The sequence below is a fragment of the Equus asinus genome, chromosome 15 (genome assembly GCF_041296235.1).
Source record: "Equus asinus isolate D_3611 breed Donkey chromosome 15, EquAss-T2T_v2, whole genome shotgun sequence".
Classification (NCBI taxonomy): Eukaryota; Metazoa; Chordata; class Mammalia; order Perissodactyla; family Equidae; genus Equus; species Equus asinus.
The window spans coordinates 6,845,531-6,903,271 of NC_091804.1; the positions used below are offsets into that span (position 1 = coordinate 6,845,531).

At 42.1% G+C, this 57,741-nt stretch overlaps 1 protein-coding gene across 8 annotated transcripts; it reads right to left on the reverse strand.

Moving 5' to 3' along the window:
* Positions 1-26,527: 26,527 nt before the first annotated feature.
* ZNF133 (zinc finger protein 133) lies at positions 26,528-52,752 on the reverse strand. 8 transcript variants are annotated; one of them, XM_014856013.3, is made up of 5 exons: positions 51,477-51,910; positions 33,718-33,764; positions 33,059-33,185; positions 32,482-32,577; positions 26,528-28,448 (listed from the first exon to the last, which is right to left on the reverse strand). In XM_014856013.3, the coding sequence occupies exons 3-5, from the start codon at positions 33,177-33,179 to the stop codon at positions 26,701-26,703; spliced, it is 1,965 nt and encodes a 654-aa protein (XP_014711499.3). In that variant the 5' UTR covers positions 33,180-33,185; positions 33,718-33,764; positions 51,477-51,910; the 3' UTR covers positions 26,528-26,700. The 8 variants fall into 8 exon arrangements, with proteins under 8 accessions (XP_014711499.3, XP_070341623.1, XP_014711484.3 ...); XM_070485522.1 differs by having other exon boundaries at positions 26,528-28,445; positions 51,477-51,593; XM_014855998.3 differs by lacking the exon at positions 33,718-33,764 and adding an exon at positions 39,494-39,571 and having other exon boundaries at positions 26,528-28,445; positions 51,477-51,593.
* Positions 52,753-57,741: the final 4,989 nt, after the last annotated feature.

Genomic DNA, 57,741 nt, shown 5'->3' on the forward strand with positions numbered 1-57,741 from the left:
CTGTGGTCAGGGCGCAAGGTGCCAGGTGCTACAACCTGGGCCCCAGGGAGGTGACAATCAGCTGGCCAGTGGTTGGTGGCTTAGGCCACTGTGTCCTCCCTGGATCTGGACCCACTACCATTTCCTCCTGGGGGCCCGCTGCTCCTCCTGAAGGGGCTGTGCTCGCTTCATGCCTTCATCCCTTGTCCCCACAGGCTCCAGTGGCCTGGTGTTTGCCATTCCCTTCTTACTACGGAGGTGAGTGAGTGCCCACGTGTTTATTGGCCAGTTGAGTTCTTTATATTTTTCTTATTCATTTGGAGAAGTTCTTTACATCCTCCGGAAGTAGAGTATCTTCTAGAGTCTAGAGCAGCGCTGTCTTATAGAAATATAGCGTGATCCACATATAGAATTGTAAATTTTCTAATAGCCGAACTTGGTTTCCACTTATTCCTAACTTACTATCAGGAATCAAGACTGTATGTTAATAATTTTTCAGCATCCATGAAAATAAATTTATTTTTTCCAATTAGTGAATTACATTGATATTATATGTTTTTGAATCAAGTCTCCACTGCTTAGATAAATTCAACATATTCTTACTGAATTCTACTCCTAGATTTCATTTGCTAACAATCTGTTTAGAGTTATTATGTCTGTTAAATAAATGAAATTGCCCTATATTTATGTTTTTGTTATTTGTTTAGGAGCTAGGGTAACGCTGAACTCACAATGTTATAACTTTCTATTTTTTCCAATATTCTAAAGTGGTTTATGAGACACGGAAGTTAAATATTTTGTGCAGGCTTGGTGGAAAGCTTTCAGTCTAACTCAGGGCCTTGAGATTTTTAGGCATAAACCTTTGGCCTCCATATCAGTCAGGGCTCAACCAGAGAAACAGAACTAGTAGGAGACATATGTCAAGAGATTATTGAGGAGATTGGCATATGCGACTGTGGGGGTTGGCTGGGCAAGTCCAAAATCCTCAGGGCGGGTGACAGGAAGGCAGTCCGGCACTTCTCAGGCACAGGCTGGAGCGGCTGCCCAGTGGCGGAATTCCGTCTGCAGGGGAGTCTCGGTTCTGCATGAAGGCCCTTCAGCTGGTTGAATCAGGCCGACCCGGACCTGCGAGGATAATCTCCCTTAGTCAGCTGATTAACAATTTTAATCACACCTACAAACCACCTTCCCAGCAACAGCTGGCTTAGGGTTTGACTGAATAACTAGGGACTGGAGCCTAGACGGCTGACATGCGTAAAAGACCATCACAGCCTCCATTACAGTGTCATTAGTAATTTATTCTTTTTTCTACCCTCACTTGAATGAAATTGGTAATACACCCCCGTACATACTTTTTCCTTATTTGTATAAGGCTATGAAATTTTTTGTGTGTGTAACTTTTGCCTGTTGCATGAGTTTTTGGTTTCTAAGATTCTTGTGATCTTCCTTTTTCTTGTTTATGTTCAGATTTGGTTGTTAATCTCACACAATTCTTCTGGTACGTTTGAAAGTGCAGCTGGCCTGTGGTGAACAAGGGCCTCCCCGCCTGCACGCGCCACAGTGACGAGGGTGGAAGAGCTCTTCACTGTTCTCTCAGGCAAGGCTGAAAGTCCTTCTCCCCGATCCGCCCCGCTGCCCCAACACGGCCTCCGAGGGGCGCCAGAGCGACCTAAAATTCATGTCTGCATCACGATCAGACCACCAACCCCTCACTAGGACCCCTCCCAGGGGAGGAAGTTCCTTTAAATGAGGTGGATTGGAAGTGAGGAGGGGTTAGTTGATTCATTCATTACGTTGATTTTTAAAAAACATTTAGCAGATATGAATTCGGTACTTATTATTTACCATAATTTCTATTTGAATGTCAGTTCTCACCCCCGTAATCTGGGGTCCCCACTTTTCCAGTTTGATGGTGACAAATGGCCCAGTTTTTAGATCGATTCCTTCCAATGCAGCGAGAGCCCCACAAATTTTACTTTTGTCGCAAACACTCAACACCAGACATTTTATTCATTTCTACCCAACCCCCTGCCCTGTTTTATCCTGCATCTCCTCGGCAGAGACTTCCTTTCCCCCATCAAATGGAGAAGAGACAATCCTGGGGAGTATTTCCCAAACCCGTGTGCTGTGGCCGCAGAGCGACCACATTCTCCAATACGTCTTTCTGCAAAATGTCTGCTACCGGGCTCCACCCACGCGCTCACCTGCAGGTATTGTGGGTTCTTTTCCTATTTCTTTTTTTCTCATTCCATCTTCAAATCCCCTTTCCTACTTTCTCCAAGCATAAAGAGGAAACTGATGAAATCTGGTTGATTATTCTTCTCTCTTCCCAATAAGTAGTTGTTAGGGAGGGACCACCATTAGAGGGACATTTGTGTCTTTTCCTTTGGCAAGTATATCCTGTTCCTCAGTTGTTTTCCCTTCAGATTTGGGGGTACTGGGGACGTGCAGAGTTTGACCGTACACATCCTTCCCCGAGGCAGCTTTGATGAGGGAGGGCTTAGCCTCACGGAGCGTGAGACACATAACTCCTAGAAACTTCCATCTCTGAACACCCTCTGCTCTAAAGTTTGGATAGTGTGGGTATTTTGTGTGTTTTTACTTATTTCTTCATAATTTTATTGGGTTTAGTGGAGGGGACTTGCTCTCAGCTAGTGTAATACGACCATCTTAGCCCAGCAGCCCTGTTCATTCCGGAATCCTAGACTGCGCTCCCTGCTCTGCGACGTTTCCATGGCAGCGCCGCAGCTCCCCACAGGCCCTCCACTTCAGAGACTCTAGCCTGCGGGAAAACTGCCGTCTCTGGTATTTCTCTGTCTTGACCCAGGGCCTGGCAAAGCATAGATGCAGTAAATACTTACGTAGATTAGGCATTTGTTGCTGCATAACAAATTACTCCAAAACTTAGTTGCTTAAAACAATAAAACATTATTATCTTAGAGTTTCTGTGGGTTAAGGATTCAGAAGCAGCTGAGCTGGGTTGTTCTGGTTTGGGGTCTTTAGTGAAGTTGCAGTAAAGATATTGGTCAGGGCTCAGTCATCTGAAAGCTGGCTGGGGCCAGAGGATATGCTTGCGAGACGGTGCGCTCAGTGGTGCTGGTTTTTGTCGGGGGTTCCATTCCTCCCAATGTGGGCCTCTCTGTGGGCTGCTTGAGTGGCTGCACAGCACGGCAGCCCGCTTCCCCTCGAGTGAGCAATGGTGGAAGGCATCCGTCTTTTGTCGCCTTGCCCCGGGATCACACACCATCATTTCCACTGCCTCCTATCAGGATCTGCTCCGTTCAGCGTGAGTGGCAACTCCACGAGGCCCTGACTCCCAGAACATAAGGGTCAGGAGGGGCCGTTTTGGAGGCTGACTACTTGAGTGAGCAGAGGAATAGAATGAATAATGAGTCAATGAGTAGATTGTCTAGAGAATAAAGCTTTGCGCTCCATGGCAGCTGTCAAAAAGCTTCAGAACACACCTTCCTTCCTTTTTTATGGTCGGCCACCCAAAGCAGAAGGTTATTATGTAGATAAACATAAAAATATAAAAAGCACACATCCATAAAGTATTAAGAGTTAGATATGGACACTTATGAGATATTTTTAAGTGAGCAATTATACAACGAATAGATGTGGATGTGGCTCCTCACATTAGGAAAATGCAACTCGATTTCCCTGTGCCCCCTTCTCCTCTTTCCATCTTTCCATGATCAGTGTTATCTTTACATGGTAATCAGAAAACAATCATGATGTCACTGAGCTCGCAGGCCCAAGCCAGATAGAGGGCGCCTCAGACCGGGCACCCGCTTTCCTTCCTCACGCATGTGGGCGAGGTGGAAGCCAGATAAAATCTGAGAATATTGGCCAGACTCTGTCAGTATGCACAGAGAATGCAGCTCACACATGATTTCCTCATCTCAGCTCTCCCTGCACCCACCCCCAGCCACCATGCCCTTCTTTGGAGAAGCTGTGTTACCGAACCAGATTCGTTTTTGCCCGCCACCCGGAAAGCCAAACACCTAAATGACAAGATTGAAGCAGAGAAAGGGGGGTTATTCACAAGGCAGCCACGTGAGGAAGCGAGAGCATGAGCCTCAAATTCGCTTCTGAAAATAGGGACTCGGATATTTACGGGATGGGGGCAAGGTAGTCTGAAACGTGGAGAGAGGTGATTGGAGGTGAGGAGAGGTGAGGTGATTGATGATCCACGCAAGCGTAGTCAGACTCCATGCCTCTTCATAGGACCCATGCTCACAAAATGGCAGCGTTAGCATGATCTGAGGGTGGAGTTTTTAGCCTCTTGACGTCAAAAGGTCGCCTATTGGACATCCGTGCGGGCCCAGTTGATGGGTTGGTGGTCTCCATTGGCCTGAAGAGGACAAGGAGTTCTAATTCCTGAAAAACAGCTCACACACCCATCACCATGGAGACCCAGGCTCCAGGGGGATGTGATCTATAGGAGCCTAGTGGGAGTCAGACAGCATATTGCCTAAGCAGCACAGGTAACAATGGGGGGGGGGGGGGAGCGGACAACTAAAAGCTATAATCAGTAATTACAAAAAGGAAAAAAAACCCTAGTACCTAGATACTTAATCATCAATGGCTGTTTGCTGGTTTCAGCTGCTTGTGATGGTTAATTTTATGTGTCAACTTGACTGGGTTATGGAGTGCCCAGATATTTGGTTAAATATTATTTCTAGGTGTGTCTGTGAGGACGTTTCTGGATGAAATTAGTATTTGAATTGGTAGACTGAGTAACGCAGATGCCCTTCCTAAGGGGGGCGGGCCTCATCCAAACTGTTGGTGGCCCAAATAGAGCGAAAAGGAGGAGGAAGGGAGACTTTACGCTCCCCACCTGCCTGCTGGGCTGGAACATCAGTCTTCCCTTGCTCTTCAACTGGGACTTACACCCTCAGGGCTCCCGGTTCTCAGGCCTTTAGTCTCAAACTGGAAATACTTCACCAGCTTTCCTGGGTCTCCAGCTTGCAGGCAGCAGATGGTGAAAATTCTCAGCCTTCATAATAGCACAAACCAATTCCTATAATAAAGCTCTCTCTTTACATATATACAGACATATATATCTCCATATGGATATATACATATATATCTCTCCTATTGGTTCTATTTCTCTGGAGAACCCTGACTAATAAACTGCTTTAGTTTATTGTTTTTTTCTTTGCTATTACAGCACTATAGCCACTCTTCTTTTCCTTCAAATTGGGGGTATAAAGTGCTGGGGAGCAGATCTTGTAGGTAGAATTCTAAGATGATTCCCAGCAAGTCACTCTCTGGAATAGTTCCCTTCAAGGAGAAGCCTGTGAATATTATGAGATGTCATTCCTCTAATTACGTTATGTTATGTTGCAAGAATGGAGGGATTTGGTGATGTAATTAAAGTCCATGATCAACTGACTTTAAGTTAATCAAAAGGAAGATTATCCTAGGTGGGCCTGACCTAATCAGGGGAGTACTTTAAAAGAGCATGTAGAGGTCAGAGACTTGAAACAGCAAAGTTTCTCTTCTGTCGGTGTTGAAGAAGCAAAGGGCGACGCTGTGGGAGGGCCACGGTGTGGGGACTGGCATGCAGACTCTAGAAGTTGAAGGCCTCAGTTCTACGACTGCCAGGAGCTAAATTCTGCCAATAACCAGCGAGCTTGGAAAAGAATCCCAAGCCTCAGATGAGATTACAGCCCCAGGTGACATGGTGACCGGAGCCTGGCGAGACCCTCGGCAGAGGTCTCGGCTAAGCTAAGTCAGACTCCTGACCCCCAGAAATGGCAAGAATAATAAACGCGGGTTGTTACAAGCCACCAACTTTGTAATAAAACGTTACGCTGCGCCACGCTCTTCAAAAGGAGGTCTGTGCAATGTTTTCTGTAAACAAACTATTAATTCCAGCTCAAAAAGATAAGGATCTTGGTTTGGAAAGTGGAAGCCCTGAGTCATAAGCTCACGCTTTCACCGCGTTGACCGCCGCAAAGCTCCCCCGGTGCAGGGAGCGGCCTTTCTCAGGACCCGGAGCCCGCGGGGAGCGGGCGGGGCTCCTTGCCGCCCTCGCGCTGGCCGGTGAGGGGACCCCCCGCCCCCGCCGCGCCCCGCCCCGCCCCGGCCTGACGGGTCTGGACTCCTGCTTCCCACCAGGGACGAAATGCCTGCGGCAAACGCCCCCGACAGTCCCACCGTCACCCCCGCCCCCGCCCCCGCGCATCCCTCCGGCGTCCGGCTTGGCTTCGGGCCCGACAACAAACTCTGCCGGTTTCCAACCTGGCGAGCAGCCGCCTCCGCTGCTCGAGTTTTCAGGCCGCAGGGCCCGTCACCCTCAGGGGGGCGTGTGACAGTCGTGTCCCTAAGTCACTCCTCTCCCCGCGGACCAACACTGCGCAGTCTGTCTCCTCTTGGACCAGCGCGTGGATAAATCAGTGAATTGTCTTCTTTTCGTTCCAGCGCCGTCTCCTTCCACGTGACGGGTTTTCAGGTCGCGGCCGCTCCGCCCTCCCTCGGGAGCCTCCAGCGGCACCTGTGGCCGGGATGGCCGGCTCCGCATTCCCGCCGCCGTCTCCCTACCTCCTGACCCTGCGCTTGCTCAGACCCCCTCTCCGGGTCCCCAGCAGCCTCCTTCCTCATGTCCTGCCTGTGCCCTGCCCTTCTCCGGGTGGCCCACAGCTGTTCTCATGAGAAATCCCTGTGCCCTTCCCGAGCTGGCCCGGCACTCCTGAATGAGCAGCCCTGGCCATCACTCCGGCCTCCGCCCTTGCTGCTCCTCGCCGAGACTGTACCCGGGCCGGAGGAAGTCACCTGGGCCTGCTCTCAGCTCTGGGCCCCTGCCCGGGTGGCTGCCCCTCCCGTTCGGCCGCCCCCGCCCCAACCGCCGCTGCCTCTCCCTGCGGCAGAAGGACCAGCGCCTCCTGCACCTGCCCGGTCACCTGCGCGGCTTCCGGGAGACTGAAGAGATGCCGACACTGAGTCTTGCATCTAATTCCAGCTTCTGGCACATGGTAGGTTCTTTAAAAAAGTTCAGAAAACACACTGTGGCTTTTTGGTCTGGGTGAAAGATCTTCTAGCCGAACGCAAGGCTTCCCAGCACGGCTGTCTTGGCTGTGCAGTTTAAAAACACATTTCTTATTCTTTTAGCTGATACTTCTGATATACAGTTGGAGATAAAAATTAAAGTGTATCTGTCAGTAGACTAGAAAATATTTGGGTATCAAGTCTTTTATAACCTAAAATTGTCAAAATAAATATTTTAAACTTCAAATGATACCCTGGTTCTGTGGGTCTGTGTGTTGTAAGATGGGTAATGTTGCCTCTTAGACACATTTATTGTCAAGGTAGATATTTAGGCTTCATCAAATTTTCACAGACCAAATGATTTACTATGGAAATAATTTATTGTTCTTGTAAAACAATACCTCTTTATTGTAAGAAATTAAAACAACGCAAAAAATTCAAATAAAGAAGGAGAAATTGCTGAAATACCACCATCCAGAGATGGTCAGTTTTCCAGAGGCCCTCTGTGCATAGACTATTCTCCATCAATAGTTTGTTCAGTAATATATTGAAAGCTATTTTCTTGTAAAAAAGTAATGCTGATTTTACTCCTTATACCAAGAAATGTGTTACCTGTTGTGAAAGAAGGAATCTTATTTCACTTGCTTCTCCTACTCTCTTCTTTCCTTGAATTCCTCAAAATCAGGATCAGCTTTTACAAGGAAATAGAAATGATTCAACAAGAAGGCATTTAGTGAGCATTTAGTGTGTGCCTGCCCTTTGGGGACAGGAAGAGTGAAATAAAGTGTGACCAGGGTTTGCCATGACCTGTGGAGGGAGAGAGAATGCAGCACACCGAGAATTTAACGCACGCTGTATCAGTCTGAATTCGTCCCCTGCCCCGTGGATTGTGAGGCACCCCTAGGAGAAGGATGCCCCCAGTAAATCACAGTCAGCTTCAGGCACCTTGTACTTTCAGCCTTCTGGTATGTGTGTGGCTTTGACCATCTCTCCTTTTATTCAAATCCTGACAATGTCTTCTCTCTCTTTTTTTTTTTTTTTTTGAGGAAGACTGGCCCTGAGCTAACATCCATGCCCATCTTCCTCTTGTTTATATGTAGGACGCCTGCCACAGCATGGCTTGACAAGGGGTGCATAGGTCCACACCTGGGATCCAACCGGCGAACCCGGGCCGCCAAAGTGGAACGTGCGAACTTATAACCGAGACACCACCGGCCGGCCCCAATGTCTTCTGTTTTTAATAAGACCTGGTCAAGGGCGCACCCAAACACAAGACGACTTGCAGGATGGAAAGCTTCTCTCTGAGGCCTAACAAAAGCTGAAAATTCTACTCAGGCTGCTTCCCCTCTTCCTTACTTGTCACATTTCAAGGTTCTGAAATAAGAATGCACGATGACTTCACATTGAATTGAAGTGGGCAGCATGCCCAGTGATTTTCACGTTTATGCCATTTTGATGTCCTGGTTAGATGGCAGCACCTCTGACCGCACGTTCCCACGTTTCTCCATTCTCTAGGGAGCAAAGGCAAATAGCACCAAGGAATTTTATTGTTTTGTTGTTTTTTTGTTTTGTTTCATTTTATCCCCCCCAAATCACAGCAGAATTGCACAAGCCAGTGTGTGACTTTTCCAGCCAGGGACGTTGCTTAGAGGCGCTGGCACAGTGGGGCTGCAGGGTAAGCACAGCTCCTGACTTGTTGCCTCATTTCACCCCGTTGGGTCTAAGTGAGTGGGATGCATTTGATATCGACCCTTTGATATCATTTGATATCAGCTTCCCCACATTAAACCCAGCACATATGGGGTTAAAACCAAAATACTCATTCCCTGCTTACTCTCTGGCTTCCTGGCTCCAGAATCTACTGTCCTCCATGGAGACAGACACTGCCAAGGACAAGCACCTGGATTATCTCCTCCCCACAAAGAGATACAGGCTGGTGGGGAAGCTGCTGATCAGCAAGGCCATATGCTCCCCTCCCCTACCTAAAACCCCCAATAAAAACCCTTCCTTTTAGCTTTTTGGGGAGTTTGGGATTTCAGTGTTAGCTGCCCTCTCTCCTTGCTCAGCGCTGTGCAAAAATAAAATTCCTACTTTCTTCCACCACACCCAGTGTCAGAGATTGGCTTGCTGCGCAATGGGTGAGTGAACTCACTTCAGGTTCGGTATCACATTTATTAGGGGGAAAACAGCTACATTTTCAGTTTTTTTGCAGTTAAAAAAGTTAAACCAAACCATGCAGAGCCGTTGGCACGTTTTGGAGAGAGAAATCACCTGCGATGAGGCTCACTCTGCTGTGTCGTGTCCCTGGGCTGAGCTCTGGTCCTACGGCCTTGCCCTGTTACTTATTCTCTGTCTCAGCTGCTAGCAAACAAGGTGCCCGAGAATCCGCCTTGACGCTGCCTCAGCTCTCTCCTCTCTCTCCCACTCCCACCCAGTCTCCAAGCCCTGCACACTGCGTCAATTCCTAAATTGTTCCCGGCTCCTTTTCCTCCTCTTTCTTCCTGCAACCACTGGCTTAGCCAAGGTGATCTCTTGAGGGTTTGATAAATTGCCATCCTCTAGAGCTCCCCACCCCTGACGCTGATGACTCTCAATGCCATCCTTTCAGAGCTGCCAGAATGGTGCACACAAAGGTGACTATGACAGTGACAGCTTAGACTGTCTCAGTGGTTTCCCTCCCCTTGTCAGGAAGGACAAGCTCCTTACGAGGGCCTCACCCACTTCACCCTCAGTTGCCTCATCTTCCCTCTCCTCAGGATCTGTCACCAGCGACTCGTGCTCAGGCAAAACTCAAGACTGGTAGCCCCCTGTAAACAGCAAGCAGAACCTGAAGGCGAGTGTGCACGATGTGGGTTTACCCAGCTCTGATCAAACAGAGCTGGTCATGAGCTGGCAAGAGGAGGAAAAGCAAGCAGATATCCAAGAAATTAAAGCCGTCGCTCCTCACCTCTCTTAGAACTCAGACTGATCCCCTTGTTTCCAGAAGTTGAGGAGTCCCCACGTCAGTGGAGCATTTTACTTACTTGTCCAGGCCCTGGAGAAGAAGTCTGAGACTGGGCAAGCTGACGGCAGTGTGGCTGCAGCATAACAGACATGCACCGTGTCACTTACATGGAGTTGAGGTGGCCTTTATGTGTCAGATTTACTAGAAATGTAAAAGGGACAACTCTAATATAAAGTATTAAATTATTAGATGTTCCAAAAATATTTATGCTAAGCATCAGATTTTCTTGGTGTGTGAAATGTGTGGAATGACTATCACAATTCCAGGTTTTTATACTGGTTGGCACAATTTTAATTCTGGGAAGACGGATGTTCTGCACTTCTGTGTTTCTCCTTAGGAATTATTCATTCACACATTGAATCACTTTTCAAAATGATAAGCTTTTATAGAGCACACATCAAATGCAAGGTGCCATAATAACTTTTTTCAAATAGTTTTCTTGAGGATTTAGGGGTATTATATGATAAATAATAAATGGAGAAAAGAAATGTTGACATTATGCTACAATGACAGGAAAAAGCTGCCTGGGTCAAGTTAGACTGTCACTCTGATAAGCTTTTTCTCTGAAAACTGTTGGACTGAGATGTTAAAAATGACATAAGGATATTGGGTAGAACATCATTTAAGGACCTCCACAAACTGAGATCCTTTAAGCCATCTGTAACTTAGAATATTTTCACTTAAAATGGTGTTTGCTGTGGTTGGTTTCCAGGTGACCCATAAGTCACCTGTGCTCACAGTGTTCCAGAACCTCCTGTCTCACGTAACAACATACCTAGAGGTCACGGCATTCTGAGTTCTACGCAACTAGGGCCCTAGGCACACAACCACTCCAGTCTGAAACTGGCTTCTGAGGAGGGTGGGGCTCTCGGGCTTGATCCAGTGATGGGGACATCACTAACTGGTGGCCAGAGCCCCAGCTTCAGGTGTCCTGGGCCATGAAGGTAAATCTCTCTCTTGCTGGAGTGTCTCCAAAACATGATTTTTCATTTTTCTTCAGTTTACTTCTCTGAGTTGTCCCAAGAACTCAGCCCCGTTGCTTTTCTCTCCTGTTGACTTTAAATGTCTCAGACCCAGATTTCCGCCTGTCCTGGGCCACCTACAAAATTGAAGAGAGTCTCTTGTTTCTCCCAACATTCCAGTCCCTCAGATATGTTCATAACTTTAGATGGCTTCCTTTACATAAAAGACACAGGTGAAAACGTCCTTCCTCTGCTCGCCCGCCTCCTCTGCTTGATCCTGAAGTGAGAGAGAAAAGGGCATACGTATTTTCAGGCTTTAATTGCACAAAGAACTGGGCAGACTCCTGCCTTTCCAGGGAAGAATGAGACTCCGCAAACTGCTTGTTGTTTGGTCCCAGGGCAGGAGGTGGGGGCTTAAGAAGGGCAGAGCTGGGGCCAGGGGAGCAGCGTTGGAGGAGAGAAAGGAGGGACTGTGGGCTCCAACACCACCCCCAACACACACGCACACCCCTTCCTCTTGCTTATTCCCTTCCGCTGCAGAGGACCCATTCCTGGGTGAACTGGAGCTGGGAATTGGCACGTGGTGGGAATCCATAGTTTGGGGTGGCACAGCACTGGTTCCTCAGTTGGGCAGACGGGTGTGTTTCTGCAAGGAAAGCTCTTAAATACATCGATCATCTAATGTCAATGAGAGCCTAAAATTGTATACATTTCTTAAAAATACATATTTTTTTGGTCAAGCTTTTATTAGTATGCAAACCCAGTCTCTCTAACATGTTTCAGATAAGGCCTAATAAATGTCTGCATGGAATTTGCGCAGTATTTCAGAGTCTGCTTCATTTTCTCTCTCCCTAAATTCCCCGTCCCTATCGCTTGCCCAGCCCCCGTTTCCCGCTCATCTTCATGTCCCCTGGTCATCCTCTTCTGCACCCCTCCTTCCTCTCCTCTATTTCTAACGGTGACCTCTCCTCACCCTCTTTTCCCCTCCCTCTTTCTTTTTAGAGGCAGTATTTGGTATTTACCTTAATAAATAGACTAATTGCCTTAATATGTCCATTTGTCTTTCTCAGTGAAGACTCATATTAATGTGTCATGGAGAGATCCCTTATTTATTTAGGGAATATGAATTTGAACTGGCCCACTCACCTCATGTGGATATAAACTCACTAGTTTTAACAGAAAATATATGTAAATTACACTGTTTGTTATTTCAGTTTCAATTTTCACACAGTATAGGAACCCAGTTACTGAAAAATGTAAATGTGTCTTGTGTATGGAAGTTTCACTCCTGGAGCTCTCACTAAACCCCCATCCTCTCCCCAGGGGAACAGCTGGAAAGGTTTTATTCTCTTAAACCACATGGACATAATCAAATATATGTATACCTGGCTGCCAGATGTGATGTGCTTACTTATATGTCTATTGTATACAATAGGGTTGATTTTCTTCAGTGGCTGGTGGGCCTTTCTGAGTGGTCAGTCCTAATAAATGGATGACTAGCAGGATGGTAAGCACAGGCACTCCCTCCTGTTCACAGTGACGCTGGGCCTGTGTAAGGGGCTTGGTGGTCATTTCCCTGGCTTTGCTCTAAGGAGCATGGGTATGGAGCAGGAAGGTAGGCTCCTTCCAGACTATTGAGTGGGTGAAACAATTTAATTTACTTCCTCCAGGACAAAGCTGACATTCTTATTATTATCCTGTCCACGTGCTTTGAGGTAGCCCAGAGTGCTCTGTTGTTCATCTCTGAGATCCTCACCTCCATACTAGACTTCTTTATAATTAATTCTATCTCTTTACTTGTTACAGGTCTGTTCAGATTTTCTATTTCTTCCTGAGTCAATTTCTGTAGGTTGTCTTTTTCTAGGAATTTGTCCATTTCATCTAGGTTATCTAATTAGTTGAACAGCATACAGTTGCTCATACCATTTCCTTACATTCCTTTTTATGTCTGTAAGGTTAGTAATAATGTCCTCACTTCCATTTCTGATATTAGTTATTTGCATCTTCTCCCTTTTTTTTCTCGGTTTCACTAGAAGTTTGTCAATATTGTTGATCTTTTCAAAGAACCAACTTTCAGGTTCATTGATTCTTTCTATTGTTTTCTATTCTCGATTTCATTTTTCTCCACTCTAATCCTTATTATCTCCTTCCTTCTACTAGCTTTGGGTTTAGTTTGATTTTCTTTTTCTAGTTTCTTAAAGTGGAAGTTCATGTTATTGATGAGACCTTTTTAAATTTAGGCATTTTATAGCTATTAATTTCTCTCTAAGCACTGGTTTCACTGCTCCCATACATTTTGGTATGTTGTGTTGTCATTTTCAATCATCTCAAAGTACTTTCTGATTTCCTTTGTGATTTCTTCTTTGATCCATTAGTTATATAGAAGAATGCTGTTTAATTTTCACAGATTTGTGAATTTTCCAGTTTTCCTTCTGTTAGTGATTTCCAGTTTCATTTCACTCTGGTTGGAGAACATTCTTTGTATAATTTCAATCCTTTTAACTTAACTGAGACTTGTTATGGCCTAATATATGGTCTGTCTGGAGAATGTTCCATGTGCACTTGAGAAGAATGTGGCTTCTGCTGTGCTGTGTGGCGTACTCTATGGAGCTGTACAGTCTGTCAGGTCTAGTTGGATTATATAGCAATCAGTTTCCTGTTTTCTTGCTGATCTGCTAATTGTTTTATCCATTATTGAAAGTGAAGTATTGAGGTCTCCAGTAATTATTGTTGAATTGTTTATTTTTCCCTTCAAGCCTATCAGCTTTACTTTACATGTATTTTGAGGCTCTGTTTTTGTTTTTTTTGCTGATGAAGCTTTGCTCTGAGCTAACATCTGTTGCCAATCTTCCTCTTTTTGCTTGAGGAAGGTTCACCCTGAGTCATCTGTGCCAACCTTCCTCTACTTTGTATGTGGGTCACCACCAGAGCACGGCTGCCAACGAGTGGTGCAGGTCCACGCCTGGGAACCAGACCCAGGCCACTGAAGTGGAGAGTGCTGAACTTAACCACTAGGCCACAGGGCTGGCCCCTTGAGGCTCTGTTTTTAGGTGTGTATATATGTTTATAATCATAATATCTTCCTGAAGAATTGGCTCTTTTATCATTATAAAATGTCCTTCTTTGTCCCTAGTAACATTTCTGGACTTAAAGTCTATTTTGTCTGATATTAGTGTAGCCACTCTAGCTTTCTTTTGGGTGCTGTTTGCCTGGTATATCTTTTTTCATCTCTTTACTTTCAACCTATTTGTGTTTTGAATCTAAAGTGTTGACAGCACATAGTTATTTTTTAATCCCTTCTCCCAATCTCTGCCTTTTATTTGGAAAGTAACCTATTTGCATTAATGTAATTATGGTTAAGGTAGGATTTATGTCTGGCACTTTTACAATTTGTTTTCTATATGTCTCATGTCCCTCTATTTCTCCATTCCTGCTTTCTTTTGTGTTATATTTTTTCTAATGTACCATTTTAATTACCTCATCAATTCTTGTAGAGCAGGTCTATTAGAAATAAATTGTTTTTGTTTATCTGGGGATATCTTAATTTCTCCTTCATTTTTGAAGGATAATTTTGCTGGACATGCAATTCTTGGTTGACAAGCATTTTCCCTTCAGCATTTTGAATATGTCATCCCATTGCCTTCTGGCTTTCATGGTTTCTGATGAGAAATCTACTGTTAGCCTTATTGAAGATCCCTTATAAATGATAAGTGGTTTCTCTCACTGATTTCAAGATTCTCTCTTAGTCTTTGTCTTTTGACAGTTTGATTATGATGTGTCTAGGTGTGGATCTCTCTGAATTTATCCTCTTTGGAGATTTTTTGAGATTCTTGGATTTGAAAATTGATGTCTTTCATCAAATTTGGGAAAATTTTGGCCATTTGTTCAAATGTTCTTTCTGCCCTTTTCACTCATCTCCTTCTGGGCCTCCCATTATGCATGTATTGGTGTATTTGATAGTGTCCCACAGGTCTCTGGGGTTCTATTCACTTGTCTTCATTCTTTTTAGTTTTTGTTCCTCATACTGGATAATCTCAACTGATTTATATTCAAGTCCACTGATTCCTTCTTCTACCTACTCAAATCTGCTGTTGAACATCTCTAGTGAATTTTTCATTTCAGTTATTGTAATTATTAACTGCAGAATTTCTTTGTAGTTCCTCTTAATTTCTATCACTTTATTAATATTTTCTATTTGGTGAGACATCATTCCCATGCTTTCTTTTAGCTCTTTGAACACACTAAAAATAGCTTATTTAAAGTCTTTGTTTAGTAAGTCCAACATCTGGCCTACCTCAAAGATAGTTTGTATTGATTCCTTCCCTCACCCCCCATGTATGGTAATACTTTCTTATTTATTTGTATGTTTCATAACTTTTTGTTGAAAACTGGACGTTTAAAATAATGTAATGTGGGAATTCTGGAAATCAGATTCTCCTCCTCCCTAGGGTTTGCGGTTATTACTTCTTGTCATAGTTTGTTTAGCAACTTTTCTGAATTAATTCTGTAAGGTCTTTGTTGCATACAGCTACTGAATACTCAGTTAGCTGAGTCATCAGCTACTAATTGGACAGAGATTTCCTTAAACACCTGAAAACAATAAATCATCCAGTCTTTGCTTGAAGGGCTCTGTGTGAATGTTGGAGCACGCCTTCAACAAGACTCTGCCAGGCAGATTACAACTCTCCCTCAGCCTTCACTTCCTGCTGCACAGAACATCAAAGTCAGTCAGAGGTGAGAGCTCAGGGCTTTCTCAGGTCTTTCCTGAGAATGTACGTGGCCTTCTAGATTCCAAAGAATATTTCAGAGCTTTTAAAAGCCCAGATGGATATATCACTCCCCATTTTTTCTTTTAAACTTTCTGGTTAGTCTATTTATTGCTTGCCCCAATTCTTATCCATTGCCTCAGGCAGCCACAAAGTTAAAAGAATCGCATATAATTGTTTTCAGCAAACACTTCCTCAGACCCTGGGAAGAAGTCTTTTTAGCACTGGGTGAACTTAAGTCAACCTCGTAAGTGGGGTCTTCCAAGGAACCACCACATAAATTGAATATGATAATTCTTTAGAAATGAGGTTTTGGAAGAGTTATCGTGTCATTCTGTTCCCTCTGGTGGCTTACAAGCTGACCTGGGAATGTGGATTGCTATTTTTCAAGGCTACCTCTGAGCTGGAGAATGGGGATGTGAGTAAGGCAAATTAAATGCCACAAAGCTTATTGTCTTTACTGAGACTCAGCTGTTTTTCTTGAATAAGCACTAGTAGGTGTCTTTGGTTCATTTCCAGAGTTCTATAAAAGTTGACTCTGACCATTTTTTCTGGTTTACTTCTTGGTTCTTGACTTGCACACATACTTCATAGATTTTAGTCCTTCTTGTTTCCATTTAAGGCTAAGAATTATTTTTTGAAGAACACTTTGGCTAACATTATGGATTTTCAATTTATAGTCTTAGCAATATCTTCAATTTTAACATATAAGTTCAGATGTGATTTATTATTAACCCAATAGATCATGAGAAATTTCCATTACATTTATGTTTGGATAGCTTTTTGTTTGGTTGGGTTTTTTTGCTGATATCGATTTGCAATTTATTGCAGTTTTCTCAATGAATATTTACTGAAACAGGTTATGTTTTAGAGAATTTGAAGCAGAAATGTAAATTTACAAATTCTTTTCTCGGTGATAGAAGAGGAAGGCAGAGGAGCCCTAGTATTTATGTTGGCTCAAATGCACAGCTTCACTACATATTGTTATAATATCTAGACTCAAATCATAAAGAATAAAAGAACATGTCATCACTCAGGACCTCAGACTCTTTGAGTCCCAGTCAACAAATTTCTCCCTTCAAGTAAGGAATACAGTATAAAAAGTGTTTGGGATTGTATCTATTTAATATAAATCAAGAAAATAGCCTCTTTATACTCCACTAGACAACACAAAAATTTTGTAAATTAGCACTTAATCATTCCTTGGTTCCCAGGCCACATCCTCCTATCAAAGCTCAAAGCAATGGGGCAGCACAGCACATTTTTCAGGATGGAAAACATCATCATTTACTCAGCAGTCTGAGCCCTAGTGGGCTCAGTTTAGACTTACGAAGGAAAGTGGAGATGTGCTTCCAAAAAAAAGCTACAGATGCCATAGGAAGCACAGGGTGTCCTTTCAGGTTGAGATAAATAAAAACAGCAAGAGTAGGAAGGTATACTAGCATTAAAAGATAGTTAATATTTGACCTGGAAAAGGCCAAGCATCTTACAATTTTCTTTTCTATCATCTATATCCAAACTTTTGAGTACTACTATCAGTCTGATTTTCCTTGCCTCTTTCACCAAATTACTCCAATGGTTAAAATGCCTCAGTGTTTTATTACTTTTTTAAATTTTGTCTCCCTCCTCCTTCATAATTCCAACTCTAGACTCCTTGAGCTGGATTTTCAAGCCCTCTATAATTTCACCTGATTGTTATTAAAAATTTATTAATCTTATTAACCTAATACATTTCATAAAATCCAGGCAAAAAGTCTTATCTATGGCTGACATTTGCATACCAGAAAATTCTACTTCCAGTTTTTCCTGAATTTTCTCTTCTTTGAATTTCCAGGTCCTTTTCATCATTCCTTGATTTCTACCTAACATTACACCCCTCTAAATGAAAACTTTCTTGACTACACTTCTTCTCTGTGAAGTCATCCCCTTTGTTTTACCAGTAGCACTGAGAGATTAGGTCACAAAAATAAGCCCTTAGCTCTGGACTGTCTCAGTGTTCCACAGGAGTTGCACTGTTCTTCTTTATAACATTGTATGTAGTTTGAGAACAGTGACTAGAACACAACATTTTGCTTCTTCCAAGAAAGCCTCCCCCAAAATTTATATTACAAAACCAAGCAGTCATTCTGGCTGGCCAGTAGGACACCAACACCTGCTCCTGAGATGGATTCTTCCACACTGTATAGATTAAGAAATAGACACTTAGAAGACTTACCAATCCCAAACAATCAGCTGTGAGCCATAAATAAAGCAAAGGCTCTGACTTTTCAGAATGATTTCTCTCACTCATTTCAATTGTTTCCAAGTAAGACACAGAATTTCTTTTGGAAAATTTAAGAAAACAATTAAAATGCTGTCGCTGCCAGTTTAGGATGTGTAAGCTTTATTTTAAAGATTTTATTTTTTTTATTTTGTATTTTTCCTTCTTCTCCCCAAAGGCTCCCAGTACATAGTTGTATATTTTAGTTGTGGGTCCTTCTAGTTGTGGTATGTGGGACGTTGTTTCAGCATGGCCTAACAAGCAGTGCCATGTCCGTGCCTGGGATCTGAACCGGTGAAACCCTGGCCCGCCGAGGCGGAGCATGTGAACTTAACCACTCGGCCACAGGGCCAGCCCCTAAGCTTTATTTTATATTGGTGATTTTAGTTCCCAAATATTTTAGTCTTCAAACACCAAAGCAGTAAATACATGGCCCTAGATTTTTGTTGTTGTTATTCTATTCTTCCACCAATTACAGGATTTGGGTGCCTAAGATTTTTATTTTTAATTGAGATAAGATTCACGTAATATACAATTTACCATTTTAACCATTTTTGAAGTATACAATTCAATGGCTTTTAGCATTCACAATGTTCTGCAACAATCACCACTATCTAGTTCTAGAACATCTTTATCACCCCAAAAGACCACCCTGTATCATTATTGGGGAGCAGTCACTCCCCATCTCGACCTCCTCTTAGCCCCTGGCAACCACTAATTTGCTTTCTGTCTCTATAGATTTGCCTGTTCTGGATATTTAATCTAAGGGGAAGGTGAGGTTTTTCTCCCTTCATTATATGAATGTGGTATGTTACAGTGATTGATTTCCACATGCTAAAGCATGAGCCCACTCAATCATGGTGCAAAATCCTTTTAATATATTGCTGGATTCTGCTGCTAGTATTTTGGGAGGAGTTTCCCATCTATATCCATAAGGGAGATTAGTCTGTAGTTTTCTTTTCTTCTGGTGTCTTTGTCAGGCTTTGCTGTCAGGGTAATACTGGCCTCACAGAATGAGTTAGGAAGTGTTCCCTCTTCCACTTTTTGGAAGTGTTTGAAAAGGATTAGTATTAATTCTTTAAATGTTTGCTAGAATTCACCACTGAAGCCATATGGTTTGGGAATTTTCTTTGTTAGAAGGTTTTTGATTACTGATTCAACCTCCTTACTTGTTATTGGTCTGTTCAGATTTTCTATTTATTCATGATTAAGTTTTTGTAATATGTGTTTCTAGCAATTTGTCCATTTCATCTAGGTTAACTAACTTGTTGATGTACTCATAAGATGTATTCATAGTATGCTCTTAGAATCCTCTTTATGTAAAGTCATTAGTAATGGCCCTACTTTAATTTCTGATTTTAATCATTTGGGTTTCCTCTCTTTTTGTCTTGGACAGTCTAGCTAAGTTTGTCAGTTCTGTTGATCTGTTCAAAGAACCAACTTTTGAGTTCACTGACTTTCTTTATAATTTCTATGGTGTGCTTTAATTTCCACTCTAGTCTTTATTATTTCTTTTCTCTTTTCTTTAGGTTGAGTTTGCTCTTTTTCTAGTTTCTTAAGGTCAAACGTTAAGTTATTGATTTGAGATCTTTCTTCTTTTTTTAATGTAGACATTTATAGCTATAAATTTCCTTCTGAGCATTACTTTTGCTGCATCCTATACGTTTCAGTATGTTGTGTTTTCATTTCACTCATCTCAAAACAATTATTTTTTAATCAAAGAATCATTGGTTTGCTTTTAATCCAAATTAGTTTTGATCTTTAAACTTTTCAAATGGAATAAACCAGAAGGCAAGGGTGTAAAGGAAATAATTTTCCAGCACTTCTAACGTAAATTCAATTTTTAGATTTCTTATAATTTTTTTTTGGAGTAAAATAGGCTATGCTGTTTACAAAATTATTTCTGAATTGAAAAACTATCTGCCTCCCCCCAAGTTTTATAATTCCTTTAGTCCCCCATTCAATCGTAGTTGTTATAATCAGACAGAAAACACAAGAGAATTTTTTTCACATCTGTGGTGGAAACTTTAGTAGTAGACATTAACTGCTCCAGTCAAAACAATTTCTAATTTCTCTTATGATCTCTTCTTTTACTCATGGGTTGTTTATGAGTGTGTTCTTTAGCTTCCAAATATTTGTGAAAATTCAGTTTTCCTTCTGTTATTGGTTTCTAATTTTATTTCTTTGTGGCCAGAGAATATACTTCATATGATTTCAATCCTTTTATATTTATTGAGAATTGTTCTATAGTCCAACATATTTTGAAGGATGTGCACTTGACAAGCATGTGCATTCTGCTGTCACTGGGTGGCGTGTTCTAGAAATGTCTGTTAAGTCTAGTTGGTTTAGAGTGATGCTCAAATTCTTTACTTCCTTATTGACCTTCTATCTAGTTTCTCTACCCATTGTTGAAGGTAAGTCATTGAAGTCTTCAACTGCTATTGTAGAAATCTTTCTCCCTTCAATTCTGTTCATTTTTTGCTTCATATATCATGCGGTTCTATTGTTAGCTGTGCATATGTTTATAATTGTTATATCTTCTAGATGGATTGACCCTTTTATCACCATATAATATCATTGTCTCTTGAAAACTTTTTGACTTAGAGACTATTTTGTCTGATATTAATATAGCCACTTTAGTTCTGTTTTGGTTACTATTTGCATGGAGTATCTTTTTTCCACACATTCTTTCAATCTATTTGTGTCTTTGGCTCTAAAGTGTGTCTCTTAGAGCTAGCCTATAGTTGGATTATAGGTTTTAAAAAAATCCATTCTGCCAGTCTCTCCCTTTTAATTGGAGAGTTTAATCCATTTAATATTTAAACACTTACTGATAAGAAAGGACACACTTCTGCAATTCTGGCATTTATTTTCTATAAGCTTATATATTTTCTGTCCCCAAATTCCTCCATCACTGCCTTCTTTTGTGTTTAGTTGATTTTTTCAAGTGTATATTTGATTCCTTCTCAAAACGCGTATTCTGTATATTTCCAATTATACACATTCATATCAGTACAGAATCTATTTCTGTATATTTTCTAATTATTTTCTTCAATAGTCACTCTGGGGATTACAATTATCATCTTAAATTAATAACCTAGTTTGAATTAATACTAACAGTTTCAATGGAATACAAAAAGTCTGCTTCCATATAATTCATCCCCCCTTATGTTGTTATTGTCACAAATTGCACCTTTATACATTGTGTGCTCATTAACTTAGGTTTTGAATTATTGCTTATGCATTTGTCTTTTAAATTACATAGGAAAAAAGGAGGAGTTACAAGCCAAAAATACAATAATACTGACTTTATACTTAACAATGCAGCTACCCTTACTGGGATTACTTATTTATTTGTATGACTTCAAGTTACCGTCTAGTGTCCTTTCATTTCAGTCTTTAGCATTTCTTGTAGGACACGTTTATTAGCGATGGACTCCTTCAGTTTATTTATCTGAGAATGTCTTAATTTCTCCTTTAGTTTTGCCAGATATAGAATTCTTGGCAAATATACCATTCTACTGTCTTCTGGCACCCATAGTGTCTAATGAAAAACTAGCTGTTAATCTTACTGAGGATCTCTTGTATGTGACAAGTCTTTTTTCTCTTGTTCTTTCAAGATTTTGTGTTTTTCTTTGGATAATTTGACTATAATGTGTCATGGTGTGGATGTCTTTGAATTTATCCTACTTTAACTTTATTGAGCTTGTTGGATGTGTAAATTCATGTCTTTCATCAAATTTCAGAGGCTTTGCATCATTGTTTCTTCTAATATTTTTTCTGCCTCTCTCACTCTTATCATTCTGGGACTCCCATTATGTGTACATTGTTAGGCTTGATGGTGTCCCATAGTTCTCTGAGATTCTGTTCATTTTCTCTCACTCTTCTTCCTTTCTGCTTCTCATACTGGATAATTTCAATTGACCTATGTTCAAGTTTGTTGGTCCTTTCTTCTGCTGTTGAATCTCTCTAGTTAATTTTTTATTTCAGTTATTGTATTTTTCAGCTCTGTAATTTCTATTAGATTCCTTCTTATAATTTCTATATCTTTATTGATACTCTCTATTTGGTGACATATCATTCTCCTGGTTTCCTTGAGTTCTTTGTTTAGGTTTCCTTTAGCTCTTTGAACATTTTTAAAGACGACTGATTTAAATTCTTGGTCTAGTAAGTCCAAAGTCTAGGATTCCTCAGGGACAGTTATAAATTTCTCATTTCCCTGTGAATGGCTCATAACTTCTTGTTTCTTTGCATGTTTCATAATTTTTTGTTGAAAACTGGAAATTTTGGATAATGTAATGTGGCAACTCTAGAAATCAGATTTTGCCCCCACCCCAAGGCTTGTTGTTGCTGCTTCTTTTGGGTTGTTTGTTTAGTGACTTTTCTAATCCATTTTGGTAAAGACTGTATTCTTTGTCATGTGTAGCCATTGAAGTCTCTCTTCTGTTAGCTTAGTGAACAGCTAGTCATTTGACAGAGATTTCCTTAAATACCTGGAGCCAAAAATACAAACTACTCTCCCAGTCTTTGCACGTTGGCTCTGTGTAAGACCCTCCTTCAGTGCTTTAGCCAGGTTGCTTAAAATTCTGCCTGAGCCTTTACTTCTTCCTTGTGTGGAGCCTAAAAGTCAGCCAGAGGTGAAAGATTAGGGTCTCCTCAGGTCTTTTCTGAGCACATGTCCAGCCCTGGGCATGCATGTGGCCTTCTAGATTCTTGGTAAATGTGTAGGCTTTTCAAAGCCCTCATTCCCCCAAGTATCTCCTTCGCTAACCTCTTCCTTCTTAGGCTGTTCTGGCTCTCTGTTGCTTTTCCCTCTGTAGTCCCTTGCCTCAGGTGGCTGAGGCTAACACATTTGCCTTTGAATGCTTTCAGTAAGTGCCACCTGAGAAACTGCTTCTGCCCTGGGGAAAGTCCAAGTCAGGTGAAGCCTTTGAGCCAGTCCTTCAGGGAGTCACCAGACAGATTAAAACACACCACCACAGTGCCTGGGGAATAAGGTCCACATTGCTCCCTCTGGTACAAAAACCTGGACCCAGAATGTGGGCTGCAGTCTTCATGGCTGCTACTCAGCTGTGGGTAGAAGATGTTACACAGAAAAGATAGACTGCCACAGCACTGTCTTACCAAAATTCAGCAGCCTCCTTCTTCAGTTAGCATTCCCCTGCTTGTTCTAAGTTTTTTTAAAAAATAGATTCAGAGTTCTGAAACAGTTGATTCATACAGTTTTTGCTAGCTTATTCTTTGCTTTTGTGGAGGGGCAGAGTTTTGGAGCTCCCTACTCTGCCATTTTCAGTGACATCACTCCCATATGGCTAAGCTTTACCCTCAGCAATTAGAAGTGTGTCATTTCCTTAAAAACAAAAGTCACACAAATAAAAAATTCAGAACCAGAGACTCTCAGAAAATTTTTAGTATATAAGTCTTTTCATAAACTAAGTGTTCAATGCTGTTGAAGAAATGTGATGAAAAACAAAAACAAAAACAAAACAAAACAAAACACCAGCCTCCGGAAAATAAGAGACTCTAGCCTCAAGGCAAGGAACAGATATTATGTGTAAATAGCATACTAAGGACTCTCATTGGAATAGAAGATGTTCAGCATCACACATTTTCAGAATTAACTCCCTCAGTAAAAACATTTTCAGATACTGAGAACCATTTATATTGGGACAGATTTGTGTATACATTTTTTTTCACCAGTACCTATCCTGATCTCAACAGTAATTCACTTTGCCCAGACTTGAAAACTATCAAACAACAACAAAGACCCCAGAAATCTATGATCTATGAGAATTTAGATGGAAAAAGAAATATTTCCAGGTCATTTTGAAGAAATAATCTGGCATAGGATTTATATCCAAAATAATCTAGAATTTGAACCAATTTGAATGAAAAATCATATTTCTGGGCCATTTTGAAGAAAAAATTGCCTTAAGACTTGTCAAAGAAAACTCCATAATGTGAAAGGTTTTAGATTTAAAAACCCACATTTCTGTGCCATTTTGGGAAAAAATTATGGTAAATAATTCATATCCAAAATCTTTCAAGATTTAGCAAATTTGGATAAAATATTTTGTTTCACATCACTTTGGAGAAAAACATGGCAAATGATAATGTCCAAAAGTAAATTTGAGGCAAATTTGGATGAAAAGGCATCGCCATCTTTCTGAACCATTTTGGAAGAAAAAAACAATTGCATGGGACTTACATCCAAAGAAATCCACTTTTTGGAAGAAAAAGCTGGCATAGGACTTACGTTAAAAAAATTGCACTTTGGCGTGAATTTGGACTTAAAAAAATACCATGTTTTGGGGTCACTTTGGAAGAAAATCTGACACCGGATTTATGTCTACTAAATCTCACAATATTAGTAAATTTTAACACAAAATAATATTTTATGGTCATTTACAAAGAACAATCTGGAACAGGGCTTACCCCCAAAATCCACAAGTTGAGGACGTTTGGATGAAATATCACATTTTTAGGCCATTCTGGAAGAAAATGTGGCATAAGAATTATGTCTAAAAAATTTCACTATCTTAACCAATTTGAAAACTCACATTTCTAGTTCACTTGGAAGAAAAGTCTTGCATAAGACATGTCTAAAATGTCCCAAGATTTGCATGAATTTGGATAAGAAATCACATTGTATGCATATTTTCGAAGAGAATCTGGTGTAGCACCTAGTTCCAATTAGCCCCCAAATTTGACCAGATTTGGATGAAATGATCCCTTTTCCAGGGTATCTGGGAACAAATATCTGGCATATGACTTATGTCCCCAATATTTACATGAAATTGAATTTTAAAAATTGAAATAGAATTTTAAAAATCATGTTTCTTGTCCATATGGGGGACAAGTCAGTAAGCCCAGATTCATGATATTTACAGGAAGGAATTGATGTCTATCTTGGAGGCTATCTCCACAGTCTGCTCTCGGAACACCAACCTTCATGTCTATCCCATGTGAAATACTCACTCATCACTAAGACCCCCAAAGTCTTATCCCTTTACGGCACTGGCTCAAAGTTCAGGATCTTGTTATCTAAAGCATGTCAAGGTACAGACGATGCTTTATTTGAGGACCTTCAAACTAAAGCATATCTAACATTCAACGTTGATTCAGAGATAGGATAACCACAATAGTTACTCCCATTTAAAAAAAATGGAGAAATAGCAGACCCCTAACAGGCACTGGTTCATAAAAATTCTGAAATTCAGCTGGGCACACATCACAGTCCCTTGAGTAGTGCCCAGGACTGCCCCCTGAGAGATTCTCTATGGCTTGTGTGTCTGCACTCCAAGTTATTCTTCCTTTTCTATAAGAAATGGCCAATGTTTGCACCTTAGTAGATTTCTCAGCTTGGCTCCCTGCCCATAGAGTGGATTTTTCTGTCCTTTTCAGGCCAAGCTGGTGTCTCTATTAAAATCTCATGAGTTTCCTATGCTTCTTATTGAAGTTCACTTCAGTAGATGAAACCACATCTACAAAGCTCTTCGAGTCCCTCTCTGGTATGGGTTGAATATCAGGGTGCTGTGGGATGATACCCTTAAAATGCATAGAAACCATTTTGTGTAGTTGAGAGGGTCTAGAAGCTGCACGCTTAAATTTTCTTAAGTCTTATAAAAAGGGTCTTACAGCTACACCCTTGAGAAGATCTTTACCTTAAAGGCCACTTGTTTTGAGCAAAACCACTTTGGACTGGAACACAATGGGGGAGCTTTAAGAATCTTTAAATACAGCTAAATATCTTCACCCTTGTGATTGGAGAACTATCCAGGGTGTACGGCTAAGGGATCTTAGAACAGTTATTGGATGGCTTCCAGGGGTCCTGGGTCCTGGGATAGAGTCCTAAGGAGTATAACTGAAAGTTCTAAACCCTGGTATGATCTGGGAGTATGGCTTCAAGAGTCCAATATCCCTGTTATTGGAGGCTGAGGAGAGAATATGGTTACAGGTCATTATATTATTGGAATGCTGATGAAGTGGTGTAACTGGGGGCAGCTGTGTATTGTCCATGTTCTTGGTGGTCTGATATGGGTGCAATTGGAAACTCAAGTTTCTGAGACTAGATAATTGCTTGGTCATAGCTGAAGGACCAGGCCCTGGAGCTGGAGTGCTGGGGACAATGTCTTGTTAAGGGGGCTCAAAGATGGGAGCATCAGGGACTAGAGCCTGAGAAAAAGCAATAAAGGTGGCTAGGGGATGCTTCAGCAAAGGCAACAATATAGATGTTTGAGAGCTAGGAGGGGAGAGGCAAGAAAGGGAGCTGTCACAGAAGCCAAGGGAAAAGGGTAGTTGCAGGTGAACAGATTACTAGAGGAAGCTGTAACTTCTGGAAGATTCCCTCCCCTCACCTAAAATCCCTGAATACAGTTCCTAGATTCTCTCCCTATACAAATGACCAGACTTTCCAACAAATACAGGAGTGACTCAGTTCTTTTATCTTCCGAGGAATTGAATTCTTGTGGAACTGTGGGCTTAGGAGTTCAAGATATCTGTCCCACTCCTTATTCCCGACCTTTACAGACGAGTGAATGAGGTATACAATCAAGCTTACAGATTTGTAAAGAAGCGAAGTTTATTGGAACAAAAGGCCACAAAACATGAAGACTTAGTGTGAAGAAAGTAAACTAGGTCAAATGTCCTTTGATCACTTACGGAATGCATTTTTCTACTCCATTTCATGAAAGTGTAAAAATTGTGATTATTTAGTCCTCACCACCATCTTCACTTTCAAAGAGAGTGTAAGGGGTCAGACGATTGTCCGGAACAGGCCTCAGAGGCCGGGTGGGGTGGTGGTCTCTGGTGGACAGATTTCATCCTCCTGTGTCTACTGAGGTGAGACTTCTGGCTGAAGCCTTGCCCACACGTCTTGCACACGTAAAGCTTCTCCCCCTGGTGTGTCATCTGATGTAAGACGAGGTGTGACTTTTGGATAAAGCCTTGGCCGCACTCTCTGCACACACACAGCTTCTCTTCTGAGTGTGCCCATTTGTGTGTGATTAGGGCCGACTTATTGCTAAAGCCTAGCCCACACTGCCTGCATGTGTAAGGCTTCTCCCTCGAGTGTTTCCTCTTGTGCCTGATGAGACCCGCCTGGTGGCTGAAGCCTCGCCCACACTCCCTGCACACATACGGCTTTTCCCCTGAGTGTGTCCTCTGGTGTGCAATGAGGTTTGACTTCTGGCTGAAGCCTCGCCCGCACTCCTCACACACCATAGGCTTTTCCCCTGAGTGTGTCCTCTGGTGTCTGATGAGATTTGATTGCTGGCTGAAGCCTCGCCCACAGTCCTTGCACACAATGGGCTTATCCCCTGAGTGTATGTTCTGGTGTCTGTTGAGGTGTGACTTCAGACTAAAGCCTCGCCCACACACCCCACACACATAAGGCTTCTCCCCAGTGTGTGTCCGCCTGTGTGAGATGAGGGTTGAATTCTGGCTAAAGCTGTGCCCACACACTCCACACACATAAGGCTTCTCCTTTGAGTGTGTCCTCTGGTGGTTGACAAGCGTGGTCCTCTGCCTAAAGCATCGCCCACACTCCTTGCAGGCATAAGGTTTCTCTCCCGAGTGCGTTCTCTGGTGTGAGATGAGGTTCGACCTATCACTGAAGCCTAGTCCACAATCGCTGCACACGATGGTCTTCTCCTCTAAGTGTGTCCGCTGGTGTCTAACGACAGCTGACTTCTGGCTGAAGCCTTTCCCACACTCCCGGCACACATAGGGCTTCTCCCCTGAGTGTGTCCTCTGGTGTATGATGAGGTTTGACTTCTGACTAAAGCCTCGCCCACACTCACTGCACATATAAGGCTTTTCGCCTGAGTGTGTCCTCTCGTGTATGATGAGTGTTGACTTCCGGTTAAATCCTCGTCCACATTCCCTGCACACAATAGGCTTCTCCCCCGAGTGGGCCTTCTGGTGTCTGGCAAGGCTCTTCTTGAGACTAAAACCCTTCTCACACACCCCGCACACATAAGGCTTCTCCCCCGAGTGTATCCTCTGGTGACTGAGCAGGTTTGTCATCTTGCTGAAGCCGAGTCCACACTCTCCACAATTGACTGTTCCAAACCCTAAGACTTCTATCCTCTTCAACAATGTGTCTGTTTCCTCGGGGCTCCCCGTCTGAGCTGGGCTGGCCTCTATCTCCACGCCTCTGACGCCGTTCCTAGAGCTGACTGGCTGCCTTTGGGGTGGCCTGGACAATGCTCCTAAAGTCCTTTTCTTCGTCTTTCCAAACAAAGGTTTGGTACTTTCTCTCTCTTGACCTTCTCCTCTATCACTCCAGGAACTTTGACCAGAGGCTTGTGGCTGCTCCTTCTGGTCCCCCGGGCACGGATCCCCTGGCTGGACGTGATCTTCTGGACATGAGCATGTGAAGATCCAGGGGGGATGATTACACAGCACGCGCTGCATGTGGACTTTCTGACTGGAGAAATCCGGAGGGCAGAAGGGACAGAGGTGGAGTTCTGGCTTTGCTTCTGCTGCAGAGACAAAGTGTGAGTCAGAACTGAGATTTGGTGGGGCAGCCCAAGCACTTCCGCCTGGTCTAATAGCGAGACTCAATTCCCTGTTCTTTAAAATGCCTCAGGTTTAAGGGCTACCCAGTCAAGACTTCCTTTATATGACCCACTTTTACAGCCCATCACATCTTCCATTACAATCCAGAAAACCCACTCCTAAGATCTATTCTATGTTTCAGACTATAAAAGCACCACAGGCAGTTTTGGCTCTGTAAATAGGGCCAATATGCAACAGTCCCCCCCAACTACAATTATCTTCCAACTCACAACCACCTACACTGGTATCAGCCGTGTCCACAAGTATTTTCTTTGACTGACAGATACCTAACCAGAGGACCCATGTGGAAATGCCGTTACGTCTTTCCCTATGTCCCTGTGAGGACAGGGATGGAGGGAGCAAGCAGTCATTCAGACTGGAGAACCCCTAGTGTAGGAAGCAGCGTCAGAGCGGCTAGAGAGATCATGTGTGAGACAGCCCAGCTGGCGTTTCCCTACCCACTAGCAAGTATTTATTACAGGATTTCTTCGTGCCAGAATTTCTACAAGGCAGTAGGCTTTCAGCAATGGGCAACACAAACACAGTCTACGCCTCCAGTGACTTAAAAGAAGCTCCCTCTTGGTGCCCATGACCAATCCAAGCCCTATTAATTTCCATAATTAAGCTAAATAAAAATTTCCCCAGAAATCAGTGGAAAAGAAACATTGTCTTCTTATAGTATCTCTTGTGTCGAAGATGTCAACACTGAATGAGTTGTTCCATCACAACTGGTTCTAGTCAGCCTAAGGCAATAAATGACCACACAATTTGAGAAACCAGGTACAGATCTTACTAGACCTACTTGAACACTCTTTCTTTGATCAGTGTCAGATCTTAGATCAACACTCAGCTTTTAAAAACCAACTGTGTACACATCTACATTCCAGAATTATTCCATCCTATGTAGAATGCCAACGTATTTAGAGATAGGGCCTTTAAAGAGGTAATTAAGGTTAAGAAAGGTCATAAGGGTGGGACCTTAATTCAATATGACTGGTGTCCTTATAAGAGGAGGAGGAGACAGCAGATGCACACAGAGAAAAGGCCATGTGAGGACACAGGAGAAGGCGGCCATCTGCAAGCCCAAAAGAGAGGCCCGTGAGCCACTGAACCTGCCGACACCTTGATTATCCAAAACCTACGAGAACCATGAGCCTCCAGAGCTGCAAGATAATAAACTTCTATCATTTAGCCCACGCAGTCTGTGGTGTTTTCTTCTGGGAGGCCAAGGTGACTATGACAGACTTGACTTCCTTTGGCCTGACCTTCTTTCCTATCACTGTACTCAAGGACCTACAGAGCTGCCTCAAAGTCAGCCCCCAAGTAAGTCCATGAAACTCATCAGTTGTTACAGCAAAGTCCCTATTAAAAGACAACAACTCTTGGTTTGGCATAAAGTGTAATACCAGCTACAAAGCACCCAAATCACATTATTTTTATTTAAAAAATAAAAGAGTGAACACAGAAATACCATAACAAAAAAATAAACAAGAAAGTGAGTGCTAAGACTAACAAGAAACAAAGAAAAAGTCAAAGGAATATCACATGGAACAAAGAGATCTCTAATGTTAAAAACGTCATTAATGAATGAGACGCTATTATCATGAACCTTCATATGCCTGAGTATACTGAAGTGCAATATAAGACAAAAACTTAGAAATATATGGAGAAATGCTAAAAATATGACTCTTCCTAGCAGATCGAAAATAAGACACAAACAACTTGAAAAATAGGAAAAATTTCTATCATATACGCTATGGTCTCTTGATTCTAAGAATTAATTGTAAGGCTCTCTTTTAAATTTAATAAAACTGAAAGAAATAGACAATTTCTTCCCCAGAAAAAAAAACATATACTTCTGTGTGTGAAACATTTATAAAATTGACAAAAGTATTTTAAAAATTAAAAAATACATACATAATTCTTTAAAGTTATCTACACTTCTATCATTTAAAAATAAGGCCAAATAGAAAGAAAAATTGCCAGAAACCCCTTTCCCCACTCTCTCCAATCTTGCCCCCACTGGCCATGGTAAATAACAATACAGACTTCTATGTTCACATAAACATACTGATACATACTTTTTCACACACTTCTTTTTTTTTAATAAATAACTGAACTGGTAACTATTCTTCAACCTTTTCATTTAATAATGTAACCATTAAGTATCTGAGTTATTCTGTTAAGAAGGTAAAGGACAATTTGCTCATCATTAATGAACACATAGGAAATATCATCACAAAAACAGAAAATTATAATAAAAGCAAATGGAAATGATAGAAGTGAAAAAGACAATATCTGAAATGAAAAATTCCCTGGCCAGGGCTTAACAGCATACTAGAGATGCAGATGAGACAGTAAACCTGAAGACGGATCAACAGAAATCAGCCAATCTGAAGAACTGCCAGAAAAAAAAAATTAAAAATATGGACAGGCTCAATAACCTGTGTGACAATATAAAAAGGACTAAAACACATGTAATCGTAGTCCCAAAAAGGGAGAGAGAAAATGAAGAATAAAAAAAATGTGAAGGAATAACATCCAAAACTTTCTCAAATTTGGCTCTAGTCATAAATTTATTGATTCAAAAATTTCAGTGAATCCCAAGCAGTCCCAGTGTAGTCAAAATGAACACCAAAAACAGACAGAAAACTCTGAAATTGGCCAGGGGTGAAAAAAAAAGGTAACAAAAAATCAGGGTAATAATTGTAGAAAAGACAGCTAACTTCTTTTTTTTTTTTTATAACTTTTTTTTTTTTTTTAAGATTTTATTTTTTCCTTTTTCTCCCCAAAGCCCCCCGGTACATAGTTGTGTATTCTTCGTTGTGGGTTCTTCTAGTTGTGGCATGTGGGACGCTGCCTCAGCGTGGTCTGATGAGCAGTGCCATGTCCACGCCCAGGATTCGAACTAACGAAACACTGGGCCGCCTGCAGCGGAGCGCGCAAACTTAACCACTCGGCCACGGGGCCAGCCCCGACAGCTGACTTCTCATCAGAAACAATGGAGGCAAAATCAGGGGAACAATATCTTTAAGGTGCTGAAAAACAATCTGGGATTCTATATCCAGTGAAAATATCTTTCAAGAATGAAGGTGAAATAAACACACATTCAGAAAAACAGAATGCTAGTGAATACACTGCCATTGGCACCACAAGAAATGCTAAACGAAGTCCTTCAGGCTGCAGGAAAATGCTACCAGGTGGAAACTCAGATGTCCAGAAAAAAATGAAGAGCATAGAAAATAGTAAATTATCTGAATGAGTATAAAAGAATATTTTTTCTCTTGATTAAAAAAAATACCTGTGTTTAAAACAAATATTTTAACATTGTATTAGGGAGTTTGGAATGCATTTGGTGTAATACAAATGACAACTACAGAATAAAGCCCGTGGGGGAGAGGGGTAATTGGAACTGTGCAATTGCAGTATTCTTATGATTTACACAAAGTGGTGCCCAGAATAAGAAAAGTTAAGGCTGTGTATTGTAATCCCTTAGAGCAGGGCTCAGCAAACTTCTTAAATGGCCAGATAGTAAACACCTTCCTGGGTGAAATCCATTCTTATCTCTCCATTTTTTACAACTCCATTTCAATTTCCCAACTGGCTTTTTACCCTTCCTTCCTCCCATTTGGCTTGCCTTTTTTCTTTAGCTCACTCAGTTTTTTTCCCACATTCTCACTTCATCTTTCAAAAAAAACAGTAACAAGAGAAAGAAGCCTATGAATGTGGGAGAGAACTGAGTCAAATAGAGAGGGCAAACCCAGTGGAGGAAGGCCACAAGAGACCAGGAAAGCTCGAGTGAGGATGAAGGGAGGCCATGCCAGGCAATGCAAGCAGCAGCCCAGGAGGCCAGGAGCATGGCTTCCCTCCCCAGCAGCTGAGTGAGGTCTCCTCCTCACTCCCATCCCCTCAGCTGCCTGCAGCTCTGTGCTCCATTTGCCCAGTGTCCCCACTCACCTGGACAGGTGGCTGGTGGGCCTTGTGTCTCCTCTCTCCAGGTTTCCTTCCCTTGCTCCAGCTGGGTGATGAGTTTTGGTTTAGAAAATGGAATTCCTGTTCACAGGAAAAGAAAACAAGGTGGCTGTAGATTACAGGCTCAAGTGCCAAACTGGGTGGGGAACTTAAAAAAGTGGTAGACAAGACATGAGAATAGTGAGCTGTCAGCGATGGAAGGGACGAGTCGGGAAGCGGAGCTAGGATGAGAGCACACTGACTCTACTCCATGCTGGGCAGAAAAACACCTCCCTCATTTAAAAGAAGGTAACCTAGGAAAAGATGTTCTGCTTACCCAGAGAGGCTGGGGGGAAAGGCCTAGAAATGCAGAGTAGCACACACAACACACACACACACACACACACACACACACACACAGATCTACCCAATTCATCTCTACAAAATCAGACCTTCCCGGAACAGATTGTCTTTTCTTTTGAATCCAACCCAAAGGCAAAGTCAGAAAGCAAGATGGCTGCTTCAAGCACAGCCTAAAATGCCCAGCAGCAAGAATGTGAGTCCTAAGAGACGCCAGGCTTACCCAGTGAGACCAGGTTGCTGTAGTTCTCCAGCATCACCTCCCTGTACAGGGACCTCTGAGCAGGGCTCAGCAGCAGCCACTCCTCCTGGGTGAAATCCACAGCCACATCTCTGAATGCCATGTGTGCCTGAAACACAAAACACAGCCCTGCTCACCCAGCAGCCAGCCTTGCCCATGACTCAGGTGAGGGGCACGGAGAGGGCGGCCTGGGGGAGTTAGGGGAGACATCTAGATCTTGCCTTTGTCTGTAACCCTGACGCCATGCGTTTGAAGGCCTTCCAACCCCTGTCGCTATCTGGCCAACAACACTTGTGAATCTACACATTCAAGATCCTGAGTGGGCTGTCTTGAGGTATACATGCAAAGAATGGAGTCCCTAACTTTTGTGAACTTTAAATCCAGGCTGAGGGAAGAGCAAACAACATATAAAAATTAAACAACAGTAAAGCAACAAACTTCCGAGTTTTAAGAATTTAAAAAGAATAGTCTGACTGATTGTATTAGTATTGAAGCATCTGAGTGACTGACGTTCATACAAAAATGGCAAAGATCAAACTACAGCTCAGTCCTTCCTCTAAATCCCACACCCCTCTGGACTTCTCGGGCCTGAGAGGCACAAGCGGGGAGTGGTGAAGAGCACAGACTTGAACCATACCAACCTGGGTTGGGGCCCACTTCCAGTGAACTAGTGCCTCAGTCTTCTCACCTGTGAAATGTGGGTACCATTAAACTCCTGCCTCACACTGTGGGTGCTCAGGGTGGACCTCCTGGCCACTCAGTATACGAATTTATCTCTGCACTCCGTTCTCATCCCCCTGCCCAATTTTACTCTATTTCAATACTATTTCAAAATGGAGGGTACACTAGAAGACAGACATCAGAAGAGGTTTCACGAGATAGGGTCGGGAACTTGGAGGTCTTGAAGGAAGAGCAGGAATCAAGGGAAGAGGAAAGTGCTAGATATGCCAGATGAGGCATGTGGGGAGCAGAGGAGAGGACACTGTGAGCTGAGGAAGAGAGAAAGCCCGCGATGAGGACAGGAGGACTACCTGGGAGGAATCAAAGGCACCTGGTGGTAGAATACAGAAGAGACTGGGTGTAGCAGTCGGTACACTTTTTTTTACTGTAAAATATATACAAAAATTTGACTATTTTTACCATTTTTAAGTGTACGTTGCAGTAGCATTAAGTACATTCATATTGTTGTACAACCATCACTACTATCCATCTCCAGAACTTGTCTGTCATCCCATGCTAAAACTCTGTAACCATTAAACAATAACTCCCTCCTCCCCACAAATCCTGGTAACCACCATATTATTTTCTATCTCCATGGATTTGGCTATTCTATGTGTTGCAAATAAGTGGAATCATACACTATTTGTCCTTTTGTGTCTGGCCTATTTCATTTAGCATAATGTCTTCAAGGTTCATCCATGTAGAAGCCTGTACTCAGAATTTCCTTCCTTTTTATAGCTTAAAAATATTTGATTGTATGTATATACGATTCATCCATTGATGGACTTTGGGTTTTTATCCACCTTATAGCTATTGTGAATAACACTACCAAACCAATTGCTTTCAGTTCTTTTGGTTAAATACCCAGAAGTGGAATTGTTGGATCAAATGGTAATTTCATGTTCAATTTTTTCAGGAACCAATGAACTGTTCTCCACAGTGGGTGCACCATTTTACATCCCAACTAGCAATGTAAAAGGGTTCTAACTTGTCCACATCCTTGCCAACACTTGTTGCTTTCTGTTTTGTTGATAATAGCCATCCTAACAGGTGTGAAGTGGTTTCTCACTGTGGTCTTGATTCGCATCTTCCTAATGATTAGTAATGGTGAGCATCTTTTCAGGTGCTTACTTGTTGTTTGTATGTCTTCTTTGCAAAAATGTCTCTTCAAGTCCTTCGCCTATTCTTGAATTGAGATTTTTTTTGCTGCTGTTGTTTTTGAGTTATAGGAGTCATTTATATATTCTGGATATTAATTACTTATATATGTGGTTTGCAAATACATTCTCTCTCTCTGATGCACAAATAATTTTAATTTTGATAAAGTCCAACTGATCTATTTTTTCTTTTGTTATCAGATTTTTGGTGTAATATCCAAGAAATCATCACTAAATCCAATTTTATGAAGCTTTTCCCTATGTTTTCTTTTAAGAGTTTTATAGTTTTAGCTCTTACCTATTAAGGTCTTTGCTCCATTTTGAGTTAATTTTTGTATATAGTATTAGGAAAGGGTCCAACTACATTCTCTAGTATGTCAGTATACAGTTGTGTCCTTTCCACAATGAATAGTCTTGGTACTCTTGTTGAAAATCATCTGACCATATACGTGAGGGTTTATTTCTGGGCTCTCTGTTCTATTCCATTAGTCTGTAATTCTACTTCTATGCCAATACCACAGAATTTGGATTACAGTAGCTCTGTACTAAATTTTGAAATCAGGAACTTGAGTCCTCCAATTTTGTTCTTCTTTTTCAAGATCGTTTGGCTATTCAGAGTCCCTTGAGATTCCATATGAATTTTAAGATGAATTTTTTCTATTTCGACAAAAAAAAAAGTCATTGGGATTTTGATAGGGATTACATTGAAGCAGTTTGAGTACTATTGTCATCTTAACAATATTAAGTTTTCCAATCCATAAACACACAATGTCTTTTCATTTATTTCTGTCTTCTTTAATTCTTTCAGTAATGTTTCGTAGTTTTCAATGTACAAGTCTTTCACCTCCTTGCTTAAGTTAATTCCCCAGTATTTTATTTTGATGTTATCGCAGGTGGAATTTATTTTGTTAATTTCCATTTCAGATCGTTACCGTATAGAAATGCAACTGATTTTTGTGTGATTTTCCATCCTGCTACTATGTGGAATTTGTATATTACAATTCTAACAGGTTTTTGTGTTTGTGTCTGGAATCTTCCCTATGTATAAGACCATGACATCTGCAAACAGACAATTTTACTTCCTCCTTTCCAATTTAGATGCCTTTTGTTCCTTTTTCTTGCCTACTAGCTCTGGCTAGAACTTCCAATACTATGTTCAGCAGAAGTGGCAAAAGTGGGCATACTTGTCTTATTCCCGATCTTACAGGAAAAGCTTTCAGTCTTTTACCATGGAGTATGCTACTTGTGTTTATCACATATGGCCTTTACTATGTTGAGGCAGTTTCCTTCTATTCCTAGTTTGTTGAGTGTTTTTATCACAAAAGGGTGTTGAATTTTGTTAAACGCTTTTCTGCATCAATTGAGATGATCATATGCTTTTTTTCCTTAATCTATTAATGTGGTATATTACACTCATTGGTGTTTATATGTTGAACCACCCTTGCAGTGCAGGAATACATCCCACTTGGTCATGGTGTATAATTCTTTTAATATGCTGTTGAATTCAGTTTGCTAGTATCGTGTTGAGGATTTTTATACCAATGTTCATAAGACATATTGGTCTGTAATTTTCTTTAGTGTTTCTGTCTGGCTTTGGTATCAAAGCAAAGCTGGCCTCATAGAATGAGTTAGGCAGTGTTCTCTTTTCAATTTTTTTCGGAAAAGTTTGAGAACTGGTGTTAGCCCTTCTTTAAATGTATGGTAGAATTCACCAGTGAAGCCATCAGGTCCAGGGCTTTTCTTTGTTAGGAGGTTTTTAATTACTGATTCAATTTCCTTACTGCTCTCTTCAGAATTTCTATTTCTCATGCTTCTGTCTTGACAGGTTTCATGTTTCTAGGAAGTTTTCCATTTCACCTAGGTCATCCAGTTTGTTGGTGTACAATTGTTCATAACACTCTCTTACAATCCTTTTACTTCTGCAGAATCAGCAGTAATGTCCCCACTTTTATTTCTGATTTTAGTAATTTGAGTCTTCTTGTTTCCTTAGTCAAAGTTGCAAAGGTTTTGTACATTTTGGTAATCTTCTTTTGGTTTTGTTTATTTTCTCTATTATTTTTCTATTCTCTATTTAACTCTGCTCCAATCTTCGTTATTTCCTTCCTTCTGCTAAGTTTGGGTTTAGTCTTCTTTTCCTAGTTCCTTAAGTTGCAAAATTAGCTTGTTGCCTGGAGATCTTTCCTCTTTTTCAGTATAAGTGGTTACAGCTCTAACTTTCCCTCTTAGGACTTCTTTTGCTGCATCCTGTAAGTTTTAGTATGTTGTATTTTGTTTTCATTTGTCTGTGAATATTTTCTAATTTCCCTTGTGATTTCTTCTCTGATCTGTGGGTTAAGAGTGTGTTGTTTAATTTCTACATATTTGGGAATTTTTCCGTTTTCTTTCTGTTATTGGTTTCTAACTTTACCCCATTGTAGTGGGAGAAGATATTTTGTATATCTGTCATTTTAAATCTATTGAGACTTAATCTGTAGCCTAACACATGATCTATCCTGGAGGATGTCCCATGTGCACTTGAGAAGAATGTATATTCTGTTTTTCTTGAGTAGAATGTTCTGTATATGTCTGTTAGATCAAGTTGATTTATTGTGTTCTTCAAGTCCTCTTTCCTTACTTATCTTCAGTCTGGTTGTTCTATCCATTACTGAGGGTAGGAGACTGAAGTCTCCAACTATCAGTGTAGATTTGTCTATATCTCCTTTAATTCTGTCAATATTTGCTTCATATATTTTTAGGGTCCGTTATTAGATATGTAGTATGAATAATTTTTATATCTTCTTGTACTGAATCTTTTATTAATATATCATGTTTTCCTTGTCTCTTGTAATCTTTTGAATTAAACTCTATTTTGTCTAATATTAGTATAGCCACCCCCACTCTCTTTTGGTTATTTGCAAGGACTATCTTTTTCCATCCTTTTGCTTTCAACCTATTTGTGTCTTTGGATCTTAAGTATGTCTCTTATAAGACAGTATATAGTTGGATCATGTTTTTATAGTTGTTATCCATTATGCCAAATTCTGTCTTTTGATTGGAGAGTGTAAGCTATTTACATATCATGTAATTTCTGATAAGGATGGACTTACTTCTGCCAATTTGTATATGTTTTCTATATGCCTTATAGCTTTTTTGTCCTTCATTTCCTACATTTCTGTCTTCGTTGGTATTTAGTTGATTTTAGTACAACTGTTAAATTCTCTTCTCATTTCCTTTTGCATATATTCTATATATATATTCTTTGCAGTTACCATGGGGATTAAATGTCACATCCCAAAGTTATAAAACTCTAAATTGAATTTATATCAGCTTTACTTCAATAGCATACAAAACTCTTCTCCTATACAGCTCCATCCTCTCCTCCTGTCAGTTACTAAAGTCACAAAATTACATCTTTATGCACTGTGTCCAAAAATATAGATGAATTGTGTTTTTCAATGCATTAGTCTCCTAAATCATGCAAAAAACAAAGAGTGGAGTTACAAACCAAGGTGATAATAACACTAGCTTATATAACTACCCTTTTATTTACCTTTACTGGAGAATTTTATTTCTTCATATGGCTTTAAGGAACTATCTAGTGTCCTTTCATTTCTACGTGAAAGGCTCCCATTAGCATTTATTGCAAGGCAGGTCTAGCGATAATGAACCTTTTGTTTTTCTGGAATGTCTTAATTTCTCCCTTACTTATAAACAGTTTTGCTGGATATAGAATTCTTAGTTGACAGTTGTTTTCTTTCAGCACTTTGAATATATCAATCCACTGCCTTCTCGCCTCCAAAGATTCTGATTAGAAATGTGCTGATAATATAAGATGACCCCTTATATTAACAAAGCTTCTTTCTTGCTGCTTTTAAGATTCTCTGCTGGCTTTGGCTTTCGAGGGTTTAATGACAATGTACTTGGTGTGGGTCTCTTTGAGAGTTTATCCTAGTTAGAGTTTGTTGAGCTTCTTGGTTTCTTTTCATGTTTTCTCTCTCTCTATTGGTATTTTCATTTTGTTCTTACATCATTTTCTTGACTTTGTTCATGTCTTCTGCAAGTTCTGACAATCTTTAAGACTGCTTTTTTAAAGTTGTTGTCCAGTAAGTCCCCCATCTGGCCTTTATCTGGAATGGTTTCTATTGATTTTTTTCCTTTGAATGGGCTATACTGTCCTGTTTCTTTGTATGCTTTATGATTTTTTTTCTTGAACATGGGATATCTGAATCTTATAGTTTGGTAACTCTGGAACTCAGATTTCTCAAAATTTGTTGTTTTCTTGTTTTGTGTTTTTATTGTTGTAGGGTGTCTCTGTGCTGGGGTTTAACCTGAGGTGTAAACCTAAGGTTTTTCTCAGGTCTTTTCTAATCCTGTGCATTTCCAGGGGCATGAGTGGTAATTTTCTAAATTGACCAAGTCATGGGCCAAACAGGCTGCAGGTCAGATAAGTCATACTTCCAGGCCTAGAGCTGGACTCTGCCAGGTACCAAGGCAGTCAGGACAAGAGAAGAGAATGTGTCCATCCTGCGACAGCCAGTGTGGAAATGCAGGAAACACTCACCGTCACCCTGGCTTTCCGGGACCCTGTGGCCATTTTTCCTGGTATCCCTAAAGAAGGATGATATCTCAAAAGGCAGATCTGGGTAAGGAAAACAGAAATGAGAGGGTATCAGCTGGAAATGTTCTCCCCATGAGTGAGGAACGGCCAGCTCTCCAACCCCACAATTGGGGGATGGGCAGCACGATAGGAGGTGTTAACAGTCTGGTTCTTTACCAGGGCCCTGAAGAAAGGTCCAGAGAGCCAGGGCTGCAGCAGGTTCAGTCTCAAACTCTCCTGATCCCAACAAATAAAATGTAGAAGGACGTTTCTGAGGCCATCTACTTGACAGCAGACAGTGTTAATTCATCATTATTAATCTGAGGGATTGTGAAAATGGAATTGTGGTTGTTTTTCAAAGAAATATATATTGAAGTATTTACGGATGAAAATAATTCACAGGCTTGCTTTAAAAACATTTCAGAAAAAACTGGACCAAAAAACCCTCCAGGATTATAAAGTAAAAAGTTTAGTTCTCTTTCTGGACACTGCCCCAGGCCCACATCCTTCCCCAGGGAAACTGCTGTTAACAGTTCAGTGAGTAGGCTTCTTTGATTTATACTTTATCTCTTTATTTTCACTCATATTTGTGTACATGTGCAAACAATGTTATTTTCCTGTAAATAAAAGTCATCTGCATTGTTCTTTGACTTGTTCTCATTTAATATCTTGGGGCTATTTGTACACCAGTGCTCAGAGACCTAACTCCATTCTTCTTAACAATGGTCATACTATTTCCATCCGCAGACCACATTTTCTTTCACAATGTATTCCTCTGTCAACTGACTGTGAGATTGCAATGTTTGTCTATCACCAACGAAGTTACAAAGATTACCTTTGGCACGCGTGTCAGTATTTCTGTCTGAGTGATAAAGGAGTGGAACGAGTGGCCTTAATACTGAACACACATTTACACTGTAGAAATACCCTCCAAAGGCATACCAATCCATAAACTCAAGAACCACACATGAGAGTGCCCCTTCCACATTTTTGACAATACTTGCTTCCATCATTTTTTTTGAATTATCAATGTACTGGGTTAAAAAAACACCCAACTCACTGTTTTCACTTGCCTTCAACTCCAGAAAGTAGGAAAAAAACAAAAAACTAAAAAAACAGAAGAAAATGTTTTTAAAAAGAACAAGAATTAGTAAATTAAAAACCAACAGCATGAGATTCTGACACTGCTAGGACAGCTTATATCAAACTAACCCTCTTACTACTAACTATAAACTCTAGCCAAAATATAAAAAGCAGCTATTTGAAGACAAAACCAACCAAAAGCATTCAAAAACTCAAGGGGATATAACCCTTAAAGAAGGGACACACACTGGTGAGATCCGTATTTAACTAGCTTTTCACCTGAAGGTACTCCCTAGCCTGTGTGGCACCCAGGGAACAGATCCATCTGCAGCTCCCAGACTTCCTGGAAACTATATGGCAAAATCCTAGAAAGGTGGGAACAACAAAGGATTGAGCCCCAAGTGTACACATAAGCTCCTCCTAAAATCTCAGGCTGAACACTGAAATAAGGAATCATAAGGCAAGACAACAAGGAGCTCAAGTGGATAATAAGCGCTGGAAGGCTGAATGAGCTGTGCTGAGATTTCAGCTACTGTTCACCACAAGAGAGAGCAAGTTTAGAGTTCGAGTCCAAATGAGTAAGAGAAGATTGCTAAATACTGTAATTCAGCTTCCACTGAAACACAAGTAAACTAGAAAACGTACATCCTTTCAGCATAACTAGACAGAGAAGGTCCTAACTTCAAATTACCTGTAAACACCTATGTAAAAAAACCCAAAAAAGCAAAAAACACTAGACCAGTGAGCCACCTCCTATACACCCTACATTATAGGCCACTGGGGAGGACAAGGGCAGCTGGCGGGGAGGGGCAGGAAACTAGATGTGAGAGAAGAGAGGCACTAACACCAGATTTAAAATTGACTGAAAATAACCCTAAGAAAAGAAGTGCTATGTATGTTAGAAAACCCTGCAAAAGTGTACTGATAAGTCAGAACACTTACTACAGGAAAGGGACTGAAAAGTGTAGGCAGAAAGAGAAAAGGAAGTCTTAGAAAAATAAAGCTCTGGGAAAAAGGGGATTACAAGCAAGGAAAAGGCATCCTTCGGGAAATGCAAGGTACAAGGAGAAATTCAGGGTCCTGCAAAACAGAAGAGAGAAAAAAATGAAAAGACACACAACCTCTCCTTCCCCTGCGATCCAGCAAAGAAACCATGCTACCACTGACAGAGAGTTTTCACGAACTAGAAAATTTCAAAAACACTAGAATCTGACAGTTGTATGCAATCTTCATCTATAGAAAACCAAAGCAAAAAATGATAATCCAAAATTCAACTACAGAAAATTCCACCAAAGAAAAAAAGGTGACACAGAAAAAGCCATAACAAAATACTCCGAGCTGAATTAAATATCCTCAAACAAACATCTGGGAATATAAGAAATCACCTTGGATCAAAAATTGAATTCTGTAACTATGTGAGGTGATGGATGTTAAGTAAACTTATTGTGGTAACCATTTCACAATATATACACATATCAAATCATTATGTTGCACACCTTAAACTACTATATGTTAATTACAGCTCAATAAAACTAGAAAAAAATTCAAAAGTCAAGAACAGAAATGTACAAAAAATTGAAGAAACAAAATGAGAGTTGACTGAACTTCAGAAAGAAACAAAAGACACAATATTATATGAGAAATAAGACTAAATTACAAGACACCAAGGAAGAATGGATTGAAATGAAAACATAATGGGCACTGAAGAATAGCAAGAACACCACTTAAGAGAACAAAAATGAAAGAAAGAAAGAAAAAGGGCTCTTCCTGTTAAGCAGCCTGACGTGATCTCTGAAAACGGTTTGTTACTCACTTGACCCAGAAAACCTTAGAAAATCATGCAAATCAAGAAGTTCAAATCTTCATGTTCACTTTAAGAACACTTGTGAAACTGTGTTCCTCAAGGTTATGCACATCTAAAAAGCCACCAAAGATCTGAAAGTGTCACTTTACAAAACAGCATGTGCCATTCTGTTATTACAATGGTGGAGTTGGTAGGTGTGCCCAGGCCAAACAGCAGGGCTGGACACAGGGTTGGTGGCCCAAACAGAGTGCTGAATTTTTACTGCACGAGCTTAAAAATGCAGAGAGTAATGCTGAACTTAAGGGTCTGGATGCAGATTCTCTGGTTTTGAGCACAGCTAGGTGAACAAACCCCCCACGATTCAGCACAGGACACACAGAGCTCCCTGGCAGACCAACCCTCTCCCTGCCACACTGAGATGATCCTCACCAAAAAAGAGCAGATTCTTCCTAAGCCAGAAGAGGCGGTTGAACAGAAGAAAAAGATATCCCAGAAGAAACTGAAGATATAAAAACTTATGGCCCAGGAATAAATTCAGCGCAAAATAAGTGCAAATAAGAGTAAAAGCAGAAAAAAAAAGAAATAAAAAGGGTTAACGAGAAAGTGGTTAAAAAGGAAAACAGGCAAGGAGGGAATATCATTTGTATAACTGTAGTTCCCGCAGAAGAAAACAAACAAAAAAAGGGAAGAGAATTAATATTTAAAACTATAATCCAAGAAAACTTGGCAAAAATGGACAACCTGAATTTAAATATGAAAGAGGCTACAGAGTACCAGAGAGGCTGACTCACAGCCACCAACTGAAGGAAACCTACCAGAAAAGCTATCAAGCTCTGAAGAACAGCAGCAAAAATCCTGAGTGACTCTAGCAAAAAACAGACCAAACATCCATCAGACTTATCAAAATTATCATTCAATCCTTTTGCATTACTGGTAGATAGGTACAACGGTGCAGCCACTATGGAAAACAGTATGGCGATTCCTCAAAAAATTAAAAATAGAATTATCACATGATCTACTAATTCCACTTCTGGGTGTTTCCCCAAAAGAATGGAAAGCAGGGACTTGAACAGATATTTGTACACCTATGTTCACAGCAGCATTATTCACAACAGCTAAAATGTGGAAGCAACCCAACTGTCCACTGATAGATGAACGGGTAAATACAATGTGGTATATACATACAATGAGACATTATTCAGCCTTAAAAAGGAAACTCTGACACACGCTACAACACGGATAAACCTTGAAGACATTATGCTAAGTGAAATAAACCAGACAGAAAAGGGTACACATTGTACGATTCCACTTACATGAGATACCTAGAGTAATCAAATTCATATAGACAGAAAGTAAAACGGTGGTTGAGAGGGGCTGAGGGGAAGGCGAAAGAGGAAGCTATTATTTAATAGGTACAGAGTTTCAGTTTAAAATGATGAAAAGAGTTCTGGAGATGGATAGTGGTGATGGTTGCACAACAATGTGAATGTACTTGATGCAACTGAACTACAGACTTAAAAATGGTTATAATGATAAATTTTATGTTAGATATATTTTACCACATTAAATAAAATGCATGGCAAAAAAAATTCATCATTCAAAGCAAGGCAACAATGGAGTCACATTTACAAGAAACTTAAGGAAAGATATTATGAACTAAAGATTTTATTTCCATCCAAGGGATTATTCAAGTAAGTAGACTTTAGAAAAATAGTTTTACACATGCAGGGGCTTGAAGAACTCCACAGCCAGGAGTTCTTTGTGAGGAATCTACTAGAAGATGAATATTAAACACGATGAAATATCACAGGGGAAATTTCAGGTAAAGGACTGAAGGTGAGCATTTATATAAGTATTTATGGATCTAGCACTAAATGGTGAGGAAGAGAGAGGAAGAAAAATACATCCTTACGACCATACGGCTGTCCTGATCAAGCAGAAAGGCCTCGAAAACGGGAGAAGAGAAAAGCAGAAAAAGTGCACTGAATGTTGTACAGGCAACAGATGAGAGTTAAAGGGAAAAAGCAAAAATGAAATTATAGAATTTCTAAAAAATAATAATGAAAACACTATACATGTACGGAATTTATTTAAAACAGTGAGGTGAGGAAATTTTATAGCCTTAAACACTTTAGTAAAGATAAAACGAGAAACCGATGAACAGAAAAAAGTCCATTTATGAAGTCAAATCCTAATTTCTTTAAAAAAAATTAATGAAATAAACATGGCTAACAATCAAGAAAAGAGAGAAAATATAAATATTCAAAATAACAAACGACAAAGGGAAAATAACTATTGAATCACCAAAACACATCTTTAAAAAGTCATAGGACACTATTTTGCAGACCTCTATGCAAATAAATATGCATACCTACATGAAGTGAATAACTTCCAAGGAAAGATAATTTACCAAAATTGACCCTAGACAGTCATAAGGGATTTCTACCACACTGTCAAACCAGATGGTCCCAATGCTCCAAACACTGCCCCAGAATATTGAAAAATGAAGGAAAACTTCCTCATTCTTTTTATAAAGCAACTACGATACTGACACCTAAACGTGATGACAGTTCACAAAACAGAAAATTATAGACCAGTATCACTTATGAATATTGAAGCAAAATTCTAAGCAAAATATTAGCTAAGAAATTCTAACACCACAATAAAAAAATATTTTACCATGACAAAGTGGGATTTACCCAGAAATACAAGATTAGATCAATATTAGGAAATTATTATTATAATACACCATATTAATGAACAGATCTAAGGTGAAAAATCATGTTTGCTTTTATACACGCTGAAATATTAACAAAACTCAACACCCATTCCTCACTTTAAAAAAAAACTCAATATAAGATTGATAGATTTTTAAAACTTTTTATTTTGAACTAATTTTAGACTTACAGAGAAGTTGTAAAAATATCAATTCCCATATACTCTTCACTCAACTTTCTCTTCAGGGTTTCATCTGAGAAAACCCTAGTACAATGATCAAAACCAGGAAATTAACATTGACACAGTTTTATTAAGTAAACTACAGACTTTAATCAAATTTTGCCAGTTTTTCCGCTCATGTCCTTTTTCTGGTCCAGGATTCAACTGAGGTTCCCACACTGCGTTTAGTTCTCATGTATCTTTAATCTCCTCCAATCTGTGACGGTTCCTCTGTCTTTTCTTCTTTCACGAACTTGACACTTTTGAAGAATATCCCTCAATTTTAGTTTATCTGATTGTTTCTACGATTAGAGTGAGGTTGGTTCATTTTTGGCTAGAGTGCCTTTGAAGTGATGTTGTGTCCTTCTCAGTGTACCATATAGAGGTTCATGACATTGATCCATCTCATTACTGGTGATGTTCACCTTGATCTCGATCACTTGGCTAAGGTGTGCCTGCTGGGTTTCTCCAATATAAAGTCACTATTTTTCCCTTTATAATTAATAAATATCTTTAGAGAGATAGTTTGAGATTATACAGATATCCTATTTTTCTTCAAACTTCCACCCACTGATTTTAGCAAATATTTGTGGGACCTGTCTCCAACAGTTACTACTGTGGTGTTTACCAAAAGACGAAGTTCTATTTTCCTCTTTCATTCTAAATTCATTAATTGGAATTCTTCTGTAAGCAAGAGCTGTCGCTTCTCCCTCGTTTATTTGTTTATCCCATTACTTATTTATTTATATCAGTATGGAGTCGCATCTTGTCCTATGGGTTATAACAGACTATTATCACTATTTTGCTGCTCAAATTATTCCAGCTTCAAACACTGGGAACTCCTTCAGGCTGCCCTTGTTCCTGCTTTAACCAATAAATGTGGCACAAGTGACACTGCAGCAGTTACAAGCTTAAGTCTTAAGAAGGCTGGACAGCTTCCACTCTTGGGAGGCCAGAGATACTATGTCAGAATTTCAACTCCCCTGCCAGAGAGACCACACAGAGGCAGAGGCCCCGACACTCCACAGAGAGAGAGTAGGCCCAGCTGACTCCAGCCCTCCAGCCAATTAACCAAAGCACCAAATACATGAGGGAACCATCTTGGATGTTCCAACTCAAAAGAGTCCCCAGGTGAATGTGGCCACAGCCAGATCTATGACTCACACAGAGCAGAAGAACTGCCCAGCTGATCCTCGTAAACCCAAGGAATCGTGAGGTTGTACATGGTGGTTCTTCTAAGCCACCATTTTGGGGTGGTTTCTGCACAGCAAGCAATAATCAGAATGTTTCCAGACATGTTGTGCCTTCTCTCTACTCAGCTTTCTTAACGAGTATCTTCCTGATCATCCATATGCCTACTCAGGCACTCTGACTACTTCTCTCCCTGCCATTATCAAACCAATTACCACGGCCGACTGACTGCACTTCTGAGAATTCCCTCAATTGTTCCCACTCCTACACCTGCTGGGGGAGGAGGACAATGGCAGTAGTCCCTCCTGATGGTCTCTGCAGACCATCTCTCAACATCCCACACAGCCTCATCCATTCCTCCCAGAATCAGCTCTATATACACATGATTCGATTATGTACTCTTTAAATATTTATTAAGCTCCTACTGTGTGACAGGCATTATTTTAGACGCTGGGAATACAGAAGTGAACAAAGACAAAAACATCTGCCCCCACTGACATGAAAATCTAGAGGAGGAAGATGGACATATTGAATGAATAAAACAGTGCATCAGAAAGTGATGAGTAAGATGAAGAAAAATAAAGCAAGGAAGCAGAAGAGCAGTAACAGAAGTCGGGTGGGGTTCTGGAATTTTAAATGGTGATAAGGGAAGGCCTCCTTGATAAGGTGACTGTCTAATGATCTGAAGGATGTGAGGGAGTGAGCCAAGTGGACAGCCTTGAAAGGAGCACTGTAGGCAAGAGAACAGCCACTGCAAAGGCCCTGTTGCAACAGCCAGCCTGGTATGGTCAAGTACAGAGACAGTTCACTATGGTTCCTGGGCCATGACTGAGACTGACTGGAGGAGATGAGGTTCAAGTATAAATGTGGGAGGAGATCGTACCCAGTCTTATAGGACACTGGTTCTGACTTTGACTGTGACGAGAAGCCACTGGAGGGTTTTGAGCAAATGCATGACATGATTTGATTGAAATTTTAAAAGATCCCACTGGTTGCTGTACTGATTAATATACTTTAGGGGGACAAAGGAAGAAGCAAAGAGATCACTCAAGGCTATGATCATCTAGGTGCGATGGTGGCCTGGACCACGGTGGAAGCGGAGGAGATTGGAGATTGTTGGAGTTTAGATTTGCTCATTGGGGATGGAGAATAAGAGCAAGAAAGGAGTCGAGCATGAGTGCAATGTTCTGCACCTGAGCAATCTGAAGGAGGGAGTAGCTATGTCTCTGCTCCCTTTTAGAGCTAAACTCCCTGAAAGAATTGTCTGTACTCACTGTGGTGCAGCATGTTTGGGGGAGTTGATCGGAGTTTGCTGTTGGACACATTAGGTTTGGGAGACCCAGGAGATATCCAGGTGGAAGCATGAAATAGACAGCAGGAGTCTAGAATCTGCAGATGAGGGCCCAGGTCTAGGCTGAACCTCAGAGAGATGGCATTTAAGGCCTTCCGAGTGGACAGGGCCACCAAGGAGAGAGTGTAGCTGGAGAAGACGAGGTTTACGAGCTGAACCTGTGCCTTCAGTGGGGGTTTGGGAGAAGAGAAGCTGGCAGAGGAGACAGAGGAGGAGCAGCCTATGAGGTCAGAGGAAAACCAGGAACAACCACGTGAGAGGATATTTTAAAAAGAAAGAAGTAGGCAAATACGTAAAATGTTGCTGGGAACTGAATATGGAATTTAGCCCCAGGGAGATCACTGGTGACCTTGACAAGAATATTTTTAGTGGACTGAGCTGAAAAAACCTCATTCGAATATTTAAGACAACGGAAGGATACTAACGGAGACAGCAAGTACAGACATTTCTTAGCTCCTTGAAAGGGAAGGAAAGGCATAGGCAATAGCTGGAGGGGGATCATGGTCACTGCTCTGTTCAAAACCCTTTACTGAGTGCCTCCTGCCCTCAGACCAAGTCCACGCTCACTAACTTGTCATTTAGTGCTCACTCCAATAATACCTAAACCACATCTTTCCAGTGACTCCCCAAGTGAAGTTCCCTTGCAGCCAGCAAGGATGACATGTGTCTTCACACAGCATCACCACTCCATCTAACCAGCTGTCAGCATTGTAGCAGTGACCCAAAAGGAGCAAGACGAAGTGCCTGACTCTCAAGGAACGGCCTCACAGTCCATGGAACAGTCGGACAGACAGTCACAGCGCTGCCTGAGGGCCCCAGAGTCCTGATGCGTCCAGTGTTCTGCTGCTGACAGGGAGACTGCGAGTACTGCCTGGGAAAATCCAGGAATGCTCTCCAGCGGGATCTGAGCTCAAGCAACAGGAGTGTATACCGAAGCAGAGAGGCGTGGAGAAATAAAAGAGCATAGAAGGAAATATATCTCCATGCAGCTGTAAAACAGGGTCTGAGACAGGTGTGTGGTAAAGAAAGAGGCTGAAAAGGTAACTTAGAGAAGTTGGAAACAATAACAATCCCAGCTAATAACTACTTAGTACTTCCTATGACCAGGCGCCCTGACCTCATTGCAAGTGTTATCACACCCAACATCCCTGTGAGGTGGACAGCATTATGATCCCCATTTTATAGATGAGGAAAGGAAGGCTCAGAGAGGTCAAGTAACATGCTCATAGCCACATAGCACGAATCTGGGGAAGCTGCGATTTGCACCTGGGCAGTCTAACTTTAGAGTTTGGACAGAAACAATTAGAAAGATCACTAATTTCTAAACTCTTTCTAGCAGGTTGAATGAGAAGATCAGTATTTACACCTCAGGAACCATCTCAAGAGGCATGGGAAAAGAGGGATAAAAAGGTGAAGAGACAGGAAGCTAGGGTGGTACAGGAGTGGACACAAAGGGAAGGAGGAGGAATCAAGGGACGCAGCATAGGTGGAACTGAGAGGACGCAACAGCCAACCAAATGGGAGCTAAGTTTGGAAAGAACAGAGAGGCAAGGAGAACTGAAGAGGCCCAGCTTGTACCACGGGTGGAAGTGGCAGCTGTTAGCCTAGGTCACCAAAGTCAGAAGAAACGGGGGAAGAGAGGGAAGCAGAGACAGGGAAAACCACCATGCTGAATTCCAGATACAGCTCCCTCTCCTGCCTCTGCCCAGGGCTGCTCAGAGGAAAAGGAAAAAGAGATTTTTTTAAAACAATTGGGGAAAGAACTATTGATTTTGCTGAGTGTAACAATGAAATTGTGGTTATGTTAAAACAGAAGTCCTTATGTGTTAGAGATGCCTACTGAAGTATTTGCAGGTAAATGATATGATGAGGATTTGCTGCAAACTACTCTAGCAGGGAAAAGGGTAAGTGAGGGCACTGGAGGGAACAAGAACAGAGTGTCGGTAACTTCACAGCAGACAAGCCCTGGGAGTAAGCAGTCTGAGCAAAACCTTAAGAGAAGGGGTGCTGGCGCAAGGATGGAGGGGTCATGAATGAGGGCACCAGGTCTAAAGAACAGTCCCAGGGGAAACCATCACCCTTACAACAGGCTTTGTTTCCTGGGGAAAACAGCTGGGCTCTGATCCCCAAATAGGATATCGCAGGGCACAAGACGTCAAAGTCGAGCAAAAGAAACATTCCCGTGGTTCACACAAAAGGTAAGCGGTCCCCACCTGAGGCAGGGCTGTCAGGGGCCCAGGAGTCCTCCTTTTGCCCACCAGGCAGTCCTCTCTGGACAGGCAGGAGCCGCAGGGGACAGAGCAAGAACAAAGAGGCTCAGGAGAGTCCCTGGAAACGCTCAAGCTCCAGCAGAGTAGGGCTTCCTGGTCCTTAAATGCATCAGCAATGGATCTGCCACAGAAAAGACTGTGCGCAGCTTGCAGGGAACAGAGCTGGACGTGGGCTGTGAACACAGCCTGCCCTCACATGCTGCTGACACTGAGCAGGAGCTGATCTTCTGTCGCCTTTGTTCTTAGTAAGGAAAGTTAATACCCACCGGCACTTAGTATATACCAGAGACTATTCCAGGCACCACTGGAGTTTTACCTCATTCTATCCTCACAACGACCCACTGAGGGTACCATTTATTATTTCCATTTTACAGATGAGAAAATTGAGGCACAGTGAGGTCAGTCTCTTGCCCAAGGTGACCCAGCTATAAAGTGACAGAACCTGAATGAAATCTGGCTGTAAAGGCCATATTCTTAACCAGGAAGGGCAGTGTTGGCAACCTCTGGGTTGTAAGGATTCTCAGTATATTCATTATGAGAAGAAGCAAGACTGGTAACGAGGTGATAAGTGTTGACTCTGGGTGATGGGTCTACGGAGTTCTACTTCCGACTGTTTGAAATTTCTCTGTAATAAAAAGTTAAAACGCAATTTAAAATCAAAGCCTGGCCACACCAGACATGTGGGAATCCGTGATTCCTGTGGTCAGTGACGGTCCCTGGGATCTTTGAAAAACTTATCTAGTGGGTCCCAGCCCGACCTCTTCCACCAAGGCCCGAACCCAGGGGCAGCCAGCCAAATTGAGACCCTGAGACCGCGCCAAAATGGCCACTCCACAACCCAGTGCAAAAGGGGCACGGCTGGCCAGGCCGCCCATCGCCCGAAGTTGGGCCCGAAGTAAGACGGTCAGCCTCCACCAACCAAAACCCCAGACACGTGGCCCCAGGGCAGTCCCCACATCACCACCTGGGAAACAGCAGGCGTCCAAAAGCCTACTTATTCAACCCCCCCCAAAACGGGGACTTGTGACATGAGCGAGCCCCTCTCCTAATATCGCTATTTCGGCCAAGGCCGAACCTGTCCCCATTCACAGGAACCCTAGGACGAAAGGCCTGAGCCCAGGACCCACCACTTCTGGGCTTCACAGCTGAACCTCACACGCTTTCCTCGGTGACGCGCGCCCACAGCCCCAAAATAAGACATCCGGGAGAGCACGGCCTGAGCCACGACAGCGCGTCTCCACCACTACCTCCTCTCCCCGCCGTCAGCACCGTCCCCAGCCTCAGCCCATACACCAGCCTTTCAGAACCTACCTTTCCGGGCAGGGAAGGACACGGTTGCCCTAAGGGTCCCGCGGGAGCCTCACTCACCAGCGCCACCAAAGAACAAGGGGTCACTCCAGCCACCAGCTGGGCATCTACTCCAGCGAGGAGCCAGGACTACACTACCCAGAATCCTCGGCACCGCGCCGCGACCACACCTCCCAGGATGCTCGGCGTAACTAGAAGCGCGCTGACGGCCTGCAGTTCCTACTGGCCTCCAAGGGAGCAGGGTGTGGGTAACGTGCTCCGGTCACGGTGAATGACCACGGTGGCACGTAGATTTCCCCCTCTTTTTTCTTAAAACCATGTTCACAAAACATGTAGAGGGTCCCGGGTGAAGCTCTCCGCCGTGCCGTGATCCCTTCGGTAACGCCTCTGCATCAAAGACTACACTCCCCAGTGGCCCCTTCAGTGACTTCCGCATCCTTTACGGGGGCCCGCCTCCCGGCGCGCAGGAATGACGCGTTAGGGGAGTTTCTGGTGGGCTTCTGGGGTTGGCGCGGATCCGGGGCCGTGGGCGTGAGGGGACTCTCGGCTCTAGCTGTGGGGTTGGGAACCTGTGCCCGGTATTCGGTGAGCGCCAGGCAGCCGTGGTCTAGTCCAGCTCACACTCTCTCTTAACTCCATTGAAACCCACGGAGAGACCGAAGCTGGGAGGGGCAGAGCAGCCTTCCCGAGGTCTCGTCCCGGACAAGGCAGACCCGGTTTCTGAGCCCACGCGCACGACCCCAACACCCCCCTGCGGGTGCCCTGAGACCTTTTCTTCTGTTGGAGTTCACAGCGTTACGGCAAGCTCTCGTCTCCTGGGGGACAGGAACCTCACTCTTAGACCAGAGCTTCGGCTGAGCCCGCCGTCGGCTTGGCTGGCTGGGTCTTTTTCGGGGTTCTGGTTGAGAACAGGGCTGCGCTGGTGCCATCTGGGACGTCCCAACTGGGGAGCCGGAACACAAGCCCCACTTCACTCGTGGGAGGGCATTTCCACCCGGGCCCCTCTCGCTTCTCTTTACTTTCCACAGCTGTACTTTCTGGGACGTTCCTTCTCTAGGAAGACCAAGACAATGTCCCGTGGCCCACAGAGCCAGGGAGAGACAAGAATTTCCTAAAATTCCTTCTTACCTCTCGGAGGATGAATCCATTCTCTTCTCTTGCCGAAGGCTCCCTTGTCCTTGGTGATTTCACTTCGGCCCTGGCCCTGGATAAATGCCTAGGCCTTCTTAAAACCCTCTCTCGACATCTCTATGCCCGACTCTTGACTCAGTCGTTTATCAAGAAGTTAGCTGTTAACACACGTGGAGGTTCAAAGTAACAGGGCAGAGCCGTCCATGTGTAAGTGTCCGGTGATGCTTGCTGTATGCGAAGGGCAGGGGTGGCGGGGATCTCAGGAGCATGGAGATAGACCAGGGAAGACTTCCAGGAAGAGGGGCTGCCTGAGCTCCCTTGAGGGAATAAGCAAGATGAAGAGTTGGAGACAGGCCAGTAGGAAGAAAGCAGGGAGGGAGGTCTGGGTTTCAGGATCTGAGTCCCTGGGCAGACTGCCCTGGCCTCAGACAGGGAAGTTTTCAGTAGCAAATGGCCTTGCGTCAGCCTGATTTTCCATATATATAGGCGAGGATGCCATCTAGCTGTCCACACGTGCCATACACCTGTTTGGTTTGGCCAGCCTCATGTTTCATATTTGAAAGAGTGCTCAGCATTTAATAATTAGGAGTTTCCATCTGGAAATCTGGATTGTCTGCTTTCTGAAAACACTCTTCCTTACCTTTCTCCATCTCCTCTTTCCATATAGTATACTTCCTCTCCCTCTCTACCCTCTCCCACACCTCATCTGGAATACCTTGCCTGCGCCTGTCCCCTGACTCTTCTAAATCCTCTCCATCCTTCAAGACAAAATTCTCAGCTCTGTTTCGTGAAACTTCCCCTGATCTCTCTATCCTATGGTGACTTCTTGAGATTCCTCTGACCCTGGCTGTGGCTGAGAGCTTTTAAAATACAATGCCTGAACACCACCTCCAAGAGATTATAAGTTTGGGGTGGGGCCCTGGCATCTATTATTCATAACAAAGCTGCTTTCATCCCAAGAAAGGAAAGTGTCTAGTGATAATGTAGAGGAGAGATCCTGTTTGGGATAACCAAAAGTTTAATTGTTGGTTAGTTGTTGCTCTTACTGAACCACATGTGTGGGTAGATCATTTAATCCAGTGCTTCTCAAATGTTAAGGTGCATACATATCACCTGGGATCTTGTAAACATGCAAATTCTGAATCAGCATACCTAGGGTGAAGCCTGAGCATCAGCATTTCTGACAAGCTGCCAGATGATATTGACTCTGCTTGTCCTCAGACTACACTAGGTAGCAAAAATTAACCCATTCAGGAGCACAGATCCTTAAAACTAATATGGTTAGATCAAGTAATCTTCAAATTCCTAAAACTCAGAAAGACTATGACTCTATATGTTTTATTTTCATGTGTAGTTTCCTAAATTTAAAATACTCAGGGTTAAGAATTCTATTTTTGCTTGTAAACCCCATAATAGCCAGACTAGGACCTAGACAGTAGACAAATGATGCTGGTTTGATAGAGACCAGAGTTAACAGTCTTGGAATCCAAGCCCTAGGGTTACAGTCAAAAGCAGGATCTAGCGGGGCCAGCCTAGTGGCGCAGTGGTTAAGTTCACGTGTTCTGCTTTGGTGGCCCAGGGTTACTGGTTTGGATCCCAGGCGTGGACCTATGCACGACTTATCAAGTCATGCTGTGGCAGGCATCCCGCATATAAAGTAGAGGAAGATGGGCACAGATGTTAGCTCAGGGCCAATCTTCCTCAGCAAAAAGGAGGATTGGTGGTAGATGTTAGCTCAGGGCTAATCTTCCTCAAAAAAAAAAAAAAATGTAGGATCTAGGGCCTGGCCCTGTGGCATAGTGGTTAAGTTTGGCGTGCTCTGCTTCAGCAGCCATTTGGATCCTGGGCATGGGCCTACACCACTGATCAGCCATGCTGTGGCAGCAACCCACATATGAAGTGGCGGGAGATTGGCAACAGATGTTAGCTCAGGGCTACTCTTCGGGAAAAAAAAAAAAAAAAAAGCAGGATCTAGACATTTCCCCTACATTCGTTGGGGCAACCTCCTTGCTCCCTCACTTTGAACTATGGGCAAGGCTGGTAACAGTGAGGAGGGCTGTGTTTGGCATAGCAAGCTTTCATGGCATTTGGAGATATGGCTGTGGATTTCATCTAGGAGGTGTGGAGGCTGTGGAGTCCCGCTCAGAGGAACCTATAGAGAGAAGTGCTGGAGAACTACAGCAGCCTGGTCTCACTGGGTAATGATGGCGTTCCTTACAACTTAAAATCGGACCCACCGAGCAGCTTAAACCCCTCGTGCAGAAGAGGCACTGGATGGAGCAGCTGCCAGGAATAGCTGGCTTTGCCTTAGGATTGTAGTTGAAAACAAAGACATGGGCCTGGCCCTGTGGCTGAATGGTTAAGTTCACGCGCTCTGCTTCGGCCGCCCAGGGCTTCACCAGTTTGGATCCCGGGCTCGGACATGGCACGGCTCATAAGGCCATGTTGAGGCGGTGTCCCACATACCACAACTAGAAGCACCCACAGCTAGAATATACAACTATGTACTGGGGGGATTTGGGGAGAAAAAGCAGAAAAAAAACCCAATCCCTTAAAAATTTAACATTTGCTATCACCAGTCGGAGGGACTGAAAATTGTAAAAAAGGGAAAACAAAGACAGGCTTCCATGGCCCCCAGGGAAAAGCTGAGTTTTCTGTGCAGTTGACTATAGGTAGATAGGTGTGTGTGTGTGTCTAATACACTCAGGCCTTCTTCCCCAGGCTGGATTCTCTTCCTGGGCATTGTTGCGTCAAGCGGGAGGTTTTTCATTCATCCAGTGAGGAATAGACTCAATGTGCTGGCTGGCTGATCTGAGGTCCCATGCCTTATTCATCCCCTTTCCCACTGCTGAGAGTTCACTCTTCAGAGGTCCTTTATGCCACACTCTGGGCTTCCCCCACCCCAGTTTAGCTTTGAGTTCTGAAATGGTACCTTAAAGCACATATCCTACAGTTGCTGCATTTTCTTTCTGTATGAGCAAGAATTCCGTTTTCCCAAACCAAAACTCATCACTTAGCTGGACTGTCCGGGAAGAGCCACAACATCTGCTAGGACCCTATCCAGGTGAGGGGGAGCAGTTGACATGCAGTCAGCAGGTCAGAAGGTAGGAGACATCACCGAGGTGCTAGGGAGGAAGCTGTCCTCCTGGCTTCCTAGGCTGCTGTTTAGACTGCCTGGCCTTGCCTCCCAAGCTTTCGTCTTTACCCTGGCATACCCTGCTTTCTGGCACATTTTGTCTCCATTCTCTCACTGGGCTTGGCTTCTGTGGCTTACACTGTTTTTCTCTATTCATGCACTTCTTTCTGTCAGCCTGATCTTAAAGGAGCATCAACCCTGTGCACACACGGCTACCCAAGAAATTGTGTGTTGAGTGTGAGAGGGATCCAGTCAATACGTTTTCTCTCTCCTACCTGCATCCTTGTATTCTGAGCCAACAGGTTTGGCTTGGGACCTTGGGTCCAATTGTCTATGTGATCATGGGAAAGTGACTTGCCCTCTTAAGGTTGGTCACAGTCATGGTTTTCAGAGAGGAAACATAAAAGAATAGAACTTCACTAACGTGCCCTGTGAGGAGACTAGAAGCCCCACCTTCTTGGTATGTGTCATAGCTTTAACTTTATATACAGTATGAACCTCCATCTTACTGCATTACATTTAAAGAGTCAGTTGTATTATAAGGAGATTAAGAGAAGAAAAAATCTCTTACATATTTATCATTTCTAGTGCTCTTCATTCCCTTCTGTAGATCTAAGTTTCCATCTCATATTAATTTCCTGTAGCCATAAGAACATCCTTTAGCATTTTTTGTAGTGTGGGTAGGATGGTAATGAATTCTTTGTTGGTTGATTTGGAAGTGTCTTTATTTTGCCTTCATTTGTGACAGGGTTTTTTACTGGATATTGAATTGAGTTGACACATTTTCCTTTAGCACTTTAAAGGACGTGCTTCCACTTTACTTTGGCCTCTGTTATTTCTAATGAGCAGGCAGCTTTAATTTCTCCTGTTGTTCCCTGTATATAATGCTTCTTTGTTCTCTCGCTGCTCTTGGGGTTTTGCTTTGTCTTTGGTTATCAATGGTTTGACATTGATGTGTCTAAGTGGTTTCTTGTTGTGTTGATGTTATGGTTGTTGTTTGGTGTTTATCCAGTTTGAGGCTTGCTGAGATTCTCTAATCTGTAAGCCAATATTTTTCATTAAATTTGGGAATTTTGACTGTCATAGCTTTAAACACTTTTCAGTCCCTTTCTCACTTTCTTCTCCCTATGTGTCTCCAATTACACGTTAGACCATTTAATTGTTCCAGTTCACTGAGGCTCTGTCCAGTTTTCTTCATTATTTTTTTCTCTTTGTCAGATTGATTAATTTCTGTTGATCTGTCTTCAAGTTCACTGACCCTTCCTTTTGCCATCTCCAATCTTTTAAGCCCGTCTGCTTACCATGGGACAGGGGTAGAGGGATATGGGGAGTTGTTGTTCAATGGGTATAAAGTTAGTTATACAAGATGAGTAAGTTCCAGAGCTCTACTCAACAACATAGTGTCTATAGTTACCAATAAGATATTATGTACTTAAAAATTTGTTAGAAGGGTGGATGTCGTGTTAAGTGTTTTTACCCTCCCCCTCACAAAAAAAGGGACACAAGGAAACTTTTGGAGAAGATGGATATGTTTATTACCTGGATTGTAGCAATAGTAATGAGAGTGTATATGTATGTCTAAACTCAGCAAATTGTATTGTTATGTGCTGTCAAGTTGGTTCAGACTCCTGGCAACCCTGTGAATGGGTGATGCCCACAATGTCCTGTCCTCAACCACCCTACTCAGCTTCTGTAGACTCATGCCTGTGGCTTCCTTAATAGAATCAATCCATCTCAAACTTTATCTTCCTCTGTTCCTGCTGCCTTCTGCTTTTCCCAGCATTATTGTCTTTTCCAAAGAATCCTGACTTCTCATGATTTGCAAATTGTATACAGTAATTATATGCAGTTTTCCGTATACCAATTATACCTCAGTAAATCTGGGGGGAAAAGGAATTAGTAAGGCCATAGCTGCATAAGGAATTTTAACTAAGCATTGGGTTTGTCAACCTTTCTCTCCAATACCAGTGAGGTACGTTTTACTAGAGTATCTTACTAAAA

Coding starts and splice junctions, on each gene's coding strand:
- ZNF133 (XM_044748146.2), bottom strand. CDS start 39,526: ATGGCCACAGGGTCCCGGAAAGCCAGGGTGACG. Junction 33,186..39,493: donor CCCGGAAAGCCAGGGTGACG/GTGAGTGTTTCC, acceptor TTTGTGTTTCAG/GCACACATGGCATTCAGAGA. Junction 28,449..32,481: donor CCCACCAGCCACCTGTCCAG/GTGAGTGGGGAC, acceptor TTGTCTCTGCAG/CAGAAGCAAAGCCAGAACTC.